Source organism: Emys orbicularis, chromosome 9 (genome assembly GCF_028017835.1).
Source record: "Emys orbicularis isolate rEmyOrb1 chromosome 9, rEmyOrb1.hap1, whole genome shotgun sequence".
Taxonomy (NCBI): domain Eukaryota; kingdom Metazoa; phylum Chordata; order Testudines; family Emydidae; genus Emys; species Emys orbicularis.
Genome location: NC_088691.1, coordinates 42,955,391 through 43,021,764, shown reverse-complemented (window position 1 = coordinate 43,021,764; position 66,374 = coordinate 42,955,391). Strand labels below are relative to the sequence as shown.

The window sequence follows — 66,374 nt, the reverse complement described above, 5'->3', positions numbered from 1 at the left end:
CAGGTGGGAGGCACTAGTATAAACTGCACAGATGTTTCACTGCCATATAGCAGAGCTAGACCAGATAGTGCTAAACATGTAGGAGCCCTGTCTACATTAGTACTCTCACTGTTGCTGCCCCAGGGAATTACATTCTGATTTTTGCCAATGTAGACAAGACCTAAGGATACATTACGCTGAATTCCTGCCTGGCCTCGCCAATGATTAGCAAGAACATACAGAACCTGTAGAGTTATTTAAAGGGTCTTCTGTAAAATTCTTGTTTGTTAAAGTCTGCTGGAGAGTTAGCATATCACAAAGCTCTGTGCGTGTGTGTGTGTTCAGGAGGCAGTGTGCGCGCAATGGCAGGGAAAGCACAGTTTGTGTGTCTGTGAGGCATGATGGCAGTGTGTGCCTGCTGCTGGTAGCAAGCCTAAAAAGCCCTGGTGCTGCATTTTCATCTATCAAGAAACCTAAGCTGGTGCAGAATATGGCACCTGTTTGCTAATGTAAGCAGTGCATCTAGTGGCAGCTCACGTTTCCTGCACTCCAGGATCTGCCTGTTGGTTTCTGGGTGGAGTTTAAGGTGTTGGTTTTGGCCTATAAAGCCCTGACCTGCTTGGAGCTGCCTACCTGAAAGGCATCGCTGCCCATGCTGTGCTGCCACTAGCAGAGGCCCTTGAGCTGGACCCTTATAAAAGGAGCGCACTGTCTGCTAGGGCCCCTTTCCTTCAGATCACTCACTGACAAGGTCCCCAGTAGTCCCAACCTGTTGACCTTCCAAGGCATGTTGCAAAGCTCATTGGATGGGATGGGCACAGGGGTAAGCAGAGGCAGCTAAAGCCACGTTCGTCTAGGAGGAAAGTGCACTGGGATTTTCAGCTAGACAGGCCACACAACGTAGGGGGCCGGGGGTTAGACAAGGTTGGGAAGGAGAAGTGGTGCTGCTCTGGATGGTGCTTTGTAACTCCCAGGTTATTGTGTCTGTAAATGTGTTGTAAGCATCTCCAGAGCTTTGGATGGGAACTCTTTTGGCTGGATTTTCTTTTAAGTCAAAATAAATAAATATATATGCAAACCAAAAATAGTAATTTTAACATTTTATAAAGGCATAGTAGCACCTCTGTGTTAAGATTAGATCCAGTTTTTCATTTGAAGCAAGATTTCAACCTCTTTGTTTTGTATGGAGAATGCAATGTATCTCCCCCAAATTTACAGCTCATGAATTGTGGGTAAAGACTGAATTTTCTGAGCATTTTCAACTACATCTGTTTATGAGTTAATTACAAATTAATAATAATTAAAATGGAAACTTTGAGATTTTTTCAGACTTTGCCCTTTTTTCATAACCCTTTTGCTAACAAATGGCGGGTTTGTGTCATTCACAATTTCCATCTAATTAAAACTCATTGCCAATTATCCTCAAATATATATTTATAGTAATTAGACTGGAATAAAAGGTAACATTTCCCCCCCTCTATTTTCCTTATAGTCCATTATAGTCACATTTTCCTTTACTCAGAATAGGTACCATTTTCCATAATTTACAGTGGGATTGAAGCAGCCAGTAATGGTGGTTACTACTTCACGGGGTGGGGCGGGGGGGGGAGGGGGGGAGGAGGAAAGTGAGGGGAGACAGAAGGATGGTTCCCCGAGTAAAGATGGCTACCATTTCCCATTTTTAACAATGGAACTGAAGCTGACCGGAGCTGTGCTCAAGAAAAGTGGCCCTCATTTTATTAAAGGCTTTGCTATCATACTTCTCAATCTTCAGACTTGCCAACGTGTGACAGAAGGCACTGGAACGTATGAAAAATGTCTGAAATTGGGAACACTTGTGTTTGTTCACTGTGCCATAATCTACAGAGCATAAAATGTTTAAGGACATTCTGTCTGTTTAATTCATACAAATTCCTTTTTTAACAGGAGTTTTACCATGTGTCACCACCAGGCACTGCACTTCTATATTCTCAGCAACAGTGTTACTACTTGAGCTACAGTAACCTTCTTTGTGGAGCAGCCGCTAGAGCAGACAGACAGACCCCCCCCCCCCCCCTCTCTGTAGACTCCTTGAACTAAGGACTCTGTTTAATTCTCAGCTATCTGAGACGGCTGTGGTCTTGTGGTTCAAGCAGGAATAGGAATAAGACATTTTGGCCTGTATTCCCAGCTCTGGGAGGGAGAGGCATGTGATGTAGTGGGAAGAGCAGCAGTTACAGGCAGCATATTCAGATTCTGTGTGAGGGGCAGTGTGGAAGCAAACTGGCTCGACTTTATTCTTAGCTCTGCTAGAAATGAACTTGTTCAATTTCTCAGTTATCTTATTTGTAAAATGAGGTGGCTGATACTTGATTGCCACATAAAGGCGATGTATGAGCTTATTGCTGAGTAACAAGCTCTGGGAAGTGGAATGGTTGAGCTGTGACTGTGGACCCAGTGAACCTTCCCCGAGAGAAAGGGCATTTCCATAAGGGTGTCTCCTTGTCCTAGTCCCAGGCCTAAACTTAGCCCACAGAAGCCTACCCTTAGTAACCCTAACTCTAGGTTGCGGAGCCCTACTGACCCCAGGTGTAACCCTAGCCTACAGAGGCCTACCATTAGTAACCCTATCCCTATCTTGAGGATCCGTACTGGCCAAAAGCCTACTCCTAGGCCAGGGATCTCTACCCTTAGTCATCCTAACCCTAGTTTGGCGAGCTCTGTTGACCCCAAGCATAGCCCTAGCCTAGAGAGACCTACTCCTCTAGTAACCCTCACTCTAAATTGAGAATCCTTACTGGGCCCAAGCTTAATCCTAGCCTGGGAAACGCTACTGGCCATAGGCCTAATCCCAGCCTAAGAATCCCTACCTTTGGGTCTCTAACCCTAGCCTGGGGAGCCCTACTGGCCCCAGATCTAAACCCAGCCTGCAGAGCCCAACTCTTAGTAAGTCTAACCCTAGGTTGGGAATCCCTACTGACCCGATGCCTATTCTTAGTAACCATAACCCTAGCCCAGGGAGCCCGACTGTAGGGCCCCTACCCTTAGTAATTATAATCCTAACCTGGGGAGCCCAGCTGGCTCCAGGCCTAACTTTAGCACAAGGACCCCTACCCATAATAAACCCAATCCTAGCCCTGGGAATCTTACCCATAGTTACCCAAACCCTAGGGTGGGAAGCCCTACTGACCTGAGGCCTAACCCTAGCCAGAAACCCATACCCTTTGTCACCCTAACCCTGGCCCAGGGAACCCTACCCTGTCACCCTAACTCTAGTCCAGGGATCCCTTTAGGCTCAAGACCTAAACATAAGTTGGAAACCTTTACCCTTGGTAATGTTAACCCTAGCCCGGGGAGGCTTGGTGACCTCAGGCGTAGCCCTAGCCCAGAGGCCTGCTGTTAGTAACACTAACCTTAGCTTGAGGATCCCTCCTGGCCACAGGCCTAATCCTAGCCTGTGGAGCCCTATCCTTAGTAACCCTAACTCTAGTGCTGGGAGCCCTATGGGGCCCAGACCTTACCATAGGCCAGGGATCCCTACACTTGGTAACCTAAGCAGAGGAACACTACCCTTGGTAAGGCTAACCCTAGCCTGGGGAATCATACAGACCCCAGGTGTAACCCTACTCTAGAGAGGCCTACCATTAGTAACCCTAACCCTAGCTGGAGTGTCACTACTGGCTATAGTCCTACTCTTAACCTGGGGATCCCTGGCCTTAATAACCGTAATACTAATTGGGGAAGCCCTACTGACCTGAGGCCTAAATCTAGCTCCTAGGGGCCTATGCTAAGTAACTCTAACCCTAGTCCAGGGTGTCCTACCCTTAGTAAACCTAACCATAGCACCACAAACCCTACTGACCACAGCCTAGTGACCCCTACCCTTGGTAACCCTAACCTGAGCCCAGGGAGCCCTAACCTTAGTAGCTCTAACCGTAGCTCGGGGAGCTGTACTGTTGCCAGGTATGACCCTGGCCTAGAGAGGACTACCATTAGTAGTCTGACCCTATTTTGAGGATCTCTGCTGCCACAGGTGTAATTCTAGACTGGGGATCCCTATCCTTAGAACCCCAATTTTAGGCAAGGAATCCCTAGTGGCCCAAGGCCCCTAGCGGCCCGAGGTCCCTAGTGCAAGTCACATCAGCTGCAGCCTGCCAACCCCCTAACGTTGTCCCACTGCACCAGCAACCTCAGGAGCTGCCTGCCAACACCAACTCTACCACCCAGAGCCAGCCAACTCAGGAGCTGCACGCCAACCCCCTAGGCCTGCCCCCTTTGTGCAAACTGTCTCGTGTCGCCCACCAACCAACTTACCCCAATGCCAAACACAACCCCTCTCAGGAGCTGCCTGCTAGCCCCACTCCCACTGCTCCACAGAAACTGAGCCAACCTTCTAACCTTGCCCCCCAGCACAAGCTACCTCAAGAGATGACTGCCGACCTCCTAGCCCCATCCCCTGTTCAAGCCTAACCTTAGCCTGGGGAGACCTTTCCTTAGGGTACCCCAGCTAGGGTTACTAATAAGTCTCAGGCCTAACTCTACCTCAGGAATCCCTACCCTTAGTAACTTGACCGCTACCCTTAGTCACCAAAACTCTAACCCAAGGATCCCTACCAGCTCAAAGCCTACATATACCCTGGGGACCCCTACCCTTCGTATCCCTAGCCCAGGCGATCTAGCGACCCCACGTGTTGCCTTAATCTGGGGTGGATTCCCCTTAGCAACCCTAACCCTGCATTGAGGCTCCCTAGTGGCCATAGGCCTAATCTTACCCTGGGAATCCCTACCCTTAGTAACACTAACTTTAGCCACAGGAGGCCAACCCTTAGTAACCATAAACCCTAGCCCAGGAACCCCTACCATTAGTAACTCTAACCCCAGCTCGGGGAGCCCTTTAGTAACCCTAGCTGGGAGACCCCAGTGGGTCTCAGGCCTAACCTTAGCATGGAAACACAAGTCTCCCTTCCCCCAAATAAAGTTGCCTCGCCACATCCACAAGGGGGAGAAAGGGGAGATTCATTCCCATCCTGCCAAAATCTTGAACTGCTCCTTGACTGCCCAAAGCCTACCCTATCCCCACACCTTCCCCAGGAGTCAGTATAATCAACTTTTCCCTATGCAGCTGCTAAACTGTTAGCTTTCATCCTGTCAAGAGGGGACAGTGTGGAACTAAAATTAATTAAAAAAAAAATACAATACAAGGCATACTGAAATGATTGCGTTCATTTTCAAGTTTAATTTGATTTAAAAACCCATTCATTTAAAGAAATCTTCCTGTCTGCCTGTATGAGATTGGAGCAGTGTGTGTGGTGCCTGAATTAGTAGGAACATAACAACGTATTCTGGTGCTCTCAAGTGGCAAAAATGCCTAATTACATGAGTGCTTAAAAAGTAAATTCATTTTCAGTTAAATGTGAGAAGCACTTATAAATTACATAAGGAGACTTACGTAAATAAGTTACACATGAAAAAGATTTGATCATCCAGTATTTAATGCTTCTGCATGCACCATCTGTACTGCTGACCTCTCCCTCAGCCTTCCCTCTCCCTTCTTCAGAAATGCATCTACTCTTACAGAACGTGCCATGGGATTTCAAATGTCCATGCAGCGTAGGCAAGACTTCAGTTTTAAGCCCTCATCCCATTATTAAATGGCATGATCATACAGATGGATTTTGAGAGGAAGCAGGTACCAGTGGCCAGGTGTGTACTTTGACCAGTCCCACTGCTGCAGAGGGTGTAAATCAGTGCAGAATTTGCCCCATCCATCCACTATCCTGTAACCTCTATTCACATTCCCCTATACAAGACTGCAACACTTAGAAGATGGAATTTCATCTGCTGTGCAATACAAGTAATGCAGCATGCTGAGTTTCTAGATGTTCATGTTGCACTCTCTCCATCAGCTGCACTGTTAGAATAGTATCACAATCTCTGAAGTACATAGATGGCATGATTCCAGTACATCTTGCTATGCTGCCTAGTCACACGAAGTGTCGACACAGCACAGGATGCATGCACGTACCTAAAAACCAAAACACAGCTGGTTTAAGTTCGTTAAAACATAGCAGCTCTACCCCCCCTCTTTAAAGAAAAAACAATACAGAGCTTTGGATACATTCCAGCCGTGTAACCAAAGAACAGCCCCTATTTCCCACAGAGGTTTCTTGTATATATTGCTGTAGTCCTCCAGTAAACCTTACTTGCTAGAGTTTATTTCCATCAAATCTCCCTCTTAATGGGTGAGAAGTGCAGGGGAAATCAGCGCTCACACAAAGCTGTGAGCAGGCCCATCAGGAAGGCAGCGAAGGAGAGGCACAGTTTATCCTTCTAATTACTCCTGAGCTTGTCTTCTGTGGAATCACTAGGCAGGGTCACTGTCAGACACTGCTCTGGGTACTCGCCTGTCCAGGGCCGCCCGGGGGGAGGCGGGCAAGTGGGGCAATTTGCCTCAGGCCCCGGGCCTCGCAGGGGCCCCCACGAGAGTTTTTCGGGGCCCCTGGAGCGGGGTCCTTCACTCGCTCCGGGGGCCCCGGAAAACTCTCGCGGGGCCCGGGCCCCCGGAGCTTCTTCCGCTCCGGGTCTTCCCCGGCAGTTTGGCGGCGGCGGGTCCTTCCGCCCCGGGACCCTGCCGCCGAAGACCCCAGGCCCCCTGAATCCTCTGGGCGGCCCTGCGCATGTCTGGAATGAGTCCCCTGGCCTCTCTGGTGATCCATCTGTTAAAAGGGTGGTGGCAGGGGGCACAGGCAGGAAAGACGCTTCTCGCACGACAGCGGAGGGTAGAGAGTGCAGCTTCCCTGGTGGCTGTCCTTCCGCCTACATGCCCACAGAATGCAGCAGTAGGATTTCTGCTGCAATGAAGCAGGCTTCCGTTTATTTCATTTACCTTCTTGTATCTGAGCTTCTCTCCATGCCCTGATGGAAGCAACCCTTAAACACCGAAACCCACAGAGAGAACCGGGCTAGGCTGCCTTCGGGGCGCCCCGCTCGCAGCCCCACATGATGGGGGGCAGGAAGGAGACTGCCCCAGAGCACGGCAATGCTGTTCCCAGAACGAGCTGTGCAGGCACAGGGGGCACCTCACCGCCAGCCCAGGCCGATCGGCGCTCCCCAGGGCTGAACTCGCAGCCCCGCCACCACTCGTTCCCGGCCGCTAGACTCTCCCGGGAGCCCCAAGGGCTTCCCTAACGTGCGTCACCGCCGCCTCAGCCAGTCAGCGCCTCTTATGGCGCCCCGCCTACTCCGTACCTCGGCCAATCGCCATGCAGAGTGGTCTCCGCCTTTCGTTGCCATAGTACCGGCAGGGACGGGATTAGCCAATGGGGTGGGGTGAGATTGTTGTCGGCTTGCTGCCCCTGCCGCGAGCGGGCGGGATGGTGAGTAGCGCTGGGAAGATACGGGACCCTGCCCCAGGTCCCTAGAGTGCGTCCCCTTCCGCCCATTAGGTCTGCTGCCTCGCCCAGTGCCTCCCCCCGTTCAGCCCCATTCCGCCCCTTCCCCCACAGCCCCGCCCCATTCCACCCTTCCCCCACGGCCCCGCACGATTCTGCCCTACCCTGCAGCCCTGCCCCTTCCTTCGTGGCCCTGCCCCCGTTCAACCCACAGCCCTGCCCCTTCCCTCGTGGCCCTGCCTCCGTTCCACCCACAGCCCCACCCTTTCCCACCCCTTTCTGCCCTTCTGCACCATTCTGCCCTTCCCCCGTGGCCCCATCCCCGCTTGCTCCTTGAGCGACAGAGGGAGGGGGATGGAGCGAGCAGGGGCGGAGTCTTGGGGCAGGGGCGGGGCTGGGAGTGGGGCAGCGGTGTTCAGTTTTGTGCTATTGGGAAGTTTGCAACCCTAGTGGAAGGAGATTTTTCCGGGTGCCCCAAATTGGCACGGGCTCCATGGCCCATGTGGTAATCTGTCACTGAGCCTGCCTCTGACTCGGATTGGAGCCAGGGCCGAATTAACTTTTTGTGGGCCCGGTGCCAAACATATTTGTGGGCCCCCCGGGGAATGATTGTAAAAGGGGCCGGGGGCAAAAGCACAGTGGGGCAGGAGCTAGGGTTGGTCCCTGGAGCAAGGGAGGGGCCAGGGGTAAACTGCAAGCGCAGCAGGGCTGGGGAGGGGGTAAACAGGATCTCCCCCGCCCCTGCCCACATAGAGCAGGTACCTACCTGGTTCTAGCCCATTCTTTTCGTCTCTCTCTGCACTGAGCTGCCCCTCCTCCCGCAGCAGCAGGACAGGTCTCTTCCAGCTCTCTGGGGTGCGTGTTGGGAGTGGGAGGAGCGGAGACTAATGTGGCTAACCGGACACTCAGGTCCCGTTTTCTACTGGAGTTTTCAGTCTAAAACCGGATACCTGGCAACAGGGCTGCCAGGAAAGCCTGGGGGAGGCGGAGAAGCAATAATATTTAAGCGGGGGTGGGAAGCAAGTGGTGGGTGGGCTAGGGAGTGGAGAGGAGCTAGTGGGCAGAGCCATGTCTGCTGCACTGCCCAGGTAGGTTGGAGACTGTGGGGATCAGTCAACATAGTATCCCCAGCCCAGGTGAAGTGACAGCCAGTGGTGGATTTAGAACTAGTGGGGCCCCCTGGCCCTGTGCTCAGCTTCATTTTTGGGGCCCCTCCTTGGGACCCAGCCAAGAAAAAGAACATTCTCTCTTATCTCCCCCTGCCCCCATTTTTCATTCTTTTTTCTTCATCCTCCTCCTATAAGTAATAGCAAGTAAATGAAAATAAAGTGAGGTACCTTGATTGTTCTTGAGTCTAACTTATTTTTCCACAGACCACTTGAAAATCGCAGAGGGTCTCAACGGACCACTTAATGATCTTTCCAAATATTGTTTGTACCGTTAGCTAACTATTGTAAAGCGCTTTGGATAAGAGCGCTTTATTAAAAAAATGTAAAAAAACGTTGGGGGGCAGGGTCTGGCCAGGAGCTAGGGTGACGGAGGGGGCTCAGGGTTGGGGCAGGAGATTGGGGTGTGGAGCGCTTAGCTGGGGCAGCTCCTGTTTGGTGTGAGGGGTGCAGGTGGGAATGGGGTGTGTATGTGTGCAGGAGCTCCTGTTTGGTGCTCAGGGTGGGGATGGGGATGTGGGGGGGGGTGCAGGAATCAGGGCTGGGGAGGTGTGTGCGGGGTGCAGGAGTCAGGGCAGGGGAGGTGTGAGGGGGTGCAGGAGTCAGGGCAGGGGGCTGGGAGTTTGGGGGAGTGCAGGAGTCAGGGCAGGGGGCTGTGTGTGTGTGAGGGAGGTGCTGGGAGTGTGTGGGGGGGTGCAGGAGTCAGGGTGGGCAGAGGGCTGGAGGTGTGGGCTGGGGTCATGGGGATGTTCATGGCAGGGAGCTGGAGGGGGTATGCCCCAATTCCAGCCCCTTCCCGAAGGCCCCACCCCGCCTCTTCTCCTCCTTGGAGCGGCGAGCGTGCTGAGGCTCCGCTCTTCCCCCTCCCTCCTGCCAGCAAACAGCTGATCGGCGGCAGGGAGAGGGGGAGGGGAGGGAATGTAGCACCCTCCGGGGAAGAGGCGGGGGAGGAGCTTGGCTGCCGGCAGAGCCTGCCCTGCTGCAGCAGGAGCCGGCAGCATCAAGCTTCTGCCCCCAGAGGAGAGAGCGGGGGTGAGGCGGAGAAGAGCGGGCCAGGCCGAGGCCCCTTTGGACTGTGGGCCCGGCGCCATGGTGCCAGTGGCGCCATGATAAATCCGGTACTGGTTGGAGCCCCAGCCACCCTCCACACACACACACATCGGTCTGACTTGGGTCAGTGATAGGATGAGGGTGACTATATTTCCCAAAGGGAAATCGAGACACCATGTGGTATTTAGGGGTGTCCCCCTCCCCTGTATTGGGCTGGCCTTAGGGGCTTCCCATGCCCCCGTGTGGGGCTGGCCCGAGATGTCTGGCATCGCTGCTCACCCAAGCCCCACCGTGCGGTGCTGGCGTTGTCGCTCACTTCCCCTCCGAACATTCTTCCACACCTCACTAGGGGGGCACGCCCCACTTTTTTGGCAAAAATTGGCATTTGTCCTGTTTGCTCTTTCCAACTGATCATCACTTGGCAAGAGCAAATGGGACAAATGCCCAGTTTTGCCAAAAAAAATCAGGACGTCCGGGACAGGGCTTAAAAAGGGAACTGTGCCAGCCAAAACAGGATGTATGGTCACTGTAGTCGGTGAGCACTCTGGGAGGCATGGATCAGCGTTCACCTCGTGCTCCCCATCAGTACGCGGCCCAAGCTGGGGGGAAGCTAATGATCCAAACAGTGGACCAAATTCGGTGAATCCTGGTCACATGCCACCTGAGGCATGTTGCGCATACACTAAGAAGTGAGCAGTCTAGACTTGGGTCCTAGGCCCTGCTAGTGGGGGTAGGTCAGGGCCAAAGTCTCCCTGAGACTCGGGTCCAAGCCTTGCCATTTTGCAGTGTGGATGCAACTCAAGAGGCAGATCCGAGTCAGAAGGTCTGCGTAGTGCAGTATGGACGCATTAGCATGGCTGTGAGACCCGAGTCCAGTAATTCTAAGCCCAGTTTACAATGCAGTGTGGATGCTCAAGTGTGGGCTTGGAAACACTGATCCAGATTTATATAATGCAGTGTAGACATACCGTGGGAGGTGCCCTTTGTGAGACAGGGTGGGGCAGGCAGGCTGGGTCCCTAATGCTAGTGATCCACCTGGTCTCTTGTTCTACTAATGTTTCCAAGGCTTCCAGCCCCAAGAAAGTGATGGAAGGGGCAGTGACCCGGAAGAAGAAGGTGGCACCCAAGTTGGTACTCACTGAAGAACAGAAACAGCAGTTGCGAGAGGCCTTTGATTTGCTTGATACCGATGGCACTGGTACTGTCGATGTGAAGGACTTGAAGGCAAGCAAGAAATCACAAATACACTGTGTACTTGTTGCAAAAAGGCCTAGACCAGCAGATGGTAAAACAGGTCTAGTGCTGTAGCTTTCAATGCTAAAAACTTGTGTGTTCTAGAAAACTCAGGGGTTTGGGTAAGAGGGGGTTTCCTCCAGCTCCATTCTTCTCACCTGACTGCTCACTGGCTACCCTGCCAGCTGCCCCTTTCTTCTCCAACATCACTCTTTGGGGTATAGCTGACCAGACAAATCAGGGACATGGATCCAGAAACTCAGTTTTGTGGTTGTGGGTAAGAGTTTAAGAAATCTCCTTCCACTGTCATGCAAACCACTTTGTTTCATATCCAAATTAAAGATCTCTTCTGTCGCATTCACATTTGCTGCACCAAGATAATGTAGTCTATATAGCAGGAACTTTCATAGAATCATTGGATATCAGTGTTGGAAGGGACCTCAGGGGGTCATCTAGTCCAACCCCCTGCTCAAAGCAGGACCAATCCCCAACTTTATTCTGAGGTTCCCAGAAACCAGGTACTACTGCATAATATACTTTGTGTGATTCTTTACAACTAAGGGGTAATACTGCAGTAAAAATGAAACACACATTCTTTATCTCTATGTATATAACCCGTAGTGGTGAAATAAATATTTCCCTAATCGTCTATAATTGGTAGGTGTTTGAGGGGACTAGGTGCTTCAAAGGCCTAGGAATGGGATGTAGTGCTTTTCACTTCCAGATTGCTGGTTCAAATCCAACCCAAGGCAATAGTGACTGAAAGGCATTGCCATTTGATGGCATACATTTTGTAGAGTGAAATAAATTGTGTAGACGTCTCAGTCCTGGTATCCCAATCACAATAGAAAACCACACCATCAGTGGCATTAATTGATCTTGTTGGCATCTCAGCAGAGGTGCCAGTTTGAATGGACCTTGCAGACTGAACATGCTCAGACCTCTTAGCTGTAGTGCCTCCAGGGAAAGTTTGAGGCACATTGGAAAGGCAGGGCGGTGGAAGTCTGCATTGCTGCAGTCTATTCTGTATCTGTTTCTATGTTCCAGATAAACAGATTCAGCCTTCAGGGCTGTTGATCTGGCATGTTTCACCAACACTAAATTCTGTCTCTCTTTCATACACTATTTAAAGGACATTGTCCACTTAAAAGTCACATTTCTGTCTGAAAATGTGTGACCTACTTTTGTTATATAAATCACCTAAGGTGAGTGTAATTGAACAGATTAGAGAAGGAAAAACATTTTCTTTTATTCCCCCCCCCCCCCCCAATTTGTTTACATAGTGCTTCTGACAACAATTTGGGAATAGTCAGTTTCACTGTTTCCTCTGTCTGGTAAGTCAGTTTCCCCTGTGTGTATCTGGGACTGTCACACAGAAGCAAAGGAGAGAAAAGCATTTTAAACTCTGTGTGTGTGTGTGTGTGTGTGTGTGTGTGTGTGTGTGTTGGGGGGGGGAAGTATTGTGAAACTTCAAAAATTGGCAGAGACACTCAGGGCTTGGTGTAGTATAGTATCATTCATTGGTGCTGTAAACTGGATGCTTTAACTCTGAATGCCAAAAAGCAAATGTATAAGGTCAAAGACATCAGGGGCTTGTCTGGAATAACTGCTCCACATGCCGCGCAGGCCATCTGGGACACCTGCTCTTTGTCAGGTCCGTTGCCTTGCTAGCGTTTATTTGACTTGCAGTAGCACCTTGTGCGTCCATCCCCATTTTTTTTTTCATAGTATGCGATGTGGTTTCAATTGTCTCCCGCTCTTCGCTTCTGTTTGCATTGCCAGCCTATCTTCCATGTTTGCAGGTGTCCATAAGAGCCCTTGGGTATGAACCCAAGAAAGAAGAGATGAAGAAAATTGTATCAGAAGTTGATAAGGAAGGGTCAGGGAAGATCAACTTTGATTCCTTTTTGTATGCGATGACTCAGAAAATGGTATGTAAATCGGGTTAGCCACAAAAGTCCTGGGCATCCTTAATATGGAGGTCTTTAATGGGAATTTAGAGCACTTAGGACCCAAGAGAGTCCAGCATTTCCAATTCAAAATACTAACCAGAATTCAATATTAGAAAGAGAGAGAGGAAGCGCCAGGTTGGCTGCTAAAGACAATCATGAACAAACAAGTGATAAACAAACAAGAACAATTTAACATCCATAGAGAATCCTTATGCAAGACCCTCTGAAACACTTCAGCCTACCTGTTGTGCCATCTCTGACACCTGACCTTTAACTTGGACCACTACCAGGATATTCCTGTCCTGGTCTCTCAGACTCTTGCAACTTTGTTCATGGCTTTTCCTTAAGTAATAAAAGAGAATGACAAATGTAAAATAGTGGCAAAAAATGAACTCTGCAGTGGCCAGGTGCCATTCAAGATATATCCTCTTAGCTTAGATTCTTAATAATGTGCATGAGAAGGGATGTTAGAATGCTGGTGGATCACCTTCACCTTTGCATATTATTGTTCTGCGCTTCTTTGTTAAGTCTGAGCCAGAATCCAGAGAGGACATTCTGAAAGCCTTCAAGCTCTTTGATGACAATGGAACTGGCAAAATCTCTTTCCAAAATCTCAAACGTGTGGCCGGTGAGATTGGGGAAAACCTCACAGATGAGGAGCTGCAGGTTTGTAATGTACATCTTTGCCTTTGCACAATGTTGACATGAGTCTTTGTTTCATGGAAGATTAATTTAATTATTAGAGGAACTGTGCAATGTTCTGAAACATTTTACTTTCCTAGTGGCATCTTCTTGTTGCTACTCTAGTTTGTGGGTGTGTAACACTGACAGACCACAGTCATTGGCGGGCAGGATCAAACCTGGGGCCTCTGGAGCTTAGTGCTCCGAATGAGCTAAAAGTTATATGGCTATTAGCTAAGGCTGTAGAGCAGACTCATTAATCTTTCGCTCTCTAAGTCAGTGGTCTCCAACCTTTTTATGCCCAAGATCACTTTTTGAATTTAAGGACAACCCAGGATCTATCCCGCCCCTTCCCCAGAGCCCTGCCCCACTCACCCCATACCCCACTCTCTCCGTCGCTCACTCTCCCCCACTCTCACTCGCTTTCACGGGCTGGGGCAGAGGATTGAGGTTTGGGAGGGGGTTTGGGGTGCTGGCTCTGGGAGGGGCGGTGCTTGCAGGCAGGAGCAGCAGCGCGCGGAGACCCCTGTCACACCCCCCCCGGGGCTGTGGGGGCATGCTGGCCGCTTCCGGGAGTGGCGTGGGGCCGCGGCAGGCAGGGAGCCTGCCTTAGCGGCAGCCCTGCTACACCAACGGAGATTGCGATTGACTGGGAGAGTCCCGAGGATCGACCAGTCGATCATGATTGACGGGTTGGTGACCACTGCTCTAAGTGGTCTCAGTGCCATTAGATGGGACAGAACACCACACCCAGGAGGTGTGTGGGTTACATACTTCTCCTAGCTGAGGAAGTGTGTCCCGAGCTTCAGAGACTTCCCAGTTCAAATCCTGGACGAGCCCCTACTTATAACACTGACAGACCCCGGTCGTCGGCAGGCAGGATCGAACCTGGGGCCTCTGGAGCTTCGTGCATGAGCCTCTACTGCAGGGGTCTCAAAGTCCCGGCGCGCAGGCCATCTGTGGCCCAAGAACCTCCCCACTGCAGTCTGCATAAACTTTTTAAAAAGTTTTTTCATCCTGCCGGCTGATGGGGGGGGTGCAGGAGGGGAGCAGGCAGGAGAGATTCACATGCCCCTCTCCCCAACTTTGCTCCATTCTGTTGCTCCGGGGACCCTTCCAGGGGTTGCACTCGGCAATGTGTCATTCATCTCGGGCAGTTCGGCTCCCTGCAAACGGTTCCCTATCCCTGCTGTTGCCGGCAGAGCCACGGAGGAGAGAGACCCATACAGCTCCGCTGGTGGCTGTCAGCTGCAGGCACCGCCCCCCCGCAGCTCCCATTGCCTGGGGGAGAGGGCAGAGGCATCATCACTAGTTGCTGGGCAGAGTCAGCCATGGAGGCAGCATCATTAGTTGCCAGGCAGAGTCAGCCGGGGCGACATGAAGCCAAGGGAGTGGGGGAAAAGGGTGGGAAACGGGCTGGGAGATGGTGTGAACACCATCTTCAGTGACATTATTGGCCCGCTGGGAGGATTTGAGGACTGGTACTGGCCCTAAAATAAATTGAGTTTGAGACCCCTGCTCTACTGCATGAGCTAAAAGCCATATGGCTGTTAGCTAAGGCTGTAGAGCAGACTCAATTAGGGTGACCAGATGTCCCGAATTTATAGGGACAGTCCCGATTTTGGGGTCTTTTTCTTATATTGGCTCCTATTACCCCCCACCCCCTGTCCTGATTTTTCACACTTGCTGTCTGATCGCCCTAAGACTCATTAATCCAGGGATGGGCAAACTATGGCCCGCGGGCTGGATACGGCCCACCAGCCGTTTAAATCCAGCCCTCAAGCTCCCACTGGGGAACGAGGTCTGGGGCTGGGAGCAGGGTTGGGGGTCACTACGTGCGGCTCCCAGAAGCAGGGACATGTGCCCCCCTCCGGCTCCTACGCATAGGGGCAGCCAGGGGGCTCCGCTCTGCAGACTGCCCCTGCCCCAAGTGCTGTACCCGTAGCTCCGATGGGCCGGGAACCGCGGCCCATGGGAGCTGCAGGGGCAGAGCCTGTGGACAGGGCAGTGTGCAGCAGAGCTGCCTGGCTGCGCCTCTGCATAGGAGCCGGAGGAGGGACATGCCACTGCTTCAGGGAGCTGCTTGAGGTAAGCACTACCCCGAGCCTGCACCCCTGAGCCACACCCCCAGCGCCTCAACCCCCTGCCCCAGCCCCGATCCCCCTCCCACCCTCCAAACCCCTTGATCCCAGCCTGGAGCACCCTCCTGCACCCTAAAACCCTCATCCCCAGCCCCACCTCAGAGCCTGCACCCCCAGCCAGAGCCCTCGCCCCCCCAGTGCACCAACCCCTTGCCTCAGCCCTGATCCCCCTCCCGCCCTTCGAACCCCTCAATCCCAGCTCTGAGCACCCTCCTACACCCCAAACCCCTCATCCTCAGCCCTGCACCCCCAACCAGAGCGCTCATCCCCACATCCCCCCTCCACCCCAGCCCCCTCCTGCACCCTGAACTCTTCAGTTCTGGCCCCACCCTGGAGCCTGCACCCCCAGCCAGAGCCCTCACCCTCTCCCACACCCCCACCCCAATTTCATGAGCATTCCTTGTCCGCCATACAATTTCTATACCCAGATGTGGCCCTCTGACCAAAATGTTTTCCCACCCCTGCATTAATCGCTCTCTCTCTCTCGGGCTATGTCTACACTGGCAATTGAATGACAAAACTTATCACGACAAGTGCCAATATGAACAGCGCATTGTCTGCAGGAGCACTCTCCTGCTGACAACGCAAACACTGATCATTGAGGGTGGAAGTTTTTTGTCGGCAGGAGAGCCGACAAACAGCGGCTAAACTGCATGAATTTTAGTGGCACGGCTGTGGCGACACAGCCATGTCACTAAAAGCTGTGTAATGTAGTGTGATAAAGTTCCTCCTCAGTCTTGGTGGGTCCTGCGCTTATTGGCAGATTTTCTTGCCTCAGAGATTCACCATGTGGGTTGGGGAACAGCCCAGAGACCTTCCCCTCTGGAAGAACCCACAGTCCAGGTCAATTGGGAGGTTTGGGGGGAACCCGGGCCCACCCTCTACTCCGGGTTCCAGCCCAGGGCCCTGTGGACTGCAGCTGTCTATAGTGCCTCCTGTAACAGCTACATGACAGCTACAACTCCCTGGGCTACTTCCCCATGGCCTCCTCCAAACACCTTCCTTATTCTCACCACAGGACCTTCCTCCTGGTGTCTGATAACGCTTGTGCTCCTCAGTCCTCCAGTAGCACACCCTCTCACTCTCAGCTCCTTGCACCTTTTGCTCCCAGCTCCTCACACTCACACCACAAATTGAAGTGAGCTCCTTTTAAAACCCAGGTGCCCTGATTAGCCTGCCTTAATTGATTCTAGCAGCTTCTTCTTAATTGGCTCCAGGTGTCCTAATTAGCCTGCCTGCCTGAACTGGTTCTAGTAGGTTCCTGATTACTCTAGTGCAGCCCCTGCTCTGGTCACTCAGGGAACAGAAAACTACTCATCCAGTGACCAGTATATTTGCCCTCTACCAGACTCCTGTACCCCACTGGTCTGGGTCTGTCACAGTAGACAAAGCCTAAGTGGTCTCGGTGCCACTAGAATGGGACGGAATAGCACATCCAGGAGGTGTGTGGGTTATAAGTGGGGATAGGGGATTATGAGAGGGGATTTCTGCCTTCATCTGAAACATCAAATATTGGCCAGAGAGGGAGGTAGGATATTGGATTCCACACACAGAGGATCTGCTGTGACAAATTATTTGTTACTTAGTGCAGATAAGCAATAATCATTTTCCTAATAGATGACAAGACTGGAACATCCCTTTCTTACCTTTCTATTTGCTTTAGGAGTCTTTCCTGGAACTCTCCCATTTCCCTATACCTAAAAGGGTCATTCACTTTTTTAGTTCCTATGCAATGAATGGGCAATGCAAAGTGATGTATCATGGCCAGTTATGGTTACATCTCATCTGATGAGAGCATTGTTTCATTTGTAGTATGTGGCTACTCTCATTTGGCTTTGTGATTCTCCTTTTTTGCACCACTTAGACCGTGATAGTCCTTCTCAACTGTATGTATTTATATAAAAATCATCACACGTCATAATGCATTGTAAAGACAGAGCAGTTGGAATTTTACAATTGATCAAACTCCAGGAATTTAGACCAACATGCCTGGACATTAGCAGAACCGGTAGTATATTTTCTCACCATAGAGAGTCTTGTTGATAAAACGATTACAAGAAATCTTTGCTTAATAACAAAATGGATAAGGAAAAATCCCGCTGGCAATCTTTTTTTTCCCTTCTAGTCTGACATTTACAGCCCTTTTCTGGATGAGCACAGAGTTCAACATGTAAAAGGATTCAGTAGCACATACACTATTGCAGCCACTACTTACAGCTTGTAAACTCCGACTCTTCACTGTGTCCTCACCAGTGGCTTAGTGGAGTTGCAGTGCTCTGGATTTACACTGTTGCAATACATCAGGAACTTCTTCCCCAACACTATATTACCCAATATAGCTCGAAATAGGATAAGTGCTTTGAATACTTTGGATGTGAAAGCTGCTTGAATAAAACCCTGTTTGCTTTCCATTCCTCTCCCCTAATCTGCTTTAATGTGCTTCTTCCGGGTGCAGTTTGTCCCTTTGTAGAGATCCAGCACAAGACCTATGCACTGCTTAGGTCCCATTTAAGCCCTATGTTGAGTGCTGCATAGACCTTGTGCTGAAACTCTGTGAAGGGGTGAATTCCATCTTCTCTGAGCCCACCTAATCTGGTCTCTGAATCCTTATTGTCCTGCAGGAAATGATTGATGAAGCAGATGTGGATGGAGATGGGGAAGTGAATGAACAGGAGTTCCTGCGGATTATAAGGATGAACAGCATGTAGCTAGATGTTTCTCTTTTCTTTTTACTCACAGTTTTAAATACAGTTGGTAGGTACATCTGTTTTTTCTCCAGCCTCTCTCCATTCTCCTGGGGTTAAAAAATGGGGGATCACTATCAGAATTTTTCAGAATCATGGTTGCAGTGGGACTGAATTACTGATTTTTAGCTGTCTATATCCTAATGTTGGATTCCATTGCAGAATTTTTAAAGGATCTCAGGTAGCATTCTGGGTGTAGGTCAAATATTGACTTGTTTTTTGATTGTTTTCATGTTCCAATGTGATAACTTCATTCCCCTTTTAATTGCTTCCAAAAAAGGCAGGGGAACAGACTTTCGTGAATAACAGGAAACATTTTTCAAAATGTACTTTTTAAGAAGGAGCCAATCCCAGAGTCCGATCCCAGAAACCCGATCAAAATCTGTTCCTGGCACATACTTAGGCCCTGATCCTGCAATCAGATCCGTGCTGGTGGACCCTGTGCCCCTGCAGAGACCCATTGACTTCAAAGGGCCTTCCTGCAGGGGTCTGTCCATTCAAAGCCAATTGCAGAATGGGTCCTTATTTGTCTATAGCATTCACCTAAAAAGTGAGATGCATGTATCTGAGACTTTTAAGTTGATTTTGATTTAGCCCAGTGTGGGAATTTGAGGTGTTTCACTTTAGCAATGTGAGAGTCCCAGTGCAGTGAATTGGTATAGAAGATGCATTGCAGATGGTGAACTCTGTCATCACCCTTCCTGAAGTACACACTGAGTTGTCATCAGTATTTTATCCCCTGGCCTGATTTTACACTCTGGTTTGGGAAACACTGTTTTCATTTGTTATATCCACTGGCGCTAATTTATTTTCTGTATCCCAATAAAACTTGTTTATAACTTTTTCTCTTCATGGATTAGTTCTCTCCACTGCTTTGGACTCTTCATCCATAGCATGATATTCCACCTAAATGTTTCCCTTTTATAATTTCAGCCCATTGCTGCCTCCACATCCCCACAGGGATTACCCTCAAAAGTTAATTCTGATGGTGTATGGATGAACTTTGGTACTCAAGCCCACTGCATTGTGGAACTCCTGCACCCACTGAGAGCGATTCTGGGGCTAGTGGGAGAGGACTCCTGCTTTCTGTATGCTAGAGAGTGCCTTGGAGAGCAAGGACTGTAGAGGCACAGGGTCTCCATACAGCTCACTCTGGCCACTGCAAGTTCCCTTGAGATCCATGCATAGCGTCATGGTATTTAATAATAAGGTTTTTGGATGAGGCCTTAAAAGTGGAGTGTGACGTATTGAGCATATGTCTGTGTCAAACTGTGAACTCCTTTTTGTTTTGTGAACACCATTTCTGATTGTAACCTTAATTGTGGGCTTCCCTTTACTTGTAACCTCCATATTGGATTAAGGCACCCACTTTGTGCTGAAACTCAGCCTGGCCCTGACAAGACTGTCTGTTCTAGACACTGTCTTGTTCACGCTGGGCTGTAGGACAGTTCAAGGATGTGACAATGAGAGAGCCATTAAGGGCCATCAAAGTTGAAAGACTCTTTCCTAGTGGAACAATGGGTTTTCTATCAGTAGTGCCATTGACTTTGAATGACTGTCTACCCAGAAGCCTCTTGTGGGGCTGGAGCCTGGAATTCCTCTAGATGAAAGACATGGGCAAAAAGAGGGCAAAGATGGGTGATTTTCTGAGCCGGGGACAGACCACCACCACATGCCAGATGACCAGGCTAAGGAGAGGAAAGGCAGAAAGGACTGCCTAGCCTATGGATTCTGGCCAAACCTAGGACTCGCAGGAAGGGTGAGATCAGACTCAGAGGGTGCATTCAGGACTCTTGTTTTTTCCCAAAAATTTGTAAAACTCTAGTGCTTTCAAGATTAAAAGCATCTGTAGATAAGAAATTTCTTTGCTAAGCCTGTGCTCCTTGCTTGCCTGCCATGTAGTCCCTGAAAGGGTTAATCAAGCTCAGAATGGTGGAACTCAGATCTAATGTGTATAAGCAACTGTGGGCCCAGGAGGGCTGAGGCACTGGTTTCAGGGTTAAGGTGTCTGGGCTGCAGAGCCCCACGTCCCAAGGAAGGGATTCAGACATGAGGCCTTGCCTGGGAATGTGCCTTAAAGACTCAGAGCTAGGAACAGTGACCAAGCTCTGATCAGACCCAGTTGGCTTAAGAGCACGTAGATCCAGAAGTTGGGTCCAGTCACAACAGACTAGTGTCTTTCCAGGGAGGAGGGCTGAGCCAAGTTATGACACTGAGGTCCTGTCTGGTCTGCATGGATATTAAAGACCCTGGGCAGTTTAAATGAGAGCAGAGGTTTGGCCCTGTGATCCTTGCCCAAAATCTCCCTTCACCTCCACTGTGGTGTTGTGTCTTGTTTGCAGGTTGGGTCTTGTCCTCTTCCCCAGAGATGGTTGCATTTCAGTGGGTGCCATATGTATCTAGTTTGCAAAGCACTCCAGGATCCTTTGGAATGCAGATTGCTACATAAGTGGAAAATATTTAGTTAGCAGAAAGCAACCAAAATTTCAGAAACTTATCTACGATTTTATATCATGTGCAGCACTTCTCAAGACCAGATTTATGGGGGATCATTTTGGATCTGCTAAGTCAGGACCTCTCTAACTGTGGCTGTCCCTTCACCAGTTGGGTAAAGGAAATGAGATACCCCTAGAAGTGCTAGCTAAATGGGGGTGTATGTTTGACCACATTCTGGGAGGCAAATGTGTGGTTGTATTATTTGAATTTGTTTCAGTGAATCATGTGTTTATATACTAGGTTTTTCTCCTGTAGCACAAAAGAAATTCTAACAATGGTGCAGGCCCATTGCTATAGACTGTAATCAAGTCACCCTTTAAGCTTCTTGCCTAGGTTGTTTTCCCAGGGCTTGTAACTGGTAATTCCCTCCATCCCCATTCTGCTGGAGCAAAGGCAAAGCAATGACATGCACAGTATTCATTAATATAATGTGAAATACAAAAATAAATTCTGGTGTTCAATCAAACAGAGGCCAGCATATATAAGATGTTTGTAATTTTATTCAGTAGAAATGACACGTTTTTGATCTGAGTAATGAATACCAGTTCATGTCTAGTTATCAGTGTTGTTGGAGTCTCTTGGGGAATACAAGCCCTGCAGTGTCTTTAAGGGAATCTAAGTCATCTAAAAATTAAATACTCTTTCCCAACCATAGATGCCTGAAATGGATTTAGAATGGGCAAGTCTAACTTTGCCCGGATGAGGAGGAGAATGATGGACTCTGAAGATGGAGCTTTGTACACACATTTTCTTGGGTTGGCTTCCAAGTTCCACAGAAAAAGTCAAAAATGAAATTTTGATAGGAAATAGCTCCCTCCTTAGAGGTTTTACTCTCTACGTCCCCATTTCTAAGAAACTTTCAAAGCTTCCATTCCTTCCCATTTCCGAGGTAGTGGGAGGTGGGGGGGACTGAAGCGTTATGTTTGTGTGTGAAACCCCTTTATATGTTGGCAAGATGGCAAAGATGCATCATATCTCAGAAGGGAAAAAAGCCCATTAATATCAAAATTCTAGGACTTTAGATAAACTGATGGAAATTTCAGGTCAATCTCTCACAGTCTGGAATAACCCAGAAAAATCCTCTGCCATTCAGCAACCTAATGACAATTGCTACATGTCAGGCCACTAGAAGCCTGACATAAGCACGAGATTGTGATGCGCCTAAGTACTATTATTATTGCCAATGCTTCCATTTCATTGCCAGTGTATGACAGGGTATCTGTGGGTAAAAGTGGCAAGATCTTAGCGATAAAGATGCCCAGGTTTGTCTAGAGCAACGTTTCTCAAATGTGGCCACCGTGGACTTTTCGTGCAGCCGTGACAGCCTCCTGGGCGGTGATGGGGGGTGGGGGAACCATCAGCCCCTCCCTCCTTGTTGCTCCTGGATGCGCGGAGAGAGGTGGGGCACAACGCTGCAGGAGCAAGGTGAGTTCTTGACCCACGTTGGGGGGAGGGGGTTTGGGCGGCAGGCTCCAGCGGCAAGACTTCAGGAACCTGGCCATGCGGCCCCAGGCTCTGACTGCAGGGCAGTGGGTACTGACTCCCCCAGCTCTGGCCACGCAGCCCTGGCCTCCAGCTGCGAGGCTTCAGCCTCTGGCCCCTTGTTCCAGCTGCATGGCAGCAGATGCTGGCCCCCGGCTCCAGTCCCAGGCTTCCGTCATGCAGTGTCAGGCGCTGGTCACAGGCCCCGGCCCCAGCCACACAGCAGTGGGTTCCAACCGCAGGGCTTTGGGCGCCAACCTCGGCCTCCGGCCACAGGGCAGCAGGTGCTGACCCCAGCTCTGGCCATGGAGCTTCAGTTGGCCTTTGGCCCGTATTTCCAGCCGTGTGGTGGCAGGTGCTGGCTCCGGGCTCCAGCCATGTGGCCCTAGCTCCTTGCACTGATCCCCTGCCCCAGCTGCACAGTAGCAGGCGCCAGCCCACAGCTCTGTTCCAGGGCTCTGGCCACGCGGTGGCAGGAGCTGGCCCCGGGTGCTAACCCCTGGCCGAGGCTGCACAGCAGCGAGTGTTAGCTTCAGCCATGCAGCGGTGGGCGCTGATTCCTGGCTCCAGCATCCAACTGTGGTCTCTGGCTGTGTGGTGGCAGGCACTAGCCATGGGCGCTGACCCACAGCTCCGGATGCATGGCAGCAGGCTCCGATCCCTGGCTCCAGTCACACAGTTCCTGTCTCCAGCTCAGGGTTCTGGCCACAGGTACTGAGCCCAGGCCCTGACCGCATGGCAGCAGACACCAGGCCCTGGCTTTGGCCATGCAACAATGGGGCTCATCACCCACCCCTATCGCCTCTGGCCCCTGCTGCCTCCCCGTCCAGGGCTTAATGGGTCCTGGGGCTTGCTGAGAAAAGTGATATTAACAAACATGCAAGTATCACTTCTCACAGCAGACTTACTAGCTATCTGTGAAAAGTGATACCTGTATGTTTGTTAATATCACTTATCACTTTTTGTAGCCTCCCAGGTAGCTGCTAAGTGTGCTGTGATATTAACAAATACACAAATATCACTTTTCACAGCAAGCCCCAGGACCCACTAAGCCAGGGGTGGGCAAACTTTTTGGCCTGAGGACCACATCGGGTTTCGTAAATTGTATGGAGGGCCAGTTAGGGGAGGGGGTCGTAGCCTGGCCCCCACCTCCTATCTGCCCCCCTGGGGACTCCTGCCCCATCCAACCTCCCCTGTTCCCTGTTGGCCCCCCCGGGACCCCTGCCCCATCCAACCACCCCTTCTCCCTATCCCCCGACTGCCCCTGGAACCCCTGCCCCTGACTGCCCCCCTGGGAACCCTGCCCCCATTCAACCCCCTGTTTCTCCCCCGACTGCCCCAACCCCTATCCACACCCCCGCCCCCGCCCACCACCCCGAACTCCCTGCCCTCTATCGAACCCCCACCTGCTCCCTGCCCCCTTACCGTACTGCCTGGAGTACCTGCCGCCACCACCATGCAGCTCAGAGCACCAGGTCAGGCCGGGCTCTGCAGCTGCGCTGCCCCAGGAGCTCACAGCCCCGGCGCCCAGAGCATTGTGCCGGCGGCGGGGCGAGCTGAGGCTGCAGGGGAGGAGGAACAGCGGGGGAGGGGCCGGGGGCTAGCCTCCCGGGCCAGAAGCTTGGGGGCCGGGCAGGACGGTCCAGCGGGCCACATTGCCCGCCCCTGCACTAAGCCCTGGATGGGGGGAGGGGGAGCTAAAGGGGGAGGCAGCATTATTTTTGTTATTGAGTCTGCCAAAAAACCCTACAAATATACATTACAATGAATCGGATGTGTATCTGTCCATATTTAATTGTTTTTCCTAAAGTTAATTAAGTATTTTAGGAAAAAAGTGTCCGTGTGGCCACCAGTGAGAGTTGGTGGCCGCACTCTGAGGCCGCCAAAAATTTTGTTGCGAGAACCCCTTGTCTCCCTCCTTGGTAGCTAGCAGCAGTCCAATGGGAAAGGGCCCAGTGTGATTAGAAATAAGCTTTGTGGCACAAGGGTGTAGGGAGAAGGACAGCAGTGGCCCACTCTCAGTGGCTGCTCTCCATTACTATGTATCTGAAGTTTATTTCAGAAGACTTGGATTACCATCATTTTCCAGCATGTTCTGTAGTCAGGCATTCAGGCAAGTTTCAGCACTTCTTTGATCATCTTTCCAATACCATCATAGACTTCATGGACCGGGGCATTGCACATGAAGGCACTGGTCGTCACCAGCTTGTTCTTCACATCCACATGAATCTCGTCTACATGCTTGTTCACGTGTTTGCAGCCAAGTTCCTTCATGGCCTCTGCAGTCTTTGCATAGGGCCACCTAAAGGAAGAAGTGAGAATAAATCAGATGTGTGTAGCTGATCCTGACACAGAGAGACTCTGCCAAGGCCTTAGATGGAAAGGATCCTTTCTCATTAGGTGTCCCATAGCAGTAGCTAGGAGTCTGCCATTGCTAAATGAATACCCCTCAGGTAAGAGACCACTGTGTGGAAGACAGTGTATACTGTGCCAGAGGAATTCCTCAGAAGTCAAGGAATTAAGCAAACTCTATACTACTCCCTCTCCCTCACTAAAGTAATCAAAAAGCCTCAATAAATTTAAACATTAAGGGTAGGTCTACACTACGAAATTAGGTCTATTTTATAGAAGTCGATTTTTAGACATCGATTTTATACAGTCGACTTCCTATGTCCACACTATGCGCATTAAGTCGGCAGAGTGTGTCCTCACTACCATGGCTAGCATCGACTTACAGAGCGTTGCACTGTTGTAACCTCTGTCCATCATGCCCTTAGAGATTTTTTCAAATGTTTTGGCATTTCGTCTTTTGGAACAGAGTTCTGATAGCACGGATTCGTCTCCCCAAACAGCGATCAGATCCAGTACCTCACGTTCGGTCCATGCTGGAGCTCTTTTGCAATTCTGGGACTGCATGGTCACCCGTGCTGATCAGCTCGCCATGCTGGCCAAACAGAAAATGAAATTCAAAAGTTCCCGGGGCTTTTTCCTGTCTACCTGGCCAGTGCATCTGAGTTGAGAGTGCTGCCCAGAGCAGTCACAATGGAGCACTGTGGGATAGCTCCCAGAGGCCAATACCATCGAATTATGTCCACACTACCCCAAATTCGACCCGGCGATGTCGATTTCAGCACTAATCCCCTCGTCGGGGAGGAGTACAGAAATTGATTTTAAGAGCCCTTTAAATCGACAAAAATGGCTTTGTCGTGTGGACAGGTCCAGGGTTAAATTGATCTAACGCTGCTAAATTTGAACTAAACTCATAGTGTAGACCACTAAGACTCTAGCTAGCATCCCTCTGTAAAGCTACAAGTAGCCCCACTCCCCCAGGTACCTGTATTGGGTTATTGACCCACTCTTCTCAAACAAGTTAACTCTCCCTCAAACAGCAGATGCCAGCACAATACATTTCCTTCCACTGGGATAATTCAGCCCCAGCTTTGAGCCCCTTTACTACAATGATCTCGGCCTGGTTAGTGGAGGAGAAGAGGTACTGTGGCAGTATGTACCATAAATGACATAATGAGCACTGTGAATCACTACCCTGGTGTGTTTCCTACCCTTGGGTTGAGAGAGGTGGACCGGTGTGCTGTGTCGATCCTTCAGAGTCAGATTTTGCAGTAGGGCTCGGCGACACTTACTTCTCACATTCTTTGTCCTGTCCAACCGTCAGCTCACATCCTGGGAAGATTTTGGCTGCCAGGACTGGGGAGATGCAGCACATGCCAATGGGTTTCTTGGCAGCATGGAATGACTTCAAAGTGTCCTCCACAACTTTAGAGACCGTGCAGTTCTTCCCCTGTGTTGCCCAAGTACTGAGGTTCTTAGCCACTCCAAAACCACCTCAGAATAGGGAAAGAGATTAAAAATAGGTGATTGTTTGAATGTAGGATTTTTTTTTTGCCAACTCACCTATTTCACTAAAATGCTTAACTGAATTTGGTGCAGTGTGGCATTTATCCATGGTCCAAACATATTTCAATAAAACCTCAGCAAGCCACCATGTCCGCTGAATACCTGCAGCTCCCTCTTAGGCCTGGCATAGTTTTGCTGGCATAGCTAAGTCAGTTGGGAGTATTGGAGGGGAAAAAATCACACTCCTGACAGATATAACAATGCCAGCAAAAAAAAAGTAGAGACAGTTATACCAGCCGATGAGTACCTGATTCAGTATCGCTTATTTAATTCAGGCAACTGGTATAAGCTGTACTGGCACTAGAATTCTTTTGGCAGCATAAACTGCATTTCTGCTAAATGGGTTTGCTGGTATAGCTCCACTGGTGTAGTTATACTGGCAAACTCTTTGTAGTACAAACAAGGCTGTAAGCCTTACCTGCCAATTACCATCCAATAGAAACGGCAAAGAATCCTCGTGGTCTCTGAACAGAGTTAATCTGAAGATGTATTAGTGCTTTATTCACAAACCCGCTCCTCTTCCATTCTCTTATTTTTCTAAAGTAATGGTGGAACATGTTGCCAAAATAGTTCTCCTAATTAAATCCTCATCTAGGGTCTGAACCTGTGCTCATTGAAGTCAACAGCCACGCTTCCATTAGTTACAACAGGTGCAGGAGTGATTGGGCTTTTCATCATTTGCTCTTCCACTACCCCTCCGTGATTCTCCTGTCTGCGCTAATGGCTGAACCAGGTACATCTTGATGATGTTTTCTACTAAAGTCAAGGAAAGAGAAGCATGGCAGGTTCTGTGGTGGACCAGAAGTAGTGTGGCCCACTGACTAGAGCACTGAAGTGAGACTCAGGAGGGCTGGGCTGTAGTTCTGGCTCTGCCATTGGTCTGTTGGGTGACCTAGAGCGAGTCCCTTCACCTATCTGCGCCTCAGTTTCCCCGTCTGTTAAATGGGGATAATGATAGTTATGCTCTCTGTAAAGCGCTTGAGATCTACCAGTGAAAAGCTGTAGATGAGAGCTGGGTATAATTATTTCCTCCTCTTCTTCCAAATAAGCACCTTCACTTCTACAGCCAGTTAAAATAGAAGACACATCAAATCACATCTATGCCAAGCAGTCTGTTAGTGCAGCTCTCCTAGTGTGCTGCTGCTTTTCTTTAGGGCAACAAATCCTTTCTCTCCCAACCTCCAAAAACCACCATCAACAAAAAAACTCCTCTTCCTGGTGACTCATGGTGGGGCCTCTCCAGGTCATGCCAATGGAGAGCTGCTCCCTTCCATGGGATCTCTAAGGGGATGTCTATGCATCAGCACAGGTAGGCAGACGCACTCTAGCTCTGCTTGAGCTAGCATGCTAAAAATAGCGGTGTGGTCTCGGCGGCTCACGCTAGCCACTTGAGTACAATCCTGCCCAGATCCAGGCAGCTAGCCTGTGCTGCCATGGCCATACTGCTATTTTTAATCCGCTAGCATAAGCAGAGTTAGTGCTTGTCTGCCTACCCATGCTGGGAGTCCACAATCAGCCCTACCTGGTATGATCAGGGCATCCAGTTCCTTGACATTAAGCGTGGCTAGGTCCTTGATGTTGCCTCTGGCAATTCTGGCACTCTCAACCAGCACGTTGCGTTTCTCCTGAGTTGGCTGCCCTTTCACATGGTCCACCACGTGCATCTGCTCTATATCTGGAGCATAGAACTCCCCCTGGGACAGAAGAGATGGCAAGGTCTGTTATCTTAAGGCTAACAGCAAGCCATGGTTCCTAAGCAGTATCAGACTTTGTCGTAGTGAATGAGGGTGGTTTGGTTGCTGAGTTAGAGGGAATTCGACAACAAACCACAACAGCAACATGGCAGTAGATCTGAGCAACTCAAATGCTGACCTGTGACCAGGTTATTGATGTGATAGAGTGTATTGTCAGAATAAGAAGAGAGAGAGATTTTTTTTTAACTTCTTGGGCATTTGGTGGAAATTTTTTTTAGGTGAAAATGCAGATTTGGTGACCCTGAAACATTGTGTGAATTCATGTTGACTGTCAAATTGTTACAGTGTTTTCAAAATATAACATTTCAAGTTTCTGCTTTGAAATGACTTTTAATTTAAAAATTTCCTCCGATTTTATTTTTTATATAATTCAAAAATGCTTTAAAATATTTGAAGCTGAAACAAAACATTTCAGTTTTGTCAAATCATCTCATTTGACCTGAAGTGAAAATTTCAACTTTTTGATTTGCCAACAATTTAAAAAAAATTAGGGCTATCAATTAATCACAGTTAACTCATGCGATTAACTCAAAAAATTAATCACAATTAAAAAAATTAATCACACTGTTAAACAATAGAATACCAATTGAAATTTATTAAATATTTTTGGATGGTTTTCTACATTTTCAAATATACTGATTTATATTACAACACAGAATATAAAGCTCACTTTATATTACTATTTTTGATTACAAATATTTGCCCTGTAAAAATGATAAACAAAAGAAATAGTATTTTTCAATTCACTTCATACAAGTACTGTAGTGCAATCTCTTTATCAAGAAAAAGTAACTTACAAATGTAGATTTTTTTTGTTACATAACTGCACTCAAAAACAAAACAATGTAAAACTTTAGAGCCTACAAGTCCACTCAGTCCTACTTCTTGTTCAGCCAATTGCTAAGACAAACAAGTTTGTTTACATTTATGGGAGATAATGCTGCCTGCTTCTTATTTACAATGTCACCTGAAATTGAGAACAGGCGTTTGCATGGCACTTTTGTAGCCAGCATTGCAAGGTATATACATGCCAGATATGCTAAAGATTCATATGTCCCTTCATGCTTCGGCCACCATTACAGAGGACACGCTTCCATGCTGATGATGCTCGTTAAAAAAAATCAATGCATTAATTAAATTTGTGACTGAACTCCTTGGGGGAGAATTGTATGTCTCCTGTTCTGTTTTACCTGCATTCTGCCATATATTTCATGTTATAGCAATCTCGGATGATGACCCAGCACATGTTAGTTTTAAGAACACTTTCACAGCAGATTTGACAAAAGGCAAAGAAGGTACCAATGTGAGATTTCTAAAACTAGCTACAGCACTCAACCCAAGGTTTAAGAATCTGAAGTGCCTTCCAAAATCTGAGAGGGACGAGGTATGGAGCATGCTTTCAGAAGGCTTAAAAGAGCAACACTCAGATGCAGACACTACAGAACCCAAACCACCAAAAAAAAAAATCAACCTTCTTCTGGTGGCATCTGACTCAGATGATGAAAATGAACATGTGTTGGTCTGCACTGCTTTGGATCTTTATTGAGCAGAACCCGTCATCAGCATGGACATATGAATCTTTAGCGCATATGGCACGTAAATACCTTGCGATGCTGGTGACAACAATGCCATGAGAACACCTGTTCTCACTTTCAGGTGACATTGTGAACAAGAAGCAGGCAGCATTATCTCCTGCAAATTGTAACCATACTTGTTTGTCTGAGTGATTGGCTGAAGTAGGACTGAGTGGACTTGTAGGCTCTAAAGTTTTACATTGTTTTATTTTTGAATGCAGTTATTTTTTGTACATAATTCTACATTTGTAAGTTCAACTTTCATGATAAAGAGATTGTACTATAGTACTTGTATTAGGTGAATTGAAAAATACTATTTCTTTTGTTTTTTACAGTGCAAATATTTGTAATAAAAATAAATATAAAGTGAACACTGTACACTTTGTATCCTGTGTTGTAATCAAAATCAATATATTTGAAAATGTAGAAAACATCCAAAAATATTTAAATAAATGGTATTCTATTATTGTTTAACAGCGCGATTAATCGCACGATTAATTGCAATTAATATTTTTAATCGCTTGACAGCCCTAAAAAATATTTCTTGTTCTTACCCAAAATAATATTTTTGGGGGGCTTTTTGAAATTGCCAGTGAACCAAAAAGTCTGTTATTCTCCCAGCGCTAATCTGAACTAGTGTCAGACAAACAGTTAGGACTGTTTGGCAGCGCTTAGGTCTTTCTGGGAGGGAGCGAGCAAGTGGGGAAGCTGCCCCTCCAGCCCCCCTGGCAGGCAGGGCCACCCGGAACACTTGGAGCCTGCATCTAAAGCCCCTTTCGGAATGTGGCCCTGTGAGCACGGGCTGGAGGACTCAGGAGGAGCAGGGGCAGCCGCGCAGCCAGCAGCCGGAAAGAAGCGCCGCATTCCGAAAGGGGCTTTAGCGCTGCAGGCCAGGGCCCCAGGGCCCCCTTAGCCCAGGGCCCTGCAGCCCCTAAAGTCCCTGCCTTCCAGGTGGCCCTGCCTTCCGGGTGGGGGGTAGCAGCTCCCAGAATTGCGGCTCCCAGAATCGTGGCCATGGGGGCGGTGCCGCGCTGCGCAGAGCCACCTGCACACCCCCTGAACCAAACAGGAGCTGCCCCAGGTAAGTGCTCAGCACCTCCTGCCTGCCCCAGCCCTGAGCCTCCTCCCGCACCCCCACCCTGAGCGCCCTCCCGTACCCTAACTCCCTCCCAGACCCCGCACCCCCCCTGAGCGCCCTCCTACACCCTAACTCCCTCCCAGACCCCGCACCCCCAGCCCTGAGCCCTAGGGGTAAGCCAGGGACACCTCCCCACCACAGTACAGTACAGTACTGTATAGTATATAATGCCTTTTGTCTGCCCCCAAAAATTTTCCTTGGAACCTAACCCCCCGCATTTACATTAAATCTTATGGGAAAATTGGATTAATTTAACATCGTTTCACTTAAAGTTGCATTTTTCAGGAACATAACTACAACCTTAAGTGAGGAGTTACTGTAGTCCTAAACTTTATGGAGGAAAAGTTATACCAGTTTCCTCCATCAGAGGGCTCCTTAGGTTAAGGGATGAAGAAGGGACCTGCAGCACTCTGAATAGTCTTTCAGTTTTGTGAAAGAGGGAAAGTGAAAAATACAGGAAGAAAAAAACAAGAGGAGAAAATACAGTTTCAGAAAGAGGGAGACAAACACCTTTTTTTTTGTAAACAGGAACTGAGAATGTGAACCTTGAAACCTTTATTAGATCCTTAGCTGATGTAAAACAGCATTGTTCTATTGACTTCAAAGGAGAAACAATCATTTATAGAAGCTGAGGATTGGGCCCAGATTTGTCCTCTGCTGGGAGCAAAGGGTGATCTCATGCAGTGTTCTTGCACTCAGACAATTTGGCTACTGTTACTAATTCTGTATTATCAGCTTCTTGCTGGCTGCTATGATTTTCTGTTTCAGAGCCCTTTCAGTGGCTTCTGTTTTTATTTTCTGCCTCAAACAGGAATTTAAAAAGCAGGTGTGGCAACTGGCCACTTAAAAGAAACAGAGAGAGAACTGCAGAAGTGAGCAAATGTCTAGGTCAAAAAGAACACTAGAACTGCAGCGTAGCAGAGGAGGGACATATTAGGGAAATTGCTTAAGGAGATTTAGATTTTCATGTATACAATTGAGTCCAGACAGTCCATTTTCTACTGCAAAATTTCTGGGTGCTAAAGTGGTGAGCTCTGGATAGAAGAAGAAAGATACAGAAATAAGAGACTACCTAGGTTTTTTTTAATCACATTCCCCTAGTGATCAAGTTCGCTGGTGCTGGGTGCAGTGCACGAATTTAGATAGATAGATAGTATCTTATCTAGATTTTTGTACTGTACCCGCCACCTGATCACTAGGGCAATTTGACTATCTCAGCAGCAACAGGAATTAACACCTAAGGAAACTATGATTTACTGCTCCAATGAGCCCCAAAATAATCCCTCCAGTGGAGGAGATGGTAAAGAGCAGCCCAGGGCAAAAGGATATATAGCCAAGATAGACCTTGGCTTCAGAGCCAGGGTGCTTCTTACCTGTGCCCCCTCTCTGCTGAGATGCACCAGCACGGCAGATGACTCATGGATTTCACTGCCATCATACACCCCACAGCCGGACAGGACAATGGCTACCTTCTTGCCCATGTTCAGACTCAAAGTAGGTGGATTCTCTGGGAGGCTGGAGTTGCTGTGTCTCTCTGTTCACTGCCCTGAGCCTTTTATAGCAGGAGATCCCGCCCCAGAACAAGGCAGGGCTGTATGGGCTGGACAGAGCCCTTTACCGGTAGGAAGTTTTCTATTTCTCCAAAGCAGGCTTTGATGTGTACATAAATGTTGTGCAATCAGCAGCTCCCTGTTAGCTCTCCTTGTGCATTGCCATAGGGAGAATTTGCAGCTAGCCAGAGCTGTTTGTTGGCTACCCGTGCTCATCTTTCCTTTCTCAATCAATTTTCAATTGTGTTGCAGACTAATGCACAGGGACTTTTATATGTATAATGGCATGTAACAGAGCCATGCATTGGGCTAAACCCCTAGTTTAAATCCTATTCCAGTCAGTGCAGTTACACCAGGGATGTACTTTTTAAAATTTTTAGCTGCACAGGCGGTGTTCCCTTTCCATTGTTAAATGTCCTCCGTCTCTAAGCTTGGTCTCCAAACAGCAGGCTTTCTACAGACACTTTAATTCTCTGGACTTTGGGCCATGAATTTAGAAACAAGGGGCTCAGTTCTCTGCACCTTCACACTAGCTTTATGCTAATGTAACTCCACTGACTGCAGTAAAAGTGGTGTTACAGAGGCAAGGGCCTGGGAAAATCCATCAACGTGAGCAATCATCATTTTGATACACCCACCATTCTTTCAGTTTATAGGGATGCTCTCAGCATGCGGAGGTGCCTACATTTCCATTCCTTAAAGGCCAGTAAGTCTCGTGCAGCATCCCTAAATAATGTTAGATAGTCTCCCGAGATTATTTATGAAATACCTCTTGTTTGGGTCTCTATTGAGATACAGGCTTTCTTTAGCAAAAATACAGTTTGGGGTGCTAATTATTTATTACAACTATGGATAGCGTGCCCATCACCACGGCGTCTGTGTCTGCAGTTTTTATTGGCATACTTTAAAAAACAATGACACCAGGCACTATGTGTTCATGGCTATTCCTTTATAAACCAGAATGAGCAGCGCAAATATTAGAGAGGGAGAAAAGTCCAATTAAGGTCCATTTAATCCCAATGCACAGTTGGTCCCTACACTGCTTTTACTAGTCCCAACGCAGGTGACCTGCATGATGGGTGTGGAAAAACCCAACTGATATCTATGGATGCAAATAGTGTGCAAATTCACTCCTTCCTGGTTTAGATACAAAACTGCCAAGTCATGCTGTAGTTGAAAAAAATATTAGTTCTCCCTCCTTCAGACAATTAGATGGAGTCATATTACTGAGTAGATATAGCTTGGGTAAACAAATCTAGTGCACACCACAAACATAATCCATTTCTGGGTGTTACAAACTGGCCGAGCTGTCTCCCATTTTACAATACCTCCCCGTGCTAAATGGTGCTGACCCCACTGCACACCTGTTTATCAGGAATCGGCGGGTAGAAATCGACCCCACTGCACACCTGTTTATCAGGAATCGGCGGGTAGAAATCGACCTCTCGGGGATCGATTTATCGCGTCCCGTCAGGACGCGACAATCGATCCCCGAATCGACGCTCTTACTCCACCAGCGAAGGTGGGAGTAAGAGCCGTCGACGGGAAGCCGCGGAGGTCGATTTTGCCGCCGTCCTCACAGCGGGGTAAGTCGGCTGCGATACGTCGAATTCAGCTACGCTATTCGCGTAGCTGAATTTGCGTATCTTAAATCGACCCCCCCCTGTAGTGTAGATGTAGAGATATATTAGGGCCTGAGCCAACCCCTGTTAAAGTCAATTAAAAATTAAAAATTGTCTACAGATGGAGTGACTCCAGAATATCTATTCATGTATTCCAGAATAACTATTCTTGGTGGGCCCTGGTCTACACTGGAGGGGGAGAGGGGGATAAATCTAAGTTACGCAACTTCAGCTACGTGAATAACGTAGCTGAAGTTAACATACTTAGATCAACTTACTGTGGTGTCTTCACCATGGTGAGTCGACTGCTGCCGCTCCCCCGTCGACTCTGCTTGCGCCTCTCGTGGCGCTGGAATACAGGAGTCGACGGGAGAGCTCTCGGGAGTCAATTTATCGCGTCTAGACTAGATCCCCGGTGGCTGGATCGCTACCCGCTGATCCGGCGGGTAGTGAAGACATACTGTAGCAATCTTATTCTGGAATAAGAGTGCCTTACTCCAGATTATCTTAATCCACTTTGGATAAGAGTGTCTACACATGGAGTTATCAGGAATAGCTATAGCACTTTAAATTCATGCTCTTTGTTAATCTGAATTAACTTTCAAGTGTAAACAAGTCCAAAGGTATCCCACTGACTTGAAAGGGCATTATGCTGTCAAAGAGGGGTGAGTATAATTAAATGTAATCATCACCTCAGGCGTTTAATGAAAACCAACTCGGGAGCAGTAATGGGAATTAAACTGCTCTAGAGGGGAGATTCTGGGATGAAGCACAGCACAGAACTGGGAGCCCTTAAAAATACTAACATTTGCTCATACTCAGCCCTCATCATGACCTCAATCCTGAGAAGTGCTGAGTGCCCCCAATCTAACTAAAGTCAATGGAGATTCAGCAGGAGCTCAGTTCCTCACAGGATTGGGTCCTATGTTAATAATTATGTGGATACAAATCGGTGGGAGGGAGTGTTTAAATGCTGGCCAATGCTGTAGAAATTTTCCCACAAAGCTCTATTAAGGCCCCTGTTTACCACTGTTTTCTGACCAACTTCCACTCGATGTGTAACTAACATCACCACTTAACGCCGTATCTGGATTTGGCCCAATAGATACATTATACATTGTGAGCGCTTGAATTGCTGTTTGGTTCTGGTCTGTCTGAGCATCTTTGCCTTTTGTGGTTGTTATTTGTTCTGCCATGGCCCCCTCACTTCTCTAGCAGGCTGTATTCATCAAGTGATTGCTCAGTAAATGTGTCTCTGAGACTATCCTATCTGTTAACTCCTCAGACTAAGGGCATGGCTACACTTGCTTTGTCTCGGAGCAGATAAGCATGCCGGCTGTCAAACGGAGCTTTCAAAGGGCATATCCAAAACAATGACAAGAGTGGCCACTTGACTTACGGGGATTATGGGACGTTTCCGGAGGCTGATCAGAGTGCAGTAATGCAACACCTCATTCACACTGATGCTGGGGCACTCCAGCGGGGGCGCATCAAACGTTATTCTACTCGCCAAGGTGGAGTACCAGGAGCGCTCTAGCCATGGCATGTGCCTTGCCAGTGTGGACGGGTAGTGAGCTAGTGCGCCCAGGGCTCCTTTAATGCACTGTAACTTGCAAGTGTAGCCAAGCCCTTACATGACGTTGCTATTATAAGACAGGCCCGTCACATAATGGGCAATGGTCTGACCTGGCAGCTACTTTCTTGTAAAGAGAATGTGACGTTCTAATGCAGATTGCAGCTATTCTTGGCATTTTAAAACGCCTTTGCTGAGCAGTTTATAGCTCCATTCACACTCCCACTGGAATGTAGGATAGCTGTCCCACACATCTGGCCATCCCATGAGTATCCGTATACAGAACTTCACCCTCTCCCATTTTTCTGCATTGTCATTTGCTTTGAGGAACATTTGGAAGGGTAGCAACTATCTTTTCCAGTTCTCTGCCAGGTTCCCTTTTGGACTGGCTTCATTTTTGCTAAGACCTAGTTCTCCGCTAACCTTATGTCAACACAGGAGTGCAGGTAAGATTGGAGTTCACCTGACATGGCTCAGAGTTACAACGGTTAAATCCCATCATAGGGTAGGGCTCCAGAACCTGCTGTTTCAGTGGTAAAGGCAGTGGGGCAACAAAGACATTCTTATTGTGGGAGAAAAAGACACAGGACATCCAGGCTGGATGGAATCCTCTTTGTAGGGCAGCCTGCAGGGGCGGCATAATCACATACCCTTGAGCAGGCCTGATTCTATCCAGCTAACAACAGCAGTGCACACACCAGCCAGTGTTGGCATTTCTAAATGTGTTAGGAATTAAGGGGAATACTAAGTCCAAAATCAGGAGACATGACGGAACCCAGGGCCGCTCAGAGAGTGAAGGTGTGCTTGTTAGAACCAGCAGATGGATTTTTTTAGAACTATTTTATTCAGTACCCAAACTGTCCCATTGGCAACAGGGGAGCATGAAAATAACCTCTGCCAATCATTTATAAGGTGTCCTTTTAGCAAGAGTTAATCAAAAGTAAAATTAACAGGCCTTCAGGGAAAGTTAGGAGCAACACAGGCTGAGTCACAGACTGAAGTTTATTACGCTTAACAGCCCACTTGTATTTCCTGCTCTGCTACTCACAAGGGAAATATAACTGAAGCTGTTACTGTTAGGGAAAGGGGTGGAGTGCTGGGAGGAACAGCAGCTAGTGGAGTAGGTTTGACTATAAAGAGCTAGGAAAAGGGAGAGAGACAGCATTTCAAACTGCCTTTGAGTCTTCAGCAAACTTGGTCATGGCAGAGGGCCGGGTCCAGTCACTTCATTACTCCATAGGGCTCCTGGGCATTGCTTCAGGTAGGAACCAAGTTTACCTGGCAAGGGAGGCTGGTGGTGGAATTGACTTTCTTGTATAATGAGGTTACACATTTTAAATAAGGACTAACTAGATTCTGTTATGAAAGAAAGAGTTCTTCCCCGCAATGGGTTCTCTGAATCTTCCTTGCTTGGATAAAACCCTTAGATCTATAAACCAATCTGCATAAAGCAGTCAATAACATGTTTGTCTTGCCTTTCAAACACTGAGCTGAACTTTTCCATTTGGTTGGGAGTCAAACCTAAACTTTCCAATATAGTGTAGTTTCTAACAGAATTCTTTATTGAGATTCACTTTCCTCTTTCTTTTCTCCTTCTGTCTCTCTTCCCTGGATCCCTCTTTTCCCCGATTGCTCTCTGTTTCCATTCCTCTTTCTTGATTCCTTCTTTCTTTGCATTTTTCTGTTCCTTCTTTATCTCCCCCGTCTCCGATTTTCCTGGAAAGCTTTTAAGATGTTTCTTTTCCCCTGTGTTCCATGCAGGATCCCTCTTGCTAGCTGTGCACTCCTACAGCTTCACCAGCTCAGCCCCTCTGATCCCCAGCACGGCTCTGGGAGTCCTTCTGTTTGTTATATCAGCTCTCTTGGCATATGCAGGTAAGACCAGGAGCACTAGCACCTAACAGCCCTTTCTGCAGCTTTATACATATTTTTGTACTGACCTCTATTTTGCCAGCAGTTTTGTCAATGTGCAGAGGGACTTGAGAAAGAAACATCAGTTCTAAATGAATCATTTACTGAGTTAGGTTCACCGCACTGGAGGTTCGCTCATTATAAATACAATTTCCAAACTCTGTAAGAATGATAGTTTAAGGGCAGTCAGTGAATTAAACAGTGTGTTAATAAGTATCAGAGGGGTAGCCGTGTTAGTCTGGATCTGTAAAAAGCAACAGAGAGTCCTGTGGCACCTTTAAGACTAGCAGATGTATTGGAGCATAAGCTTTCGTGAGTGAATACCCACTTCGTCAGACACATGTTAATAAGTAGTTTGCCAAGGTTATAATCAGTTTAGGGGGAAATCACAGGTTATCATCACAGGTTATAAAAAGTTTCAAACTATTTTGACTGACTGGGGAATTACTCATGTCTCCCCACCAGGGGGAATGAAGAGACTGATGCTTAGGTTTCAATACATTTATTTTAAGGGAGGCATTAATGGGATTGCCTTGTATTGGTCCTGGACTTTTTCTAGATATTAAACAAAATGCTAACCAGAGGGGAGTGGTCATGGGTAACAAAGCTTTTAAACTCTAAGTACTGGGTTCAGATCTACTCTCAGCCAGTGCTGACACAAAGCTGCCCTAAAGCCTGATCTAGAGCCCACTGAAGTCAATGGGAATCTATCGATTGGCCTCACTGGGCTTGGGATGAGGCCCTTAGCATGGAGCAGCTTTTTGAAGGCCCTCGTGAAATGGGTTGGTAGCCTTGGTTCAGCCCAGTGGGCAGGTGCTGTCTTCACATTAGGCGGTGATCAATCATGACAAAGGCCAGTGAACACCCTAGGGTTGCCAGGTGTCCAGTTTTCGACCGGAATGCCCAGTCGAAAAGCGCCGTTAAAAGTCCGGTCGGTGGCGCACTGGGGCTAAAGCAGGCCCCTAGATGCAGGGGCGATCAGGGAAACTCCGCATGCTGCCCCCACCCCCAGTGCCAGCTCTGCAGCTCCCATTGGCTGCAGGGGCGGTGGTTGCGGGCGCGGGCAGTGCGCCCTGCGCAGAGCTGCCTAGCTGTGCCTCTGCCTAGGGGTCGGGCATGCTGGCCGCTTCTGGGAGCAGCGCAGAGCCAGGGCAGGCAGGGAGCCTGCCTTAGCCCCACTGTGCCACTGATCGGGGCCGCCTGAGGTAAGTGCCGCCCGGCCGGAGCCCACACCCCAAACTCCCTACCCCAGGTTGGAACCCCCTTCCACACTCTAACTCCCTCCCAGACCCCGCACCCCCACCCGCATCCCAACCCCCTGCCCTAGGTTGGAACCCCCTCCCACACCCAAACTCCCTCCTAGAGCCTGCACCCTGCACCCCCTCCTGCACCTCAATCCCTTACCCCAGCCCTGAGCCCCCTCCTGGAGCCCGCACCCCCCCCCCCAACTCCAACCTCCTGCTCCAGCCCTGAGCCCCCTCCTGCACCCCCCAAACCCCTCATCCCAGCCCCAGCTCAGAGCCCATACCCCCAGATGGAGCCTGCACCCCCTCCTGCACCTCAACTCCCTGCCCCAGCCATGAGCCCACTCCCACATTCCAAACCTCTTGGCCCCATCCTGTGCCCCAAACTCCTCATCCCCAGCCCCACCCCAGAGCTTGCACCCCAGCCCGAACCCTCACCCACTCCCGCTCCACAACTCCATGCCCCAGCCTGGAGCCCCCTCCCGCACCCTGAATCCCTCATTTCTGGCCCCACTCTGGAGCCCGCACTCCCAGGTGGAGCGCTCACCCCCTCCTGCAGCCCAACCCTCTGCCCCAGCCCAGTGAAAGTGAGTGAATGGGGGAGAGCGAGCGACGGAGGAGGGTGACTGGAGTGAGTAGGGGTGGGGCCTCAGAGAAGGGGAGGGGAAGGGACGCGGCCTCAGAGAAGAGGCCAGGCAGGGGCAGGGGCAGGGGCAGGGGCAGGGAAAGAGTGTTCAGTTTTGTGCAATTAGAAAGTTGGCTTGAGAGCTCTTGTACCCTTAGAGGTGAATTGCCTAATTATTACTCCAGTAGTTTGGGGGTATAAACACAAAGGGTTAAATTATGGCCACCCTGCACTGATATAAGCATGGAGAGCCTCTTACCCCTAACACACTTGTGCAGGAGCAACCATGACTGGGTTGCTAGCTACATGGGAGCACTAAAGGAGAGGTCAGTCAGCACTGCAGTCTCCGGGGGAAGTGTGTCAGGGAAGAGCAGCTGTAACAACTTCTGTTTCTAAGGTTACTGCACCTCAGCTCCCTTGAGGCATAGCTGTTCCTCCATTGCACAGGCACAATGCCACAATGCCTTGCTCTATCAGTGCTGCCACTCCCCCTCCCAACATGGCACTGGTTCACAGGGCCATAACGGAACGGAATGGAAATGGGGAAATTCTTGGGTGCCAAGTTCCAGCCCAGAATGAGCATCTCCCAGCCTAGGTATAAACTTCACAACACTAGGGGTTATGTGATCATGGAAATCCTGAGGCACCATGGAAGGTGCTTGTCTAATATAGGAAGCAAAGAGGGCATGTAGCATGTTTGTAAAGTTGTAATATTGTTTTGGGGTGATAGCTGAATTCCATTCAAACTCGCATTCAACTTTAAGTCTCTCTAATCAAGTTCTTTGTCCACTTTCGGAGACAGGGCACTGTACTAGATTGACCTTGGGTCTGATCTGGTCAGGCAGTACCTATGCTTCTTTGTGAATGACTGGTTATGTATTAAGTGCCAACAAGGTGCTCCGTGCTGTACATGACATATAATACACACAGGCTCTGCCCCAAAGGGCTGGCAATGTAAACTAGACAGAAATGGAGCGGACAGGATGCACCGGGAAACCCAGAGAAGGGAGCACCAGCACTTTATTTGTACTAGTCTAGTGTGACAATTATTATTGACTTATGGGCATCATGGAATTTGGACGAAGAGACGATAATGGCTTGGGGGACCCAGACTGGGCAGGGCCGTCCATGGACAAGGGTTGGAGGTGTGGAAAATGGAAGAGAGTTTGTTGTGGGAACTTGTGTAAGTTCATTATCATTAAGAAGTGATGCAATTTACATCAAAATGTGGTGCTGGGACGTGCCATTCTGGCACACTGACAAACACACCTAATTGTCCTGGTGGTGTCTCTACGAGTTGGTGGCTTCCGAGACATAGTGACCTGGCATTCCTGTTCCTTTGTTTATTTCCCTTGTAGGAGTTCAGAAGAGCCTGAGAAGTGCCTCCTTGTTCGTGTCGCTGTGTCTCACCATCTCAGTGCTGTGGTGCAGCTATGGAGTCATCCACATCCTGGCAGGGCAAGGGGTCCTGAATGGCACTGGTGATTTCCGCAATGCCGTGGTGCCCGGCCTGGCGACATTTACTCTGGGGCTCCTCATCATTGGGGTGGTGGGCTTCCTTCAAAGAGAGCTCATCCTTGCCATGGTTGCTTCTTGCATTTCGCTTGCCTGTGCCCATGAAATTGCCATGCTTTATAACACGGCTTTTGGTTCCTCGGCAGTGGCTTACAATTATATGATTGTCTGCTTCCTTGGGGGCTATTTTGCTATGGGGAGGGGTCTTTATTTCCTCAGCAAGAAGAAAATCACCCTTCCTGGCACAGATCTGGGCAAGAGTAAGACCAATGAGCAGGTCCAGGCCAATGGTGCCAACACGAATGACTTGGCAGTCATTGGTCTGATCTTGAACATGCTGTCTGCCAGCGTCTTTGGCTGCAGGCTCCTGGGAGTGACCAGCAAGCTATTTGTGGGCCAAGTACCTTGGCTTTGGGCAGCTGGGATTTACCAGATTGGGGTCTGCATTTTCTCTTACCGTGCCCTGGATACGTTGGCTGCCACATTCTTTGGTTTCACCTCTGTGTTGAAATTTGCTGGAGGCTATTCCCTCCTGTACCGGATCTGGCAGCAGGATGAGCCGGTTTTCCCCATCCCTTTCTTGGTGGTTTTTGCTATCCTCTTTGCTGTCTTGGCCCTTTTCATCACCATTAAAAGCCTGGTGGATGGCCTGTATTTGCTCTTTTACGTGGCCTACTGCATTGCCCTAGCCTGTCGCCCTCATGGTTTTTTTGAAGGTGGTCCCCAAGGCGTGGACGTGGCCATCTTTGTGGCCTCGGCCCTTATGGCTCTCATTTACCAGTACAACATGAAGGCGAGTGCCAAAATCCCTACAGGGGAGGGAACAGTCAAGGCCTTGCTCTCCCACAGCAGTCATCTCAAACTTCATGAAGGGAAAGACCTTCATGCTCCCTACCTTGGCTATTCCAAGTATGCCGATGCTGAGGTGCTTGGCTTTGCGTGCAGCGTCCTTGCTTCCTTTGCTATCACGATGACAGTGGACCCAAGGGCACCACTTGCTACTGTTGTTATACCCTGGGTGGTGGTAGCCGGAGGGATCCTTAAGCTTTTATGTGGTTCAGTGGCCTTTGCCCGTGGTAAGACCTTGGAGAGCAGTGCCTTCATTCTCTATGGGGTCATGTGGATCATCTGGGGCTTAACCAGATATGGTGATCTCTATGGCACTAGCAGGGGCTTCCAAGTAGCTGTAGGCATCATCGCCCTCATGCTTTTCAACTGCTTCATTGTCTTCTGCACTCTCTTCCTAAGCATTTCCTGGTTCATTTACTCCCTCACCTTCTTACTCATACTCATCAGCTTCTTGCTGGATGCAGTCAATGCCATGCCAGCTGGCTATGATATTGCTGTCACCATCATCTTTGGGCTGGCCAGCTTCTATTGCTTCCTTTCTGCCCTTTTCAACAGTACCTTTGAAGGTTCCCATTTCCCTGTGGGTAGGCCTATTGTGACGCTCAGTGGTATTGGGGGAGGAAGCACCAAATGCCTTCACTTGCCTGCCAGGAAAGCTTCCTCAGTCAAGCAAATTGCAGGTAAGGAAAATGTATAGTGGAGAGAACAGGGGTAGGGGTTAACTGAGGGGTTTCATATTGAAGGAAGTCATGATAGAAGAACTACATTTTTTCCCCTGTCTGAATCTAGAAACTTTGATTATACTATGGCATTTTGACCAAGGCAGTATGGTCAAATGGTTAGAGCAGAAGAGTGGGAAGTAGGGGTCAAATGCTCTGCTGGTGTAAGTGGGAAAAATTCCATTGAAGTCAATGGCTTTGCACCCACTTATGTGATTCAATGTCTCCTGGTTCCTGTCCCTGGCTGGCCATCCCATCTACTTCATACAAATCCCACAGACTGGCACTGCAGCATGACACAGCCTCTGGGAATCCTTGCTGGGATATTTCAAGGGACAGAGGGGGAGGGTTACTCTCTGGATAGTGGGACACCTCCTTGCCTGTCTGCATGTAACCTATAACTCTCCTTTAATGAACACTAGAAAATATACTGTAGTGGGCAACACTTTAGCAGCCAGGGGATGAAGCCGAGGGCCCATAGTAGATCTCTTCCATCTATATCTCTTTTGTGAGTTTATCACCCAGCAGTTCTCTGGGTTGTTTCCTGTTCTTAGAGATCATGAAGAATGGAGGAGCTTGTGGCATCCCCACAGACACAGTGTATGTTCTGGTGGCAGCCTGCAATCGACCTGATGCCGTAGAGAAAGCTTACAAGTAAGTGTTTTCACTACAGGCCCAGGTGAGGGCTTCTTCTAATAGTCTAATGGAGACTCTAGCCACAGGCTGTAAGTGGCAACTGACAGCTGCTGTTGGGCAGTGTCTGCTGCAACAGGTCTGAAGGTGCAAGGGCCACGATTCAGCCCTCATAAGAGCAGTAAGCCTGCGGGTGAAGATCAGGGTTAGAAGAGGGAAAAACTAGCTGGGTAATTGTCCCCTAGAACATCCAGCAGGAACATCACCCCTGCCAGCTGATGGAACCAATTGGCTGGGAGATCAAAAGACTGTACAAAGAACAAAAAGTGGGGGCAGGCAGTGGGAACGCACTGTCAAGATAAAAATCATATTCATGGGAAAAACTCCTCCTCTGGGTCTGATTTCTTTTTCATGTTGTGCCTCCAAAATTAGTGGACACTTTTGAGAATTTGGGCCTAAGTGACTTGCTCACAGCCACACAATGAGTCCGTATCATAACTTGGACTAGATCCCAGCTCTCCTTCCCCCCCGCCCAGCTGAGGGCTTTATCCGCTGGATCATGCGGCTTCTACTACAAAGGCTCTTGTGCTTGGCTGAAGTGTGCAAGGGCATGTCTGAGTCTAAACCTCCCCCAAACTGCTTCCATTGCAACTGGAGAAAATAATTCCCAACCTCCCGTTGGGTGCTAAAGAGCATTCCTTTCTTTTGTCTTCTTACCAGGACTAAGCGCCAGGCTCAGGATCGCCCCATGTCACTCTGGATTTCGAGTCTGAAGCAGCTGGAACCTACAAAGCATTTGTTCAACCCCATACTGTGGGATTTCATGGCAGCTGCCTGGCCATCTCCCATTAGCCTGGTGGTTCCCAGAGGTGAGAAAATATTGTTGCTGTCAAGCTTTCCACAAGGCGGAGAGTACTGCTGATCCAAAACACAGCGACACTGTGCAACGATGCCAGACCATTCCTCGTTTAGTTACAGGGTACCACCACTGTTTGTAGACTCGACCCCCATCAGTAAGTGTTGTGTGGCTGTTTCCCTTACAGGGGAATGGGTGGACTTCCTGGGGATGAAAGACTCTGCCAAATATGTCGGTACCTCTCAGAGCATCGCCATCCGTATCCCCGACTGCTCCATCACCACACATCTCATTGATCTGGTGAGTGACCAACGCACATCTCTCTCGGCTTGCTAAGGTCAAGCAGCAAGAAAGGTGATGGGTCTAATGATCACATGGGCCACCGTGAACAGGTTTGGTGTCAACAACTAGCATTCAGCACATGGTGCAATGGCTAGGAACTGGTGTCAGGAGACCTAGGTACTTCTCCCAGCTCTGTCACTGTCTAATCTTGGGCAAGTCACTTCACCCCACTGTTCCTCCAAATGTAAAATGAGATGATGTAAAGCCGGTCAGGAATGTTTTGATAGAAAATTGCCGATTTGTCAAAACCAAAACATTTAGTGGAAAGGATTTGGAAAAAAGAGTTTTGGAAGTGTCAAAACCTGTTTCAATATTTTCAAAACAAGAAATGCCAGTTTTCCTGTTCTGAATGATTTTTTGTTTTGCGATTGAAGCTGAGTAAATAATCATAAAAGATCAAAATTGAAACAAAGTGTTTTGACTGACCCAAGCCAACAGTTTTTTTGGATTTTTGGTTCCTGAAAGTTTTGGAGATTTTGACATTTCATTCCAATGGAGGAAAATGGTCAAAATCTCAACATTTTTCATCTGATTGTACAATCCTTTCCAGCCCAGCTCTTGGTGATACTCACTTTTGTAAAGTTCTGGAGAAGAAAAGTGATGAGTATTATTATTACCGGCCCGTAATATTAATTAAGGTTAAGGTTGAATGCACACATAGCAGTTGTTTGGTTGAACATTTGCTTAAAAACCCAACAATCCAAATGTTAGAAACCTAGAAAATGCATAATTATCACCCCTCTTGTCCGATTCGCTGTATATTTACTAGAAAAGTTCTACCTCCGATTCACATCTAACCTCGTATTTTGAATGCAATATGATCCTTTTTTGGATTGTAGGTGTGGACTGTGGAGCAAAAGATGCTTATTCAACCTAAATTATGGAACCAATGCTGTTGCTCCATAAATTACCCCCAGCAGTGGTACGTGGGGTGACAACATCGCTGCCCTGTGTTAGTATAATGCAGAGGTGGACAGCTGTATTTACCATACCAAGTCACAGAAACAGCTCAGTCCAAGGATGTGATCCACATAGCTACCATCTCAAGGCAACTCCTCTCTCTGTCACAATGCCACATGCTGAACGCGCTTTGTTTTCCCATTTGATACATTCCTAAGGCCATTTCCTCTGGCCTTTGCCAGGTAGAAAAGCTTTTGCCCTTTCCTGCTTTGTGCTGAGCACTTCTCCTGCTGTTTTCCTTATGAACTCTTGGTGGCAGCAGCAAATGAAGGTGTGGTCGGGTGCAATTCAGTGGCATAACTGCTGCATAGAGCGCTGCACGAGGGAAACTTCCTACAGCAATGCTGACCATTGCACCTATGCCCCATTGATACAGCTCCAAGTGGGGCCACACTGATCGCCCAGAACAGTAGGATGGCTGGTGCTGCTGTACTAAGGCAATTTATTTGGAACCTGATCCTGACCTTCCACAAATCAGACCCCTTCCCCACCACTGTGTCTGTGGGCCTTTGCTGACGAAACCATGACACCCTGCCTGCTCCTTTGATAATTTGCTTGCTGCCCACATTTCCATTGGGGTTCCAGTATAATTTACTGTCCCATGAAATTAAAATGCTTCATTCCTTCCTGAGGAAATGTGCTCCAGGAATTATATTGGGGCAGTTCTCTGGCCTGTGTAATCCAAGAGGTCAGACTAGATGATCACAAGGGTCCCTTCTGGCCGCAGAATCTATAAGACCTCCTCAATTCAGCCTAGTTTTCTGTATCTTCCTCACTGTACTGCTGTCCTCACACTCACACTCTGGCACCCTCCTTCAGTTAAAATGTGTTTCAACAAACAAAGCATAAAGTGAAACGAGTCCGTGAGCATTATTGTTTCTGTGCTGGAAGCTCTGATCAAAACCCACTTTCTCGTTTTGTTCTCATTTACCAGGTTGGCCCCATTGCAGTCACATCAGCCAATCCAACTGGAGAAGCAGACACCACCCACCACAATCAGGTGTATGCCAAACTGGGAGACAAGGTAATCACCATGTGCTTCTTCACATTCATCCTGGGATCTGAGGGAGATGTGATCACAAGGTGATATCGATTTACTCCCAGCTGGCAAGTCAGTGGTTAAGACTAAAATCCTGAGATAGATTGTAAATTAGAAGCTCATTGAGGCTTATCCCAGAAGGGCCAGGGAGGGAGAGAAAGAAGGCTGGAAAAATAAGGAATCAATATTTACACAAACATTTTTGTTTTTAATGCACAGTCTGTGACCCACCACTGTGGTTGGTTTCTCTTCAGATCCATAAGGATGTGGGTGCCATAGAGCATTTATGGACCTAGAAGTGATAAAGCCCTTGACATTCTAATGTTCCAAAGCCCTTGGGGATGTCAAAGATTTTAGAACCCTTGTTGTCTTTTGTTTTAGTTTTCAGAACTAAAGTTCTAAATCTATGACCAATGCTCTAGAGACTAAAACCACTGGGAGTTCTAAAACTTTCTGAATCTTAGGGGACTCCCGTCTTCCATGAGCACTGCCAATTAAGTTACCAGATTCTTGTATTTTCCAGTTTTTAAACTCTGAAAGCAGAGTTAATGCCTTAAGTAAATGAATGTACTGGATATTTCCCACTGAAAATACAGAACTTGAGACAACAAGTTAATGGCAAGTTCATGTGAGGATGACTTAGGCTCAGAGTAAGGGGGACAACTGTTCTTTCACCATTCTCACATCTGACCATTCTGACGTCCTACACATACAAAGGCAACCTTAGAGATGCTCAGCAGATGTAAACCAGCATAGCTCCACTAAAGTAAATGGAATGGTGCCGATTTACACCAGCTGAGGCTCTGGCCCTTGAGTTTTACTTAGTGCATTAATTCCACTTTGCATTGGTCAAAGTCACCCAAGATCACTGGGTGACTGCTGGAAATCACCAGGGATTTCTGGTAACTTTGGCCAATGCAAGGTGGAAAAAGGAGAGGGAAGGGATGGGAATCTGTAGCATGGCTAGAACCTGTAGATAATGCTAAATCCATGGGGAAAGGGGAACTCTCCCCCCCTTTAACCAACTGCCTGAGAAGGGCCTCATAATATGAGTGTTGCTTACTATCGAGGTGGATGCGGTTCTATGCGATGGGCCTTCTCCAGAGAACATTGCCTCCACTGTTGTGGACTGCACCAAGATTGAGAGTGGAAACATAGGGTTCTTCAGGGTCGGCATTGTTCCCAAATCCCAGGTAAACCATCTCTTTTCTGTATTTCTCTTTCCCTTCTCTCTCTCTCTTTCCCTTCCCCACTAAGTGGGTACTAGAAGGACAGGGAGGCACCTAGATCCACAGGGAGGCAAAGATATCTCCAATAGTCTAGTGCTGGAGAGCCAGGGACTGAGAGTTAGGATGCCCGTGTCCTATTCCTGAGTCTGGTGTGACCCTGGGCAAGTCACTTCCCCTCTCTGTGCACGAGCTTCTCCATCTGTAACATAGGGTTATGATACTTGCCCATTTATGTAAAATGCTTTGAGATCCAAGGTTGAAAGGTGCCTCATATGTTAGTGCAAAGAGTTTTCCTTATTCCACTAGATTAAAAGATGGTGGGGAATCCATTGCCAGTCAGCAGCTGGGACTTTGAAATGTACGTTCTTCACTTGTGCCAATCCAAGAGTCTTTGAGCTGAAGTGAAGGCTGGGTGCAACTCGCAAGAGAGAAGGGCCCGCCAGTGTGGCTTTAAAAACACTGTGGCATCTTGTGATCGCAAAAGAAGCTAGTGCTGTTGCCACTCAATATCCAACTCCCAATCCTGTTTGTCAACTCCAGGTGCTACAGATACTGGAGCAGGTGCAGAGGAAACACATGCAGGGCCATACCAATGGCAGTGTCGCCGTGGCGGGCCAGAAGCAGCAGCAGCACCTCTCCCATGCCATCTCCAATGGGATACATGCTGCCAGACCAGAAGAGAGTGCATTGACATCATTCACTAATGGTGCATTCAGCACTGATGAGGAGGGAGGAAAGCTCTGAGCAGCCCAGTTACACATTCACCAGGGAAGGGCTTTCCAGTAAGTGACATGCAGATAAAAATAGAGGATGGGAGAGAGATCCCTGTCTTAGGTGCTGTGAATCCACCCTTCTATGGATACTGCTAAACTGCCCCTGCCTGGGGGTGATTTATAACCCAGGAATGTACAGTGCTATTTTTCATCATTGGAGTCCACCAGATTTCACCAAATACCATCTATGATCAAACAATCTTACTGGAGTGGCTTACTGGCCCCAGGTCCTTCTTCAAGGGTTTATTCTTCATCCCAATATGAAGACTGGTCATATGGCCTCTGATTTGGGAAAGTCTTTCTGTTCATGTTACTTATATTGATTTGCTTAGGGGGGAACCCTACATGAAACAAGTGGTGAACCCTGCCCCCCCCCAATAGACCTTTTCAGAGGCTTGAACCCAGGGGTCATGAGTGCAGTGTAAATATCAAGGTAGATAGGAGATGGTGCCTGTATGTTGGCACCTTTTCCCAAGAAAGGCAGGTACCTAAAGTTTAGCTACTTGGCTCAAAATGAAGATTGCAGAAGTAGTGGAGTTTCAGGAAAGACCCTCCTTTCTGAGGGAATGATATCACCCTGGGAGCTGATAGTGTCTACACCGCAGGCACATTTTTGAAGTATCAAAACTCTTAAACCTGAGAATGCAGAGCCTGACCCTTGTATTGGTTTTTCAGTTTGCTGGCTGAACCAAACAAATGTTTCAGGTCAAAACGGACATTTTAATTTTTAGAATGAAATGTTTTGTTTCAACTTTTTAAAAATAAAACTGAGGTAAATTTTGAAATGCAAAATTGTTTTGAATTGAAGAATCAAAATGTTTCATTTTGAAAGTGTCAGAATCAAGCATTTCAGTTTTTTTCAACATGAATTCACAAAATGTGTCCGTTGATCCGAATCTGCGGCTCTCATTGTATATGCCTTATGCTGTACAAATGTGCAACTTTACAGTAAGTTTCATGGCTACAGTGCAGGTTCTATATGGAGTAGTGGATGCTGAGCTAGGGGAGGTGAACAGGAGATTCAAACTCACATGAGAAACTGTTCACAGGCTGAACCCTAGCTGGATATGGAATTCAGCCGCTATTGTTGCCTTCCCCTGCCCTTCCTCTTTCCAGCCAAACAAGTGTTGAGCCTGATTCTGATCTCAGATCAGTGTGAAGACCTGATCAAACTCCAACTAATGTCAATGGAAAGGACCTCTCTGACTTCAGTGGGAGTTTGATTGGTCTTTGAACCGGGCGTTAAATTCAGTGAGGTCTGGAATTATAGTAGTATACATTTCACAAATCCAGAGGATCGGTGCTACGCCCACAGCTTTGGAAAAATCTCTTGGAAAATCTCCTTTTGATGTGCCAGACCCCCAAGGGGTCTCACTTTTCCATCACGGTAGGCCAAGTGGCTTCACCGCCTCCTTAGACTGAGTCTCCGGGGCTCCAGCACTCCTGTTTCACATCATGAGCTCTATCCAGCAAGTGCAACTGAGATAGACTCCTGGTAGAGAGTTGTACACTCCTCAGGGATTAGTGCACCTCACCTAGTATTTACAGTGACACTCAGGCAGTGTTGTCAAAACAGTCGAGTTTATCAGTAAACTAGAACACACCATAAGAAGTCCTTAGGTTAGCACAGAGAAATGAAGGTTAAAACAGAGTCCATTCTGGTTAGCCCAGAGCCCAACCAAGCTGTAGTGAGGCTCCATTTTCTCTCTTAGTCTGACATCTGTAGTCAGCTCCCAGGTGAGAGAGCCCACAGATTCCTCCAGAAACCAACGCATATTCCCCACCTCACACCTCTCAGGCTTTTGTTCTTAACCTGGGGGCTTTGCTCAGCTTCCCTACTGAGAGACATTTGGGTCGGGTTCAACCAGTTCCAACTCTCCATTCCCTCCAGGCAGGGAGTTGACACTCACCTATGTAGCTTAGTCTGCCCTGAGAGCAAATTTAATCCCCACCCCCACTGGATAATAATGTGGCATATGGGGAAACTGAGGCACACATAGGCTTCATAAAAAATATTACAACAGTTCCCACTTTGTTACAATACTGAGGGAACAATAAGGCCTTCTTGACTTGTTGAGGAGATGGCTTCCTTCTATGCAAAGACAGAATGTTGCATCATTGACTTATTTAATTTATTTTGCAGAGTTTCTCATTGTAACTTTTTACTGATTTTTCAAAAAAAAAAAATAAAAATCAATAAAACATTTCTAATAAAATATACAGCTTGTAACACTGAACAGCATTACCATGCATGGTGATTATCAGACCATCTGCAAACCAGGAGCCATGGCTCTGAAATGAATTTAAACACTTCACAGTGCCCTAATCTGTTATCCAGATACCCCTCAAGAATGTAGGGAATTGTTCGTACCCTTCACAAAAGCTGCCCATGTCTCAAATAGGAGAGAGGTCATAGATAACATCAAAATTCATCTGTGGGATGGTTTCAATAGGATTGCACTTTGAATGTAAGCTCTTTGGGGCCTTTGTTCTGTGTTTGTACAGTGCCTAGCACAATGGGGTCTGGGTCCCATGACTAGGGCTACTAGGTACTATGTTATGCTAATAATAATGCCCCTGAGATGAAGTGGGCCCCATTCCTTAACCAGGTTAAATAACAAGCAGGCATCACTGAAGAAGATAAAGTCCAAGGTGAGGAGTTTCTGAAGAGGGTTAACCCAGAAAGGTACCCAAGTATCACAGACCTCTTCCCCAAGGACATCTAATAGGGAGTCCCAATGGAGAGCTTCTGGATTCATCGTTGTTATGCACCTTGAATAGTACTTTATACCAGTGAGTTCAAAATGGGTTGAAAATTCTGGCCCCTCTCAAAAACCCCAGTCTGGATTCTTTCCTCCTCTCCAGGACAGTTCCCACTGGCCAAGTGGCCAGCCCCCATGATGTTAAATTATGTTCTTGGCCTCCTTTAAACCCTTAAGTCCAACTGGAAAGACTCACGAGTGCCTCATTTTGCAACAGTGTCTTCTTCTGGCTCTGTGGGGTACAGTGTTAATGAGCTCCAGAGGGCTTCCCTTCTAGCCCTGCTCAGCAGGAAGGGTGTTGGGTGTACCACAGGGCCACAGGCCAGGTAGGGGATGAAGGGGATGGTTAGGAAGCTCAGAACTCCATCAGAGGGAGGTGATTAAAGTACACCATGACATCATCAGTGATGGGTACATAGGTCCATAAGTTCAGAAGGTCCATAGGTTCATTTTGGTTCCATCTCTGAATCCTTTGGGTCTGAAAAGTTTGGCTGGAAATCACATGTGAGATTTTCAACACTTCCTCTTCCTGGCTGGGGTTGGAACTAATCATTCCAGAAGGGCCTTCCCAGCAGCACTTTGGCCTTTGCAGTCCCAGGAGTACAGAGGCAGCCATGACAATGAAAAGCAAAACCCAACACAAAAAGAGTATTTGTCATTCTCAGGAAAGATCAACTTCACTGTCTGCTCCTGCGTAACTGATCTGGCAAGGACATCTTAAAACAGGCCTGTTGGCATTGCAACTGGGTCTAGCACCTGTGACAAAGTTCCTCCTCTATCTTGGTGGGTCCTGTGCTTATTGGCGGATTTTCTTGCCTCAGAGATTCACCATGTGGGTTGGGGAACAGCCCAGAGACCTTCCCCTCTGGAAGAACCCACGGGCCAGGTCAATCGGGAGGTTTGGGGGGAATCCGGGCCCACCCTCTACTCCGGGTTCCAGCCCAGGGCCCTGTGGATGCAGCTGTCTATAGTGCCTCCTGTAACAGCTGCATGACAGCTACAACTCCCTGGGCTACTTCCCCATGGCCTCCTCCAAACACCTTCCTTATTCTCACCACAGGACCTTCCTCCTGGTGTCTGATAACGCTTGTGCTCCTCAGTCCTCCAGCAACACACACTCTCAGCTCCTTGCGCCTCTTGATCCCAGCTCCTCACACTCACACCACAAACTGAAGTGAGCTCCTTTTTAAAACCCAGGTGCCCTGATTAGCCTGCCTTAATTGATTCTAGCAGCTTCTTCTTAATTGGCTCCAGGTGTCCTAATTAGCCTGCCTGCCTTAACTGGTTCTAGCAGGTTCCTGATTACTCTAGTGCAGCCCCTGCTCTGGTCACTCAGGGAACAGAAAACTACTCATCCAGTGACCAGTATATTTGCCCTCTACCAGACTCCTGTACCCCACTGGTCTGGGTCTGTCACACACCGTACCAGATGGGCTAGTTCAGCTGGAAAGCATGATATGAGATCCACCTCTCCAGGGAACCAGTCCTAGGAGGGGAGGGACACAGAGGCGAGGGAATAGGTTGAGTTGAAGTTCTGCATACCAAAACCATATCTGATCAAATCATCCCTGAGCCAAAAGGACTCTAGTCACACTGACAAAATACTAAGACTGTCAATCCTTGTAGAGAGCAGTATATAGCCTTTGACTTTTCCAGCTCAGGGAATGATCAAGCCAGCGGAGGAGACACCCCAAATTCTTCTCCCTGGAAAAAAAAAAAACAGCTAGAGGCTAGTAGCAGAGAACAGTTCTGTGTCCCAGTCAATCCTCCCCAGATGAAGTGCAGCTCAGAGCGCACCAGCGTTGAAAGGGCTCTCTATCATTTGTTGGAAGGCTTCCCATAGTTCCAGGTCTCAGTCCCCATGTGACAGAGAGAGAAAGCTAGCACGTTAGCCAGAACTCTGGTCACTATTAATACTAATTAGGTTCTCCTGGAGAAGGACAGAGATGTATTTGATTATCAGGCTAGTGAGTCAATGAGCCAATTAGTCCATTAACAGGGAAGCTGTATAGAAGGAGTGCTGAGAAGGAGAGAAACAGAAGGCTAGGAGGGCCTGACAAAGGGGTTCTCTGCGTAGACACCTTACCTTCCGCCTCTTTTGGGGAAGGGATTAGAAAGCTGAGATACAGTGTAAAGGTATGGAGACACTGATATCTGCTGGTGAAGGGATTAAATACTAAATAACCTACGTGGGGTGTTCACAAACAAGGTCTCAGAGTGGTCTGTGTGGGTGGAAGAGATGTGGGTGTAGCACACTGCCCTGTCACACCTCATCTTCAAAGGACTTTGTGGCGTTGGCCCAGGGTATCTCAAAGACCCTGTAAAGCTCTGGGATGAAGAACATGGGTGACAATTTAGGGAAGGGGTTCTCAAACTGGGGGTCATGACCCCTCAGGGGGTTGTGAGGTTATTACATGGGGGGTTGCGAGCTGTCAGCCTCCACCCCAAACCCCGCTTTGCCTCCAGCATTTATAATGGTGTTAAATACATAAAAACGTATTTTTAATTTATAAGGGGGTTCGCACTCAGAGGCTTGCTGTGTGAAAGGGGTCACCAGTACAAAAGTTTGAGAACCCCCTGATTTAGCTCCTCTGGCACCTTGGAGCTCTCTACAATAAGGGTAAAGCTCATCTGTGTGAGAGACAGAGCTTTCTCAGGGGCAGGCCCCAGGCTGTGGAATGAACTCCCCCAGGAACTAAAGGACATCAGAGAGTTCAAAACCTTCTGGTCCAAATGCAAGGTACATGGCTCTGACCGGCCTTCTCTAATATAAATATGTAGTGTGAAGATGGGGTGTATACCTCACACTGGCACTAAAAGGGTCAATGGGGGCTAGAAAGGCCAGTTATGCTACCTGGCTGCATCTGGAGGGTGAGCCAGGCCTCATTAAAGATGAAGCCCAGCTGGGGAAGCAGCTGGCTGGTTTCTATAACAATAGGAAGCTTGGAGTAGAAAGGGGTGCAGGGTGACATGGCAGAAGCCTGCAGTCCCTCTGTGACTAGCAGGGAAGGGAACCTGGAGAGATACAGAGATGCTACCTAGGTGGCGCATGCTCCAGTGGTGAGCCTTGCTAGAAGAAGGGCAGGACCTGGACCTCCAGGGAAGAAACCCAGGGCAACGTTCCACTGAAGAGAGGCTTCAGGAGGGAGTTTACACCCTGGGGTGGGCCCTGATGGAAGAGGGCAGTGGGGGGTGAAGGAGACTCCTGGAGTGGGCCTGAGAGAAGCCACCCCAGAGACAGATGGCCTTAGGGGTGGACTGGAGCAGAGCAAGACTCCAGGGAGGTAACCCCTGAGAGGCAGCATTCTGCCGAGGCACGGAGAGCTGGGGAGGAGCCCCTGAGGGAGGGGGCAGAAGTTGCTTTTTGTGGTTTGTGGTTTGCTTTTGAGTTTGGTTTAAAGCCTCCAGGGAGAAGCTCTGGGGCCCCTGCTCTGACAGAGGAGTGGGACAGAAAAGGGGCCCTGCAGAAGAGACCAGACTGATGACTAGTGTCACAGGGGACATTGATACCCCTGAAGGGGAGAGATTTTAAAGTGACCTGGCCAGAGGGCTGAATCATGAGAAGAGAGACCACCATATGAGTCAGAGCAGCTGTCAGTAGTGGGGGCTAGATGAGGGAAGAGCTGGTACGCCACGCCCAGCCACGAGGTGGCACCAGTAGTGAGTCCCCTCTGTTACACATAGCAACAGAACAAAACACTCCACTGCATGCACGTCTCTCCCTGGGGGGAGGAGGAGAGAAGAAACAGTGCGTGACATGTGGCTGTGACATTGCTTAATGCTTTACTGGAAGTGGGTAGCTTTGAGGCTTGGCAAGCTTGTGATTGGAAGCAGAATCCAGTTCCAGGAGGTGACCTCAACTCAGGGCACTTGCTTGGGAGAACTACAGGAGGCTTTGGCAGCTGGGATAGAGTTGAATCATTTGGGGGGTGGTTGTAGGGATTTGGCATGGAGAATGAGAGATGAGGTTGGATCACTTTGGGGTGAAGGTAGACTAGCTGGTTAGATTTGTCATTTAGAAAGTGGCTTAAAGTCACTTGTTAGGTATGCTGCCAGTGTTTGCTGCCAAATTTAGGCTGCTAGGGAAGAGACTGAAATCCAGGACCTCTATGGTGGCATTTTCAGAAATGCTCCCAGTTCCACGCGCAGGGCCAGGTAGGCAGGCAGAGCTTCAGAGTCTCAATGCGTGGATGAGACGATGGTGTAGAGAGGAGGGGTTCACGTTCATTAGGAACTGGGGAAACTTCTGGGATGGGAGGAGCCTATACAGGAGAGATGGGCTCCACCTAAACCAAAGTGGAACCAGACTGCTGGCACTAAACATTAAAAAGGTTGTAGAGCAGTTTTTAAACTAGGAGATGGGGGAAAGCCGACTGCTGCAGAGGAGCGTGTGGATCGGACACAGACTTCTCTTAGGGGAGAGTCTGATGATAGAGAATCTCCAGGTTATAGTCAGGAGCAGAGGACTGAAAAGTATAATGTAAGGGCCGGATCAAATGATAAACAGCCACATAAAAAAGAATCTGGCACATCAGAAAAAGGCAGGCTAATAAACAGGGACACGTTTTTAAAGTGCTTGTACACAAATGCCAGAAGTCTAAATAATAAGATGGGTGAACTAGAGTGCCTTGTGATAAAGGAGGATATAGCTATAATAGGCATCACAGAAACCTGGTGGACTGAGAGCAATCAATGGGACACAATCATTCCGGGGTACAAAATATATCGGAAGGACAGAACAGGCCGTGCAGGGGGAGGAGTGGCACTATATGTTAAAGAAAGTGTAGATTCAAATGAAGTAAAAATCTTAAGCGAATCCACAGGTTCCATAGAGTCTCTATGGATAGAAATTTCATGCTCTAGTAAAAATATAACATTAGGGATCTATTATCGACCACCTGACCAGGACAGTAATAGTGATGATGAAATGCTAAGGGAAATTAGAGAGGCTATCAAAATTAAGAACCCAATAATAGTGGGGGATTTCAATTATCCCCATATTGACTGGGAACATTTCACTTCAGGACGAAATGCAGAGATAAAATTTCTCGATACTTTAAATGACTGCTTCATGGAGCAGCTAGTACGGGAACCCACAAGGGGAGAGGCGACTCTAGATTTAATCCTGAGTGGAGCGCAGGAGCTGGTCCAAGAGGTAACTATAGCGGGACCGCTTGGAAATAGTGACCATAATACAATAGCATTCAACATCCCTGTGGTGGGAAGAACACCTCAACTGCCCAACACTGTGGCCTTTAATTTCAAAAGGGGGAACTATACAAAAATGAGGGGGTTAGTTAGACAAAAGTTAAAAGGTTCAGTGACTAAAGTGAAATCCCTGCAAGTTGCGTGGGCCCTTTTTAAAGACACCATAATAGAGGCTCAACTTCAATGTATACCCCAAATTAAGAAAAACAGTAAAAGAACTAAAAAAGAGCCACCGTGGCTTAACAACCATGTAAAAGAAGCAGTGAGAGATAAAAAGACTTCCTTTAAAAAGTGGAAGTCAAATCCTAGTGCGGCAAATAGAAAGGAGCACAAACACTGCCAACTTAAGTGCAAGAGTGTAATAAGAAAAGCCAAAGAGGAGTTTGAAGAACGGCTAGCCAAAAACTCCAAAGGTAATAACAAAATGTTTTTTAAGTACATCAGAAGCAGGAAGCCTGCTAAACAACCAGTGGGGCCCCTTGACGATGAAAATACAAAAGGAGCGCTTAAAGATGATAAAGTCATTGCGGAGAAACTAAATGGATTCTTTGCTTCAGTCTTCACGGCTGAGGATGTTAGGGAGATTCCCAAACCTGAGCTGGCTTTTGTAGGTGACAAATCTGAGGAACTGTCACAGATTGAAGTATCACTAGAGGAGGTTTTTGGAATTAATTGATAAACTCAACATTAACAAGTCACCGGGACCAGATGGCATTCACCCAAGAGTTCTGAAAGAACTCAAATGTGAAGTTGCGGAACTATTAACTAAGGTTTGTAACCTGTCCTTTAAATCGGCTTCGGTACCCAATGACTGGAAGTTAGCTAATGTAACGCCAATATTTAAAAAGGGCTCTAGGGGTGATCCCGGCAATTACAGACCGGTAAGTCTAACGTCGGTACCGGGCAAATTAGTTGAAACAATAGTAAAGAACAAAATTGTCAGACACATAGAAAAACATAAACTCTTGAGCAATAGTCAACATGGTTTCTGTAAAGGGAAATCGTGTCTTACTAATCTATTAGAGTTCTTTGAAGGGGTCAACAAACATGTGGACAAGGGGGATCCGGTGGACATAGTGTACTTAGATTTCCAGAAAGCCTTTGACAAGGTCCCTCACCAAAGGCTCTTACGTAAATTAAGCTGTCATGGGATAAAAGGGAAGGTCCTTTCATGGATTGAGAACTGGTTAAAGGACAGGAAACAAAGGGTAGGAATTAATGGTAAATTCTCAGAATGGAGAGGGGTAACTAGTGGTGTTCCCCAAGGGTCAGTCCTAGGACCTATCCTATTCAATTTATTCATAAATGATCTGGAGAAAGGGGTAAACAGTGAGGTGGCAAAGTTTGCAGATGATACTAAACTACTCAAGATAGTTAAGACCAAAGGAGATTGTGAAGAACTTCAAAAAGATCTCACAAAACTAAGTGATTGGGCAACAAAATGGCAAATGAAATTTAATGTGGATAAATGTAAAGTAATGCACATTGGAAAAAATAACCCCAACTATACATACAACATGATGGGGGCTAATTTAGCTACAACGAGTCAGGAAAAAGATCTTGGCGTCATCGTGGATAGTTCTCTAAAGATGTCCACGCAGTGTGCAGAGGCGGTCAAAAAAGCAAACAGGATGTTAGGAATCATTAAAAAGGGGATAGAGAATAAGACTGAGAATATATTATTGCCCTTATATAAATCCATGGTTCGCCCACATCTCGAATACTGTGTACAGATGTGGTCTCCTCACCTCAAAAAAGATATTCTAGCACTAGAAAAGGTTCAGAAAAGAGCAACTAAAATGATTAAGGGTTTAGAGAGGGTCCCATATGAGGAAAGATTAAAGAGGCTAGGACTCTTCAGTTTGGAAAAGAGAAGACTAAGGGGGGACATGATAGAGGTATATAAAATCATGAGTGATGTTGAGAAAGTGGATAAGGAAAAGTTATTTACTTATTCCCATAATACAAGAACTAGGGGTCACCAAAAGAAATTAATAGGCAGCAGGTTTAAAACAAATAAAAGGAAGTTCTTCTTCACGCAGCGCACAGTCAACTTGTGGAACTCCTTACCTGAGGAGGTTGTGAAGGCTAGGACTATAACAATGTTTAAAAGGGGACTGGATAAATTCATGGTGGCTAAGTCCATAAATGGCTATTAGCCAGGATGGGTAAGAATGGTGTCCCTAGCCTCTGTTCGTCAGAGGATGGAGATGGATGGCAGGAGAGAGATCACTTGATCATTGCCTGTTAGGTTCACTCCCTCTGGGGCACCTGGCATTGGCCACTGTCGGTAGACAGATACTGGGCTAGATGGACCTTTGGTCTGACCCAGTACGGCCTTTCTTATGTTCTTATGTTCTTATGTTAGCTCCCTCAGGGCAAGCAGAGTTGCTACTCCAGGATCAGAGGCTATGGGCCAGACTGCCTGTTGCCTTGTGCCACATGTCATCACTTACACTAGTGTAAAGTGGGTGTACGCTATCACTATTCTGATTTGGCGATGTTTCACACCTACTTTGCACTCATTTTGGACTGGTATAAATGACTCGATGAGGTGCAAAGTAACACAGATTCCAGCCTAATGACCCTGGTTCTCCTCTGCTTTACACTGTTGTAACTCCATTGACTTCACTGGAGATACTCCTGAGTTACTCATCTAGCTAAGAAGAGCGTTCTACTCAATTCCTTCAGGGTATTTGCCTTTGCCAGGACACAGGCTTTAACCATGAACTTGGCAGGGCATTAGTTAGAACTGTAAAAGCCAAATTGCAAGCATGTGGTATTCCAGTCTCTGAGAACCCTGAATGCCTAGGATACTTCTGATAACTAAAAGATAGGATGGTCTAGTTACATACATCACTGAAAAATAAGGTCCTCAGAGCGCCATTAAAGCTACTCCAGTTTACATCAGCTCAATATTGTAGTTAAGGGGGTGCTCCATCAGTTTGTCTATGGCTGACATGCAGTAGCTTATAGTCCTTGGATGGGAGACCACAGTGGAAATGGCCCTGATTAACCCTATGTTCTCCAAGAATAAAGCCAGGACTACAAGGCTGATCACAGATGAGAATCTGTGGTACTGATGCCACAGTTAAGGCTGAAAATCTTTCCAGCTGATTTTTGAGCCACCTACTTAGTTCCACAATAAAAGGTCTTTGCTCCTTGAAATTCTTCATGCACGGTCTCCTACCAGAGGAGATTTGTTCTCTTTCATTCATTCATTCATTCATTTTGCAAAGTTTGAGGTGCTTGGCACAAGCCATTTGTGAGATGTGTGACTTTAAAACATAGCTGGTACCAGTGCTTTACTCTTGGAATAGCCTTCTGCATGGGCAGCCCCTGAGCCTGCTGCTGCTCTGGGCACCCTCATCACAAAGCATAAAGGGCTCTGGCCCCTCCAGCTCACATGTGAATTTCAGTGAGTTGTTTGTCTGGGACAATGTTATGTCAATATGATCCATGAGTCAGAGAACAGAGATGTTTGGAGGAAGATAGAACCAGCAGCCTGGGCTTATCTTTCTGTCCTGCTGTGAACACCCTGTCTATAATTACATGTGATTATTGTTCAGTGCTATCAACTACCTGTCTCATGGACCCTGCCTCACTCCCACTCCTAGAAGTCTGTGAATACCAATGCTCTGTGAGGACTAAAATAGGAGTTCTTGATTAACACCCACAGAAGGCAGCCAAAAGGTCAAACTGTGCCGATGGGCTGTACATCTTGTCAAGACATGCAACTTGGGTGCTCTCATGCCTTGGATTGCAGACCCAGGGCAAAGGTTAGAAGGTGCAGGAAAGAAGATTAATTAATCCTCATTTTTCCAGGATGTGTGTGTGGGAAACATTTAAAGGGTAATTTGTGACCATGGGTGACCCAAAGCGGGGCAGTTAATGGAAGTTGTGTCCTTGGCCCCATCTTAAATTTTTGTTAAAACCAACCAACCAACCAAAAAATGTATTCAAGTCTAGTTCGGGGAGCTGGTAGAGGGAACAAATTCCCGGATTGGGTAAAACACATGGAGCCAAATATCAATCTGACTCCGCATTCTGGGAAAGCTTCTCTTATCAACTCTCAACATTTGTCTGCTAGAGAGATGTGCGTTATCCTGTAGGGGGAAAGGCATTACTGTATCCTTCCATTACACCTGCCTATACAATGACACAGAACTACTGGAAATGGACAAAATGTAAACATGTCTTGTAGCAATTTAATTAGCTGCTTGGGGAATTGCACAAGTGGGTAGGGTGACCAGATGTCCCGATTTTATAGGGACAGTCCCGATTTTTGGGTCTTTTTCTTATATAGGCTCCTATTAGCCCCCACCCCGTCCTGATTTTTCACACTTGCTGTCTGGTCACCCTACAAGTGGGTTAAGTGCATCACAAAGTCTGGCCATGAGTTGGTGGACACAATGGGTGCATTGCATGCACTTTGAGTCCCTGCGGTTTTTGACCAGCTGTGGTGTCGAGTTTACTGATAAGATCAGTCCACATAGAAGAACACAGAACAGAGATGCTTGGGTGAGGATAGCAACAGAGCCCTACGTGTATCTTTCTCGTGCAAAGCAAAAAACAACCCCATAACATACTGTCAAAATTGTCCTTTGCTGTGTGCTCCCAGGCCCTAATTCACCGCACCTCTTGAAATTATTCACGGCGGAAGCTCTGTGAACAGCAGGAAATCATTTAGAATAACTTTTTAATGAACAAATTTAATTTAGATCGAATATTAGCTTAACAAATGTTTATAGATTCAATCTCTTGGGCGGTTTCCCAGCAAGGCCATCATCAGTGACATAGAACCATAGGACTGGCAGGGACCTCGAGAGGTCATATAGTCCAGTCCTCTGCACTCCTAGCAGGACTAAGTATTATCTAGACCATCCCTGACAGGTGTTTGTCTAACCTGCTATTAAAAATCTACAGCAGGGGTCGGCAATCTTTCAGAAGTGGTGTGCCAAGTTCACTGTAATTTAAGGTTTCCCGTGCCAGTAATCCATTTTAACGTTTGTAGAAGGTCTCTCTCTATGTCTATATTATATAAATAAACTATTGTTGTATTTAAAGTAAATAAGGTTTTTAAAATATTTAAGAAGCTTCATTTAAAATAAAATTAAAATGCAGCTCTTATCAATTTAGTGCGATCCTTGCCTGGGATCCTTGTCTGGGGTTCTAGCCACCAGCCTCGTTCAGCCTGCTGCCGGTCTGGGGTCCAGCTGCTGGCCCTGCTCAGCCCGCTGCTGGTCTGGAGTTCCATTCACTCAGCCGGCAGTGGGCTGAGCGGGCCGGTGGCGGGCTGAGCGGGGCTGGCGGGGGGCTGAGTGGCTCAGTCCGCTGCCAGTCTGGGGTTCCAGCTGCCGGCCCCTTGCCAGTTGGGGTCCCAGCCGCCGGCCTCGCTCAGCCTCCTGCCGGCCTGGGTGAGCAGAACCCCAGGCTGGTAGTGGGCTGAGGGGGGCCGGTGGCCGGGATCCTGGCTGGCAAGGGGCTGGCAGCCGCAACCCCAGACCGGCAGCGGGCTGAGCGGGGCTGGCGGTGGGCTGAGCGGTTCAGTCTGCTGCCGGTCTGAGGTCCCGGCCGCTCTCACCACTCAGCCCGCTGCTAGACTGGGGTACCATTCACCCAGACCGGCAGTGGGCTGAGCGGGGCCAGCGGCTGGGACCCCAACTGGCAAGGGACCGGCAGCCGGAACCCCAGACCTGCAGCAGGCTGAGTGCTGCCGGCACCCCAGACTGGCAGCGGACTGAGCCACTCAGCCCCCGGCTGGCCCCGCTCAGCCCGCCACCGGCCCACTCAGCCCGCCACCGGCCCGCTCAGCCTGCTGCCGGCTGAGTGAATGGAACCCTAGGCTGGCAGTGGGCTGAGTGGCTCAGCCCACCACCACTCTGGGGTTCCGGCTGCCAGCTCCTGCCAGCCGAGGTCTCAGTCGCCGGCCTGCTCAGCCCACTGCCAGCCTGGGGTTCCTTGGGGGTCCCCAGGCTGGCAGCGGGCGCTGAGTGGGGCTGGCGGCCGGGACCCCGGCTGCCAACGGGGCAGCAGCCGGAACCCCAGAGCGGCAGTGGGCTGAGCCGCTCAGCCCGCCGCAGCGTGCCATCAAAAATCGGCTCACGTGCCACCTTTGGCACGTGTGTCGTAGGTTGCCGACCCCTGATCTACAGTGATGGAGATTCCACATTTATTCTAGTGTTTAACCACCCTGACAGTTAGGAAGTTTTTCCTAATGTCCAACCTAAACCGCCCTTGCTGCAATTTAAGTCCATTGCTTCTTGTCCTATCCTCAGAGGTTAAGGAGTACAATTTACCTCCCTCCTCCTTGTAACACCCTTTTATGTACTTGAAAACTGCTACCATGTTCCCTCTCAGTCTTTTCTTCTCCAGACTAAACAAACTCTGTTTTTTCAATCTTCCCTCATAGGTCTGTTGTCTAGACCTTTCATCATTTTTGTTGCTCTTTTTTGGACTTTCTCCAATTTGTCCACATCTTTCCTGAAATGTGGTGCCTAGAACTGAACACAACACTCCAGCTGAGGCCTATTCAGCGTGGAGTAGAGCAGAAGAATTACTTCTCCTGTCTTGCTTACAATACTCCTGCTAATACATCCCAGAATGATGTTTGCTTTTTTTTTTTCAACAGTGTTGCACTGTTGACTCATATTTAGCTTGAGATTCACTATGACCCCCAGATCCTCTTCCGCAGTACTCCTTCCTAGGCAGTCATTTCCTATTTTGTATGTGTGCAGTGTGACAGACCCAGACCAGTGGGGTACAGGAGTCTGGTAGAGGGCAAATATACTGGTCACTGGATGAGTAGTTTTCTGTTCCCTGAGTGACCAGACCTATTGGGATCCAGGAAGTGGGCGGGCAAAGTGGGCGGGCCCGCCCACTGCTAAAGGATCCTCCCCAGCCTAAGGGGGGGTCCACAGGACCTGGAGACCAAAAAATTATGGGGGACAACTAATAAAAGAACAGGGACAGGAGTGAGGTCAAAGGGTCAAACGAAGCGAACCAGATGGGGACACCGAGCAGAGAACCCCGGACAGCGCCCACTGCTCCTCGAAGGCGTCAAGGGAGCCAGTGGATGCCGCCCAGAGGAACTCTGCCCGGATACGTGAAAGAACGGAGGACCTGAAATACGCCCCACAGTCACAGGAAACTCCATCGGCCAACCTCCTCACTCTGGTTTTATAGATGGCCAGTTTTGCTAGGGCCAGAAGGAGGTTGACCAGGAGGTCCCGCGACTTTGTGGGGCGACGGATAGGGAGTGCATAAATAAAAAGGTGAGGAGAAAAATGCAACCAAAATCTCAACAAAATATCCGTGAGGAGCCGGAATAGGGGCTGCAGCCTGGCGCACTCCAGGTAAACATGCGCCAGGGTCTCCCTCACGCCGCAAAAGGGGCAGGTGTCTGGGATAGGGGTAAACCGCGCCAAGTACACGCCCGTGCTCACGGCTCCGTGAAGGAGCCGCCAACTGATGTCCCCGGTGGGCTTCGGGATCAGAGCAGAATAAAGGCTGGCCCACCGGGGCTCCTCACCCTCCAGAGGTGGCAGAAGGTCCCGCCACTTCGTATCGGGGCGGGACGCGAGGGTGAGGACATGAAGAACATGGAGCACGAGCGTGTATAGATGTTTCCTTGGCGCGGTCCGGAACAGAACCGGCTGCAGATGGTGCAGCCGGCTCATGGCAAATGGACGGGGAGGGGGCTGGTTGGGTCCACGGGGCAGGGGCCCGATGAAAAAGTCTGGAGGGCTCGGAGTGGAGGGTGGGCGGGGCGTGCCCTCTCGCAGGACCCGGTCGAGATAGTCCCGAGCAGCGGGCGGCAAAGCGGCCCTCACCTCCTGAAGTACGCGCTGGGGAGTACGAGGTCTGGAGAGCCCCATGCGCTGAGCGAGCGTCAGGGGATCCAGCCAGTCTCCCCGGTCGTAGTCCAGGAGGTCTCCGACTTTGGTGACTTCTGCCAGGACCAACCTCTGGCGCACCATGGGGGACTCCGCCACCTGCACACGAAGCTGGGGGTTGTGTAGCAGGGGCTCCGCGAGGAGATCTGCCCCCACGGTGGCCGCCACGGACCTGGTCACTGAAAACAGTTTCCAGGTCCGGAGGAGGTCCTGGTAGAAGACCGGCAGCTCGGAGAGGCCTCGCGGAAGACCTCTCGGATGGAGACAAAGGAGCTGCCGGTCATATCGGAGCCCTCGGAAGCGGCGCAGGAAGGCGTGCACCAATACGCTCCATGCCGGACTACCTGCACCATAAAGGAGCCTCTGCAGGGCCTGGAGGTGGAAGACGTGGACCTGAGCGTGCAGACACTTCAGGCCCTGCCCTCCCTCCTCCAGGGGTAGATGGAGAACCCCCGCAGAGACCCAGTGCAGTCCTGACCAAAAGAACTCCAGAATCAACGTCCGGAGGGTGGTCAGGAAGCCCGGGGCCGGGACCAGGGTGTTGAGCCGGTACCAGAGCATGGACAGGACTAGTTGATTGAGCACCAGTGCTCTCCCTCGAAGGGAGAGACACCGGAGCAGTCCTGTCCATTTCCGGAGCCGCTCCGACACCCTGCCCTCTAAACCTAGCCAGTTCTCCGGCGGAGACGGATGCGTGGCAGAAAGGTAAACGCCGAGATAGAGCAGCGGACCCGTGCTCCACCGGATGGCCTGAAGCGCGGGTGGGAGGGAGCTCGCCTGCCACCCGTCGCCTACCACCAGGCCATAGCTCTTGACCCAGTTGACCCGGGCGGAGGAGGCCGCCGAATAGATGGTCTGGCAAGCCTCCACCCGCACCAAGTCGCCCGGGTCCTGGACCACGAGGAGCACGTCGTCGGCGTACGCCGACAGGACCAGCCGCAGCTCCGGCTCCCGCAGCACCAACCCTGCCAACCTCCTACGGAGGAGACAGAGGAAGGGCTCGATCGCCAGAGCATACAGCTGGCCCGAGAGGGGGCACCCTTGACGTACTCCTCACCCGAAGCTGACCGGTTCGGTCAGGGTCCAGTTGAGCCTGACCAAACACTCTGTGGAGGCGTACAGCACCTGGAGAAAACCCACAAACTGGGTCCCGAAGCCAAACGCTCGCAGAGTGCCCAGGAGATACCCGTGGTCCACCCTGTCGAACGCCTTCTCCTGATCCAAGGACAGGAGGGCGAACGACAGACCATTCCTACACCCGAGTTCCAAGAGGTCCCGGACCAGATACAAGTTGTCGAAGATGGTGCGGTCCGGGACGGTGTAGGTCTGGTCTGGGTGGATCACGTCCGCCAGCACGGACCCTAGCCGCAGCGAGATGGCCTTCGCTACGATTTTATAGTCCGTGCTGAGGAGCGAGATGGGACGCCAATTCCGTAAATCGCGGAGGTCCCCCTTCTTCGGCAATAAGGCGAGCACGGCTCGCCTGCACGAAAGAGGGAGGATCCCGCCCTGCAAGGACTCGGCCCAGACGGTCACAAGGTCCGGGCCGAGGACGTCCCAAAACACACGGTAGAATTCCACGGTCAGCCCGTCCATGCCCGGAGATTTATTGGTGGGCATGCGGCGGAGGGCTTCCGAGAACTCGGCCAGAGTGAGAGGCAGCTCCAGCCGGTCACGGTCGCCCGCGCTGACCGTCGGGAGTTCATCCCAGAGCATTCTGCAAGCATTAGGATCGGTCGGATCCGGGGAGAAAAGGCCTGCGTAGAAGGCCCTGGCCCTCCCGCACATTTCCGCCGGATCCGTGAGGGGGGTGCCGTCCTCTGCTAGAAGGCAGGTGACGTGCTTCTTGGCCCCCCTCTTTTTCTCCAGGGCGTAGAAGAAGCGGGAGCCGCGATCCATCTCCCGAAGGAGGCGGATGCGGGATCGAACAAAGGCACCTCGGGCCCGATGGTCCTCGAGGGTCCGGAGCTCTTCCCGCTTCTCCCGGCACGCTCCGCAGAGGGATGGATCACCGGGGCTGGCGGCCAGACGCCTCTCCAGCTCTAAGACCTCCCGTTCCAACTGCCCTATCGCCGCATCCCTCCGTCGGCTGGCGCCCCGGGTGTAGTCACGGCAGAAGAGCCGGGCGCGCACCTTCCCCAGGTCCCACCACCGCCGCGCCGAGGGAAAGGCACGCCGCTGCCCTCGCCAGGTCAGCCAGAACTCCCGGAAGGACGCCACGAAGCCCACATCCTCCAACAAGCTATTATTAAAGTGCCAATAGGCCGGCCCCGGCCTCTCCGCGCAGAGAGAGGCTGTCACGGTGGCTAGATGGTGATCTGAAAAAGGGGCCGGCCGGACGCTGGAGGAGTGGGCCCGGGAAAGATGGAAGCGTGACATATAGATGCGGTCCAA

General features: G+C 48.9%; 3 protein-coding genes across 4 annotated transcripts; 2 read left to right on the top strand and 1 right to left on the bottom strand.

Annotated features, from left to right (window-relative positions):
• Window positions 1-7,277: 7,277 nt before the first annotated feature.
• LOC135883629 (uncharacterized) lies at window positions 7,278-18,280 on the top strand. 2 transcript variants are annotated; one of them, XM_065410850.1, is made up of 5 exons: window positions 7,278-7,334; window positions 10,631-10,789; window positions 12,601-12,729; window positions 13,279-13,416; window positions 18,194-18,280. In XM_065410850.1, the coding sequence occupies exons 1-5, from the start codon at window positions 7,278-7,280 to the stop codon at window positions 18,278-18,280; spliced, it is 570 nt and encodes a 189-aa protein (XP_065266922.1). The 2 variants fall into 2 exon arrangements, with proteins under 2 accessions (XP_065266922.1, XP_065266921.1); XM_065410849.1 differs by lacking the exon at window positions 7,278-7,334 and having other exon boundaries at window positions 10,517-10,789.
• A 6,123-nt stretch (window positions 18,281-24,403) lies between these two features.
• LOC135883900 (glutamine amidotransferase-like class 1 domain-containing protein 3, mitochondrial) lies at window positions 24,404-32,156 on the bottom strand. Its single transcript, XM_065411167.1, has 4 exons — window positions 32,049-32,156; window positions 27,732-27,903; window positions 25,936-26,137; window positions 24,404-24,596 (listed from the first exon to the last, which is right to left on the bottom strand). Exons 1-4 carry the CDS (start codon window positions 32,154-32,156, stop codon window positions 24,404-24,406), a joined length of 675 nt encoding a protein of 224 aa, XP_065267239.1.
• A 2,340-nt stretch (window positions 32,157-34,496) lies between these two features.
• On the top strand, window positions 34,497-48,086 carry LOC135884086 (uncharacterized). The gene is made up of 10 exons (XM_065411381.1): window positions 34,497-34,512; window positions 36,610-36,681; window positions 37,182-37,295; window positions 40,559-42,244; window positions 42,838-42,937; window positions 43,637-43,785; window positions 43,960-44,072; window positions 46,009-46,098; window positions 47,184-47,306; window positions 47,883-48,086. Exons 1-10 carry the CDS (start codon window positions 34,497-34,499, stop codon window positions 48,084-48,086), a joined length of 2,667 nt encoding a protein of 888 aa, XP_065267453.1.
• The last annotated feature ends 18,288 nt before the right edge of the window (window positions 48,087-66,374 follow it).

Excerpts from the sequence above, each read along its gene's own strand:
- LOC135883629 (XM_065410849.1), top strand. The coding sequence starts at position 10,517 with ATGCAGTGTAGACATACCGTGGGAGGTGCCCTTTGTGAGACAGGGTGG. Across the intron at positions 10,790-12,600 it reads TCGATGTGAAGGACTTGAAG|GTGTCCATAAGAGCCCTTGG; the intron begins GCAAGCAAGAAA and ends CCATGTTTGCAG. Across the intron at positions 12,730-13,278 it reads ATGCGATGACTCAGAAAATG|TCTGAGCCAGAATCCAGAGA; the intron begins GTATGTAAATCG and ends TTCTTTGTTAAG.
- LOC135883900 (XM_065411167.1), bottom strand. The coding sequence starts at position 32,156 with ATGGGCAAGAAGGTAGCCATTGTCCTGTCCGGCTGTGGGGTGTATGAT. Across the intron at positions 26,138-27,731 it reads GGATGCCCTGATCATACCAG|GTGGTTTTGGAGTGGCTAAG; the intron begins GTAGGGCTGATT and ends CCCTATTCTGAG. Across the intron at positions 24,597-25,935 it reads CAGGACAAAGAATGTGAGAA|GTGGCCCTATGCAAAGACTG; the intron begins GTAAGTGTCGCC and ends TTCTTCCTTTAG.
- LOC135884086 (XM_065411381.1), top strand. Across the intron at positions 37,296-40,558 it reads AGCTCTCTTGGCATATGCAG|GAGTTCAGAAGAGCCTGAGA; the intron begins GTAAGACCAGGA and ends TTTCCCTTGTAG. Across the intron at positions 44,073-46,008 it reads CCACACATCTCATTGATCTG|GTTGGCCCCATTGCAGTCAC; the intron begins GTGAGTGACCAA and ends CTCATTTACCAG.